The sequence below is a fragment of the Vigna umbellata genome, chromosome 4 (genome assembly GCF_029865625.1).
Source record: "Vigna umbellata cultivar VRB3 chromosome 4, Vumbellata_1.0, whole genome shotgun sequence".
Lineage (NCBI taxonomy): Eukaryota > Viridiplantae > Streptophyta > Magnoliopsida > Fabales > Fabaceae > Vigna > Vigna umbellata.
Window position 1 is genome coordinate 63,271,046 of NC_142168.1, and position 72,089 is coordinate 63,343,134.

Consider the following 72,089-nt stretch of genomic DNA (forward strand, 5'->3'; position numbering starts at 1 on the left):
TTTTAGTTCAACATGTGCATTGTGGACTGTTCTCACTCTGGACTCTTCTCAGTCTCGATTCTTCTCACTCTCGAGCCCTAACATTCCAGAGTGAGAAGAATCGAGACTGAGGTTCTTTTTTTTCGTTTTGCTCTGATTGTTGTTACATTGACCTATTTTTGGTCATTGTTGTTTGGAGGTTTGAAATTGCGATTAAGGAAACGTAGGTTGGTTTCGTCGATCTAGAAGATATAAGCTCGAGTTGGCATTCTCTTCTACACCTGGTAAGTTTCAATTGTTTAGATTTAGGCTGGTCTTAAACCTTGAGTGTTATTGAAAATGGGTGTTCAGGGAGGGGATGGGATAGGATGTTGATGGAGATGAGTTTTTGTGTTGAGGAGGTCGAAAAATGCATGAAAGTGTGTATTCCATTTGTGTGTTTACTTTTGCATCCTGAAATAAGTGGTTATTAAAAGATTTCATAACCGTCACATTGTTTTGAAGTTATTTTGTGTTTAGATATTTGATTTGAAGAGGAAAGAGTGAAAACAACTTTTTGGTGTTTTCATCCTTTAAGGTGCAAATGTTTGAAAACAACTAGCTTCTTTTGTTATCAGTAATAGGACAAGTGATGAAAATGTAAAATCATTTTCTTTACTAAGCAAACCCTTAATTAGTTAAGCATTGTTCTTGTTATCATACAACTCTTGTGCAAGTGTTAGGACAATAATGTTGCAGCCTTTGTAATCTTCTTTCATGATTTGAAGCTAGAAGATTATTATTTTATCTGGTTGCTTGATATTCTTGCAGATAGCAGAATTTGTGTTTGGAATGCATTTGACGGAAGCTTAGTACACTCATTGACTGGGCATACTGAATCTGTAAGTGTTTAAGGTTGGTTTTGGTTTCTCTTCTTACTTTGGTTTGATATCATTTTCTTCTTTTGTAAGTATAATGTATGATGTCAGATTCTGGCTTTTTATGTGATATGTAACTGAAGCATCTTATCTGATGGCAAGTGTTGTGTTTAAGATTTTGTTTAAGAAGTTGGTTAGGATTTATAATATAATTTGATTAATGTTTGAAATGATTGATAGAGTCCAACATTAAACCAATACGCAAACAACTTGTGGTCCATTTCATGGTAGCAAGTTTGTTTGGTGAGACAGTAGAGTGATCTTCAATTAATGAGTATACTTTTCATACTGCAAATTGCTCTAACTATAGTTCCATTATGGCATTCAACACACTTTCATTGCTTTGCAACAACAAGCATCGTTTTCCACTTAAAAGATGAATCATTAACTAAGTTTTCTCTTTGTATTCTTGTGTTTCCAACTACCAATAGCTTATAATGGAGTTAGAGTACGAAAGTTATAATATAGTTTTTGGAGATTTAAAATAACCAAAGCATAAAAAACTAATACGTATTTATTTATAGACTAATAACATAACATGATCATTTAGATCTTCTAATATCTTGCATAATCCTCAATTATCTTATCCAATATTCATCTTTTTTGTCAACAGAGAAAGGTTATGGAGGACTAACCATGAAGAAAAGGTCAAAAAAAATTTCCACACCAAAGCATCTCATAAATTATCTGAGATGTTTAAAAAAGCTCGAATACAAGGAAAAAAACCTGATTGGATGGGAGATATTGTTTGGAATGGTCTTCTGGAGAAGTGGAACATGCCACTTTATAGACAAAAGTGTGAAACGGCCAAGAAGAACAGGACATTTGACAAGGGTGGTTGTTTGCACACTGGGGGATCCATTAGCGTGCAGTCACAGGAGCTTGGTCGGTCAGTGCATGTCGATGAAATATTTCAACAGACACATATTCGAGCATCAACAGGAGAATTTGTCGATGAAAGGTCTAGGCGGACACATGTTAGTTTCTACTAACTCTATTATATTCTTTATTAGGTTCTAAGTCTTAGGTCTACCTATTTAACGATAATCATGTATTCATTTAACAGGAAGAATTTCAAGCAAGATTTTCTCAAATAAGATCTAAGACTGCATCTGCTAGTGTTATCTACGGATATTTGTATATAAGTTATATACGGATTATCCCTATATAACTTATATACGGATTATCCGTATATAGTGTTATCTACACCCTATTTATATACGAATTTTTGGCCGTATGTAATCCGTATATAACACCACTTTTTATACAGATTTTGGAGGTTATATACGGATTTCAGCTGTATAATTGCGATTTCCTTGTAGTGTCAATACAACAAGTATTGACATATTTTACTTTTAATACAATAAGAATAAAAATTATATATTAGTATAAAAAATTTAATTTCTTTAATTTTGTTTGAACTCTATTAATAATTGAGGTACTAGAAGATATATTTTGTCTAGTAATTTTCACATGTGTTTATTAAAGGAAAAAGAAGTAAATTATTTTTTTTTAAACTCTAATGGGAAATTAGAATTTGTCTTACCTTCATACTTTAATACAATTTGGTTTTCAAACTTTAAAAATAATAGATATAGTTTTTTTAACTTAATTGTATCAATTTCTTTTGTCATGTCAAGTGAAATTTCGAACTGACATTTAAAATTGTTTAACATATTTTAGTTCAAATGTTAGTTTGAAAAGTCATTTAACACATAAAAAAGTTAATATTATTAGGTTAAAATGATTATATTCATTCATTTTTAATGTTTGGGACAAAGATATATCAATATTACAGACATAAACAAATTTTAATTTTGTGTTCAAGTTTAGGAATTAAAAACATATTTAACAAAAGAAAAAATTAACATTATTATACAATTATCGTTGGAAGGATTATTATCCTTTGCTTTTTGCATAAATTTAAAATTCTTAGTAGTTATGTCAAAGTTAATTATATATTAACATTAAATTTTCCTTTAATAAACACATTTAACACCTATTAAAAAGAAACGTGTATTCAACTTCATTAACAATTAATGAAGATTAAAAAAAATATAAGTTATTGTAATAATACTATATTATTTTTATTGTAAAAAAATTAAATATGTCAATATACTTGTTGCATTGAGATAATTATTTATGCAACATAAAATAAGTAGGAAGAACAAAATATGTTTAAGTAATTCAATCCACGTAACATATATTCGTGATGAATTGTGTAACATCCCAAAAATACAGTAAACACCATATAGTAGAATTAATTACATTTAATGATAAACCAAATCAGTCTTAATTAACAAAAGCACAGGTTCTGGCCAAACGACCTTACAAGAAGCAAAAATACAATTAACGACGTTCGACCTAAGCATACCAGACCGAACGGTTTACAAAATAGAAATACCTATCGGTCAATAAAATCAAAAGGGGAGGGGTCGTTCTAATACTGTACTCTAATCTAACTAAACTAACAGATAACCGAACGCACTACTGTTCGGCCTTCACTTCAACCTCGACGAGGTTTTCTTCCTCTAAGAGTTCATCGTCAAGCGCATCCTCAAGCAGCGCCTCCCCATCTGCTCACATCCACACAGATGATCATTGCAAGACAAGACGGACGTACAAGGTCGAGACAACACAAAGGAAAACGAAGGGTAAGCTTATTAAATTTAATTCAAGTAATAACATGCATTTCATAACACATCCAACATATCGAATAATTCACAACATATAATTCAATCAATTCTTTAACTCAATCAATTCCTGATACTAGACTGACTGTCCGGACCGTATGAATTCTGTGTAGCTACGACGTTCGTGCACCCAGGTGGTGTAGTAACTGGAATTTATCATCAGTTGCCACCCGAGGTTAGTCCCTTCCATCCAAAGTACCCCTAAGGACTAGGACCTCCTGCCGTTCCCACGCATGACATACTCCCCTCTACGTGAGGACGAGCACTCACGGAACATCAGGATGAATCGTCAGCTAAGCTTTGTCCACATTCATACTTTACAAATTCAACTTTCATTCAAGAGTCGTTCCTCCCCGGAACGCTCGTTCAAATTCCACAATCGTCAAATCACTTCATATACTGTTCACTCTTTATAACTTTTCACTTTATTATTATTTTCGTCTTCCGTTTTAGTTACATAAAATGACGAGCGTTCAACCCTCTTCATAACGAAGACGAACGTTAAAACACAAGGCCGAGAAATCCTTGCTTCAGAAAGAATAAAACCGACACATATTTTAAGACGAACGTCGTTACCACTAGAATCAGTTAAATGAACTGACTCTAGGAAAATTCGATCATTACTCAGAATAGATTAAGTATAGAGGCTCTAGGCCAAATCCAAATGGAGAGATATATAACAAGACGAATATGTGACTATATCGAAGGTAATTCAGTTAGGGAGACCGACTGCCAGTCAATGACCGAACGTGGTACACAGAGTTACTGAAATTTGGACGAACGCTATTTCCACCTGTTTGGTAATTAAAGACAAGGACGAGCGTTCGGTATAAGACCGAGCGCCACTCATAACGAACGCTTTGGTTCGAGACCCATCACTGATTCGAATTAATAATAGACATAGCAATTCATATAAGTCGAGATGATAAAGTTAGGTTTTTAAGAATGACTAAGTGTCCGAATATATATTTTCAAGCTTCTCAACTCCTCACTTAACACTCAGGGCATCTACGTTTGGCCGAACGCTCAAACGTAGCACTAATACAAGAGGGCGTTCGTCCTCAACTAGAATTCTTTCCAAATGAAAGAATTCCATTTCAAAGAAGTTTACTAACAACACCGAAAGCAAGACACTCACGGGAGAACCGCTGAGGGGCAAAATGGCCGCTGAGGGGAGAAAGCAAGACACGCACTTACCGCTGAGCGGTATTTTACCGCTGAGCGGCACTTTAATGGGCTTGGACCTAAGTTTTTGTAATTTACGAATGGTATTTAAGCTTTAGGGTTTCCTAGGGTTAGGTATCTTTGGCTGGAACGAAGCAAACACTCTCACTTCCACCCCTTTGAAGGAGGATCTTGGATGCTGAAGCTTCCTCTTCACCTTTTTAGGGTTTATTCTTTCATTCTTTCATTGTAATTCATCTAGGTTCACCATGAATATGGTGAACTAAACTCTGTATGTTTGTTGGGGAATCAATGTAATCTTGTGAAACTCTCATATATGGAATCTGTTTTTACATCTTTTAATTAAGACTTATGCTTTCTTTTCATCATTAGTTAGGGTTTTTCCTCTTTGCTTAATGCTTGCATTGTTTAACTCATTCGATGCATGATTATTGGTTTTGTCAATACGGGCACGTACGGGGAAGTCTAGATCCGGGGAATTTCTCCCAATATGATATTGGTTGTCGTTAAGCTCCTGCACTTATGAACTGATCATTAGGAATGCTAGGAATTGTATGAACTCGTGATTAGGGAGAAGCCTTCTAGAAAGGTACTTTAGAGAGTGGCATTAACAATGATGATTTGAATGTTGAATTCCTAAAATATATGAGAGTGGATAAGATGAAATTGACCCCCAACAACATATTCATACATTAATATCATTGAAAGTGTTTATCTTTTGCTTTTTGCCATTGATCAAAACTTCATGCATACATTTTTATTTTCTGTCTTGCATATTAAACTCCAAATATTTTATCTGTAAGTCTTAGCTAATTAAGAAATCACATAACTAAACTAGGCCGTGAGTCCTTTGGGAAGAACGATACTTGGTCTTACCAAGTTTATTACTTGAACGATTCGGTCATACTTGCCGATTGAAAAACAAGTTTGTGACATCATATTTTGGTGTTCATAAATTTGTCCATCACCCACAACGCTCAAACAAATTCTTCAAACTAAACAATTTACAGAAGACCAAGATTGGTTCATATAGAGTGACCGCGTGCAGCCAAAGCTTGGCTTGCATGCTCAGATGAACAATCAACTAGGGATGAGAAACTTACCAATTTCAGAACGCGGAAATGATCGGTTCAAACTGAAGCTTACGGCGCCGAGAGTACTTCTACGGTTTTTGAAATGGGATCGGAGAAAGGAGGGATGAGTTACAGTAGAGAGAAGGAAGAGGGTTCTAGAGAGAAGGAGGAGGAAAATGGAAGGTCTGAGCTTGGGAAGGAGAAAGTGCATGCAGGAGAGTGACGCGGATTTCAGAAAGTTCAGTTTTGTTTAAAAACGAACGTCCGTTCTCCTGCTGACTCCTGTATCCCACTAACAGATTTCCGAAGCTTCTACTGCGACACTTGGTGTTAGCGCAGAGAGTGTGTGAGTGCATTTTAATGGTTCTGAGCAAGGTTTTGGGTGCATTAGTTGTGATTAAACAGGTGGGGTTTGGGTGTTTTTAACGAGGCCTGACATTCCTCCTAACTACAAAATTTTTTGTCCTCGAAAATTAAAACTTACACGGAAACAAGTGGGGGTATAAGTCCTTCATGGCATCCTCCACTTCCCATGTAGAGTCGCCTGTCTTTTTTGTCCCACACCACCTTCACCAATTTGATCGCTTTCCTTTTGTAGGACTTGGTGCGAATGTCTTCAATACGAACTCGCTTCATCTCTAGCGTTCGGTCTTGACGAAGACGAACGTCTTCCAACTCCAGTATATGAGAGGGGTCGGTTATGTACTTCCGGAGTTAGGAAACGTGGAAGACGGGATGAAGGTTTGACAGTTGAGGAGGTAAAGATCATTCGTACGCCACTGGTCCGATCTTCCTCAGTATTTGATAGGGTCCGACGAACTTTGGGGATAACTTCTTTGGTCGCATAGCTTTGCCTACTCCTGTGGTCGGATTCAGCCTCAGGAAAACGTGATCTCCTGCAGCGAACTCCAGCGGCCTTCTTCTTCTGTTTGCTTATGATTTCTGCCGACTCCTTGACGTCTTCAACCTTTCTTGGATCAGCTTCACCTTCTCGGTCGTTTTGTTGAATGAGTTCAGGTCCGGTTAATACTTTCTCTCCTTCTTGAAACCAACACAACGGCGTGCGGCACTTCCTTCCGTAAAGAGCCTCAAACGGCGCCATCCCGATGCTAGACTGAAAGCTATTGTTATAAGTGAATTCCACTAGCGGTAACACTTCATCCCAAACGCCCATGTGATCCAGGACGCACGTCCTCAGCAAGTCTTCGAGCGTCTGGATGGTCCTTTCAGATTGACCGTCCGTCTGAGGGTGATACGCCGAACTCATTTGAAGTTTGCTGCCGAGCTCGGTTTGTAGTGATTGCCAAAACCGCGAGGTGAACCTTGTGTCTCGGTCAGAGATGATGCTTGAGGGTACTCCATGCAAACGTACGATCTCCTGAATGTAAAGTTGAGCGAGCTTCGTCATTGACATCTTCAGGTTGACCGCTAGGAAGTGAGCACTCTTCGTCAGTTGATCCACTATAACCCAGATGGAGTCGTGACTCCTGACCGTTCGCGGTAAGTGAGTCACGAAGTCCATGGAGATGCTATCCCACTTCCACTCGGGAATCTCAAGTTGCTGCAACAAACCGCCTGGCCTTTGGTGCTCAGCTTTCACACGTTGACAAGTTAAGCATGACGCCACGAAACGAGCGATATCATTCTTCATTCCTGGCCACCAGAACGACTTCCTGAGATCTTGATACATCTTAGTCATACCAGGGTGTATGCTAAGACAACTGTGATGTCCTTCTTCAAGAATAATTCTCTTCAGCTCGCCGTCGTTAGGAATGCACGTTCTACCCTTATAGCGTAAGAAGCCGTCCGTTCCAGTGTTGAATTCTTTGGCCTGATCCGTTCCAAGAGCGTTCAAAATCTTCACCAGATCTTCATCCTCAGATTGTTTCTCCCTGTTTCGTTCGAATATATCACTGGATATTTTAAGGTTACAGCACTTAATACTGTTCGGTTCCAATTCGAACTGTAACCTTAGATCTCTAAAACTCTCCACCAAACTTAATTCTCTTACCATCATGGATGAGATGTGCACCACCTTTCTGCTCAAAGCGTCCGCTACTACGTTCGCTTTTCCCGGATGGTAGAGTAACTCAAAATCGTAGTCTTTTAGGAACTCTAGCCAACGCCTCTGCCTCATGTTTAATTCTTTTTGATCAAAGAGGTACTTGAGACTCTTATGATCACTGAAGACTTGGAACGTAGATCCATACAGGTAGTGTCTCCAAATCTTCAGAGCAAAGACGACCGCTGCCAACTCCAGGTCGTGTGTCGGATAGTTTCTCTCGTGAATCTTCAGCTGACGAGAAGCATACGCCACTACCCTTTTCTATTGCATAAGAACGCAGCCCAAACCTTGATGAGAAGCGTCGCAGTATACCTCGAACGGTTTGGCTGTATTAGGGATAACTAGAACTGGAGCGCTCGTCAACTTTTTCTTCAGTTCTTGAAAACTTGCTTCACACCGATCGGTGCAGGCGAACGGGTGATCCTTGCGCGTTAGCTGCGTCAACGGCACTACTATCTTAGAAAATCCTTCAATGAAACGCCTATAGTAGCCCGCGAGTCCCACAAAGCTGCGAACCTCAGTAACCGAACGCGGACTCTCCCATTCCAATACCGCTCACACCTTGGCCGGGTCTACCGAGATGCCTTCCGCAGAGACTACATGCCCCAAGAACTGCACGCTCTTCATCCAAAATTCACACTTAGATAACTTGGCGTACAACTCCTTTTCTCTCAATACGCCAAGCACCATCCTCAAATGTTCTTCATGTTCTTCGTGGCTCTTGGAGTAGATGAGGATGTTTTCAATGAACACCACCACAAACTTATCCAGGTATGGCCTGAAGATACGATGCATGTAGTCCATGAATATTGCCGGGGCGTTCGTCACACCGAACGGCATCACTACATATTCATAGTGTCCGTAGCGAGACCGAAATGCCGTCTTCTGGATGTCTTCCTCCTTCACCCGAATCTGGTGGTACCCCGAACGTAAATCAATCTTGGAGAATACGCTCGCACCATGTAGTTGATCCAGCAGATCGTCAATCCGAGGTAACGGATACTTGTTCTTGATGGTCAGCTTGTTTAATTGACGATAGTCAATACAGAGCCGAGAGCTGCCATCCTTCTTGTTTACCAATAGTACAGGCGCTCCCCAGGGTGAGGCACTCAGCCTGATAAACTTCTTATCCATTAACTCTTCAATCTGCTCTTTGAGTTCCACCAACTCTGCTGGCGACATCCGATATGGTGCAATTGAGATTGGTCCTGCTGTTGACACTAAGTCGATTGTAAATTCTACCTCTCGAACAGGAGGCAATCCAGGTACTTCTTCTGGAAAGACATCAAGAAACTCATCTACAACCGATCGTCCTCTACTCAGCTTACTACTGGACGATCGTTCTCCACTGAAGTCTTCATCCAAGTGAGTCATAATCAAAAAGCAACTGGCGCCCTCCATAATATCCTCCTTCAGTTGACCGAGCGTCACTGATAACACTTCTTCTTCTTCATCAGGGAAGACCAACTTCTTCTCACCACAATCTATGAGGATGCGATTGGTAGCTAGCCGATCCATTCCTAAGATCACCTCTAACTCCTTTAGAGGTAAGCATATTAAGTTGACCTTATATCCACGCCCCTCGACCTCTATAGGACATCTAATGCATACGGTAGACGTCCTAATCTCACCAGCTGCTGGGGTTGACACCACCAAGTCAAACTGCATTTCTCTCTCTGCTAATCCCAGTTTCTCAACGCACGCCTTCGAGATGAAGGAGTGTGTTGCCCCCGAGTCATACAACACATAACAAGACTTTCCATGAACTAAACAGGTACCGGTGATGAGCGTACCTGAGCTTGTGGATTCCGCGCCCGTTATCGCATAAACTCTCCCAACAGCCTATGCTCGTCCACCCCGACCTTGTGCCCTTCCAGCATTTGGCGGCCTCATTGCCGCTCGACCTCCCATATTGCACTCGCTCTCCAAGTGACCATTTCTTCTGCAGCGATTGCAATACTTCCCTCCAACCAATTGAGGGCATGAAGACTTGTAGTGAGGTCCCCCACACCGAAAACATCTGACCACTCCCTGTTGCCCAGACTGTCCGGCAACAACCATAGCTTGCGATCCACTTGAATTTGATGGTTGTGCTGGACGAGCGTACGACGTCCTATTCCGATTCAGATTATTCCTTGCCAGATTCAGTCCCCTTGCTGCTTGTTGCTTCTTCTGTTGCTCTGCTTCAGCCACATTCTTCTCCAACACCTTGACCCTCTCAACCAATGCAGGAAATGACTTAATACAAAGACTGGATATCAACACTTTAAGATCGCTTCTCAACCCATTCTCGAATTTCCGACACTGCCACTCTTCATTGGTGGCCATAGTATTGAACCTTAATAAGTGTTTGAAGGCGTTGGTATACTCTGATACATATTTCCCACCTTGTACTAATTGAAGAAACTCCACTTCCTTAGCGTAACGAACGCTGTCTGGGAAATATTCTTCATAGAATTTACTTCTGAAAACTTCCCAAGAGATGGGACTGTGAGCGTCCGTTAGTATAGCCTTCATGCTCGTCCACCAGTGGCTGGCCTCACCAGTCAGCAAATACTCAGTGAAGGCCAAGCGATTTTCGTCCAGGCACCTCTGGGCATCATAAATTCTCTCCATGTCTCTCAACCACTGGTCAGCCTCGTCCGGTAAACCTTTCCCATTAAACTTAGCTGGGTGGTGCTGAAGGAAGCTCTCCAGACTCCACTCGGCCTGGTGAGTAGCGTTTGAAGAGGACGCTCCTGGTGTATTCCGGGTGGCGGCAATGATCTCCATCAATTGCCTCTGTGTAGCTTCAGAGTTGGCGCGAGCGGCCTTCAAACTCTGTAACGCAGCCACGTTCTGCTCCATCAACACTGCATTTTGCTGCTGTAGCCTATCTATCACCGATTCCAACAACCTAGTGTTGTTGGGCACATCAGATTCATTGGGCTGTGGAGGAGGAGGAAGTCTAGGTGCCATTTGTTCTCTGGGAAACAGAGAAAAACGAGCGTTAGTCATGTTCAAAGAGTTTGAAAAATAACTCATTAAACACACATTAAGCATACAGCAAAAACATAGTGCACTCATAACCTATAGTGTCCTTAAAAGAACAAAACTGCTCTGATACCACTAATGTAACATCCCAAAAATACAGTAAACACCATATAGTAGAATTAATTACATTTAATGATAAACCAAATCAGTCTTAATTAACAAAAGCACAGGTTCTGGCCGAACGGCCTTACAAGAAGCAAAAATACAATTAACGACGTTCGACCTAAGCATACCAGACCGAACGGTTTACAAAATAGAAATACCTATCGGTCAATAAAATCAAAAGGGGAGGGATCGTTCTAATAGTGTACTCTAATCTAACTAAACTAACAGATAACCGAACGCACTACTGTTCGACCTTCACTTCAACCTCGACGAGGTTTTCTTCCTCTAAGAGTTCATTTTCAAGCGCATCCTCAAGCAGCGCCTCTCCATCTGCTCACATCCACACGGATGATCATTGCAAGACAAGACGGACGTACAAGGTCGAGACAACACAAGGGAAAAACGAAGGGTAAGCTTATTGAATTTAATTCAAGTAATAACATGCATTTCATAACACATCCAACATATCGAATAATTCACAACATATAATTCAATCAATTCTTTAACTCAATCAATTCCTGATACTAGACTGACTGTCCGGACCGTATGAATTCTGTGTAGCTACGACGTTCGTGCACCCAGGTGGTGTAGTAACTGGAATTTATCATCAGTTGCCACCCGAGGTTAGTCCCTTCCATCCAAAGTACCCCTAAGGACTAGGACCTCCTGCCGTTCCCACGCATGACATACTCCCCTCTACGTGAGGACGAGCACTCACGGAACATCAGGATGAATCGTCAGCTAAGCTTTGTCCACATTCATACTTTACAAATCCAACTTTCATTCAAGAGTCGTTCCTCCCCGGAACGCTCGTTCAAATTCCACAATCGTCAAATCACTTCATATACTGTTCACTCTTTATAACTTTTCACTTTATTATTATTTTCGTCTTCCGTTTCAGTTACATAAAATAACGAGCGTTCAACCCTCTTCATAACGAGGACGAACGTTAAAACACGAGGCCGAGAAATCCTTGCTTCAGAAAGAGTAAAACCGACACATATTTTAAGACGAACGTCGTTACCACTAGAATCAGTTAAATGAACTGACTCTAGGAAAATTCGATCATTACTCAGAATAGATTAAGTACAAAGGCTCTAGGCCAAATCCAAATGGAGAGATATATAATAAGACGAATATGTGACTATATCGAAGGTAATTCAGTTAGGGAGACCGACTGCCAGTCAATGACCGAACGTGGTACACAGAGTTACTGAAATTTGGACGAACGCTATTTCCACCCGTTTGGTAATTAAAGACAAGGACGAGCGTTCGGTATAAGACCGAGCGCCACTCATAACGAACGCTTTGGTTCGAGACCCATCACTGATTCGAATTAATAATAGACATAGCAATTCATATAAGTCGAGATGATAAAGTTAGGTTTTTAAGAATGACTAAGTGTCCGAATATATATTTTCAAGCTTCTCAACTCCTCACTTAACACTCAGGGCATCTACGTTTGGCCGAACGCTCAAACGTAGCACTAATACAAGAGGGCGTTCGTCCTCAACTAGAATTCTTTCCAAATGAAAGAATTCCATTTGAAAGAAGTTTACTAACAACACCGAACGGCCAAGGACCATTCAATGACGAACGTATGTTATCATAGGAAAGTTCATATTTAAAGATTTCAATTCCATTTACTCATTTTTTCAGCATAAACTTTCATATTTTCAATTACTCATATCATAGTCCGTTTCATATTTCTCATACATCAATTCATAATCGTAATCATATGCCAAAATCAAATATCAACATTTCATGCTTCATACAACTCACATAACATTCATACAACACAACACATACACAAGAATTAAACTGAATAAGCTTCCCTTACCTCTTGAAGTGAATGGACTTGTTTCAGCCTAAGACAGGGTTCGCAGAAATAGACTTCTTCTACCCACAACGCTCAAACAAATTCTTCAAACTAAACAATTTACAGAAGACCAAGATTGGTTCATATAGAGTGACCGCGTGCAGCCAAAGCTTGGCTTGCATGCTCAGATGAACAATCAACTAGGGATGAGAAACTTACCAATTTCAGAACGCGGAAATGATCGGTTCAAACTGAAGCTTACGGCGCCGAGAGTACTTCTACGGTTTTTGAAATGGGATCGGAGAAAGGAGGGATGAGTTACAGTAGAGAGAAGGAAGAGGGTTCTAGAGAGAAGGAGGAGGAAAATGGAAGGTCTGAGCTTGGGAAGGAGAAAGTGCATGCAGGAGAGTGACGCGGATTTCAGAAAGTTCAGTTTTGTTTAAAAACGAACGTCCGTTCTCCTGCTGACTCCTGTATCCCACTAACAGATTTCCGAAGCTTCTACTGCGACACTTGGTGTTAGCGCAGAGAGTGTGTGAGTGCATTTTAATGGTTCTGAGCAAGGTTTTGGGTGCATTAGTTGTGATTAAACAGGTGGGGTTTGGGTGTTTTTAACGAGACCTGACAAATTGTATTGAGTTGTAAAATTTTTGACTTACAAAAAATGATTAGATTAAATTGATTCATTTTTAATTCAGTTCATAGTCAGCATGTGGAAACGAAATTAACTCACTTTAACACTTTTATTTTTTATCCATACAAAGCTTTACATCGATTAAGAAACATGATTCTCATTGAATAATATTCTTCAATTAGAAAAGAATTATCAATTTTGTAACTAACTTCTTTCAAAAAAGTATTTTTAAGATGGTATTTTAAAATTATTGATAAATGATAATTTATCATCAACATGATACTTATTATCCATACATTGCTTAAGATTGTTTAGCTAAGAATATTCATAAAAATAGTATTTTTTTAATTTATTTCATTTTCCAATTTTTTTCTACTTATAGTACTCATTTGACCTTTATTTTCGTTACACCATATTGTTTATTAGATTCTTTTTTTTCCTCACTTTCTACACTAAAAAATTGACTACCTCTAAGAGTTTTACATTGTTCATAAGTGATCTTATAAGTCTAGATAGGGTAAAACACGGATGTTAAAAAAGTTTCATGTTTTTTATAATAAAATATGCAATAGATGTTAAACGAATACTTTTAATGGATACATGTAATACAAATACAAGTATTTGTGCACAAATATCATGATATTTAATTTATGGATACATATTATCCATTGTTAATTATTTTTATTTGGTTTTTTTTTAAAATCAACTTACAAAATAAAGTTAATAATAAGAGAAACAGTAACCTGTAAAACTTAATTTAGTATTAAATTCTACAAATTTATGTTTTTTTTTTTAATTATGAAACTAAAGTTGTTTATAAAGAGACTATTTATTTTTCGTAAACTTATACTTTATGATGCAATTTATTAAATTTTCCTTTTTAAAATTTAAATATTTGTATTAATATTTTACTATGCAATGTTATTAAGATTGCATTTTGATATCAAATTTTATTTGATTTTATATTTTTGTAAAACCATTAAAAATATTTTTTTAAAAAATAAAAATAAAAATTTGCAGAAACTCAATAAATTAGTAATGGGATGAATTTTTAGATAATATGTACAAGTATAGCACTAGTAGGACCATCTCCAAAAAATGACAAAAGGAGGTATAATGTAACATCCACTACAAAAAAGAAGGGCATTACCGAAGGCCAGAAGCCCTCGGAAACAGCCCAAAACCGTCGGTAAAAGGTAATTACCGAAGGCTTATCGACGGCCAAAGAGCCCTCGGTAAATCCCTTGTCGCTAACATTTACCGAGGGCTTTCGCCCTTCGGTAATTACCGAGGGTCAAAAGCCTTCGGTAATTACCGAGGGCCAAAAGCCTTCGGTAATTACCGAGGGCCAAAAGCCTTCGGTAATTACCGAAGGCCAAAAGCCTTCGGTAAATTCCGAAGGGCGAAAAAAAAATTTGCAACCTCTCCTGCAATCACTATACATTAAACCATACAGAAACAGTTTGGTCCCCACTTGAGTATAGATATCCAGCCAACACATATAAAAGTCATGCAAAAACAAAATACAAAAACCAAAAAAGCTACAAATTTAAATGGCAGGCAACCATTTTAACTGGAAATACTGAGACAATAATATTACATTACCAAGACAAAACTTCAATAAGAAAACTAAACCTAAGATCCATTCATACTTTCAATTATTGATTACCATTTGCAATCAACTCTTTTTAACACACCCTACACTATCAAGGAGCAAGATGTTTCGGTATAACAAGAAAAAGTAACTTTCCAAGATAAACAAGAAACATGGCACTAGAATTAGTGCAACCTGGTACAATTTTATGAAACCATCTAACAGAAAAAATAACTGTAAGTGACATTTATTTAAAAACTAAATAGACTCAGCTAGATACATATACATAAGTACTTGTATCACATGAACTAAAATTTCCTTATCATTATCAGGGATAAAATAAATGTTTTTATTTACAATAACCAGTAACACATGACAACAATCACCAACTTAAAAAGTTATGCTGGAATCCTGGTTTTAAAAACAGTCTGCAACCATAGCTGCCATATCAGCCATATATACCTGCAGTTTCTCGCAATGTCAAGGATTGCAAGGAAACCACGACTTAAAACTTTGGTTAGAATAGTAGAACTAAACTAAAATATTGAAAATGAACCGATCGTGCATTTACTGCATCCACATTAAGGAAAAAACAATATATTCGCCACATTGCCATTTATACAATCCCCACATTATGACACTTACAATGGCTCATGGATGTCACCCTTCCACTCCTCCATAAATCTAGCATTACAGATATAAGCCAACATTAGTCAACAAAATATATATTATGAAATAAAAAATACAAATCTAATTTTTACTATAACAATTAAGAAATTTTATTTCACAATCATTATGACCAGAACACCCTCACCAAGTCATTCTCTAGAAATATTTCCCAAATTAGCAGCATTGATCCCCGCCCTTAATCAGCAACAACTTCATATTGTCATCAGAAAAGTAAAAAGCATTGCATGGCATAAATACTCTTCTCTGAATTGAGCACTTAATGTGATTCTTATTCAAATCAATGCGATAGTTCCTTGATATTAAACAGACACACTTAAAACCAGAAAATCCCGGGGAAGGGAAAAAAATGACCAAACCAAGCCTCACAAATACAGCTGCAACCCTCATGAAACTAATTACACCAAAATCAAAAGCCAAAAAACGTATCCGATTTTAAAAACAACATCAACAAGAACGAGTCCCAAAATCGTATCCCCAAAACTACCCTTGCATCATCCACTCCTCCCATAATTGACGAATAGATGAAATTCAAAGGAAAAGGACTCAAATTTACCCGCACTTGCAGCACAGTTGGGCGAATCCACCAGATCGCAGAAGCCACCCCTTTCTCCATTCATGAGTGCACGAACCATTAACGACGCAAATATCAGAACCCATTAATACAAAATCCAAAATTCCACTGCCAAAGAAATACAATCCAAAACTCAAATCAAAATCACAAACCCTAAACCAAAAACCAAAACAACAAAAAAACACTTTGACCCGTCATCACAAATTTATTCAGACTCCATACACACCCATGCAGAAAGCTTCAAGATTCACAAAGGGGTTATAATGAAAAAGAACCCCAAGACGAAAAAACAAACCTTTGTCTCACCCCAAGTGAAAACCAACAAATGGGTCATTCACATGAACGAAAAAGAACCCGACTTCGCAGTGCTAGCTGCCTCTGTCTATCACCATCGCAATGCTATTCGCTCCAGATCTACCAGCCTTCACTAGACAGTGAGACTCTCGTTGCCGCCGCATTCCGGACATCTCCCACGAACCCCGAAACCTGGGTCAACGAACCCAGCCGCAAAACCCCCAAATCGGCGTCAACCAACCAAACCGCAGAACCACCAAACTGGCCTCAGCGAACCTAGGCATAGAACCCCCAAACCGTCGTCTTCAATCCCAGCCAAAGAATCCCCAAACCATTGTCAATCAACCAACCCTCACTTATCCCAGAATCGCTCAATATTGGAGGGCACAATGGAGGGCACCAACAGAATAGGGAAGGGAAAGGGGAAACTTCAGAGAAGAGAACAAAGGGGGAGGGAAATTGGAAAATTTGGGGAAAGCGAGAAGCATGAAGAAAATGAAATTGGGGAACCAAAATCCAGACTTAAATTAGCGCGAGAACGTTGCCGACGGCTTAAAAGCCTTCGGTAATCATCTCAATAGCGAGGGCTTCAAAGCCTTCGGTAATATGCCGTCGGTAAATCGCGCTTTTCCAGTAGTGATCCAAAATACAGTAATCACCATATAATAGAATTAATTACATTAAACAGTTAAATAATGCAGTCTTACACTAAAATTAAGGTTCAAAAGTCGAACGGCTTAAAGTACAGAACTAAATACATAATACAGAAGTATCGAAAGTTCAGAACGAACGGTTTTACAAAATCAAACAACCGAACGTCAAAACTAAAACAACTATTCTCTAAAATAAACGGGCGCTCTAGGGCTCGGCTTTCACTTCCACGTCGACTAAGTTCTCCTCTTCAATAACGTCCTCCAAAGTAGCCTCACCTTCTGCTCACATCCACGCGGATGATCATCGCAATGACAGGACGGACGTACAGGGACGAGAGACAACACAAAGGAAAAACGAAAGGGTAAGCTTATGTAATTTAATTCATACATCAACATATAAAATAAACATTCCAATCCACACAAGCATATAGTTCAACATATAACATCATACGAAATCTATTACTAGACAGACCGTCCGGACTATATGAATCTGTGTAGCTACAGGCGTTCTTGCACCCGAGTGATGTAGTAACTGGGATACACTCAACAGCTGCCACTCGAGGTTAGCCCTATCCAAAGTACCCCTAAGGACTAGGACCTCTTGCCGTTCCCACACATGACCTACCCCCTCTACGTGAGGACGAGTACTCACGGAACATCAGGATGAACTGCCAGCATTAGCATAACCACAATCATACTTTACAAAATTCCAATATTCAATGCATGAGTCGTTCCTCCCTGGAACGCTCGTTCAAAATCCAAAACCGTTCATTCCTCTCACATACTGTTCATCCTTTATAATTTTCCACTTCATTATCAATTTCATCATTAGTTACCAGGACATAAAATAACGAACGTTCAGCCCTCTTCAAAACGAGGACGAACGATAAGAAAGAGTTCAATGATTCTCCCGTTCAGAACAGAATAAAACTAAGAGGGTTACTTTTGGAATTTACGAAATGAACCGAGTAAAATAGTGCAATATGTGATGAACGGTATTTACCACGTGAGTCAGTTGAATGAACTGATTCTCTTGAGTTCAAACCAATACTTAAGAAATAAATCAAGTATGGAGGCCTTAGACCGGATCCAATGCAAGAAGAATATTTAAAATGTTAAGGACCATATTTAGAATAGTTCACATACGGAAATCCAATGCCAGTAAATGACCGAACATGGTAAAAGAAAGTATTACTACAGTTGGACGAACACTAATTTATCAAGATTGATTATACAATAGTATGAGCGCTTGGTTTAAGACCGAGCACTACTTAATACGAACGCTAGGTGTAAGACCGAGCGCTACTAAATTTTAAAGTACAAGGTATAAATATATATTACTTTATTTCAGATATCCAGATACTACTAGGCTGAGCCGAACGCTCAAACATAGTATTTCACATAAGGACGCTCGTTCTCGACCAGAGTTCTCTCCAAATGAAAGAATTCCATTTTAAACAGTTTACTAGAAAACCGAACGGTAGAGGACCGTTCGATGACGAACGTTCAATATCATAGTGAGAAGTTCATATTCAAATTTTCAACTATTTTCAACTTAAGTTTTCAACATATCAGTTTGTATCTTATAACTTCATATCAAATATCAATTTACATACTTTATAGAATCCACATTAATTTCATAATTCGAAGTGATAACTCATATTCGCATTTATACATATCAACATCATCATACATATCAACCAGCATGCATCATATTCATTCACTCAAACAAACGAACGTTCATACAGGGAAACAACATAATAATATCAATTAAATTAGATAAGCTTCCCTTACCTGGATTTGTGAGCAACTTGTCCTAAACGCAAGATTTGTGGCTCGTCCCAACTAACGTTTTTCTACCCTCAATGGTCACTTAACTCTTCCAAATCAAATCTAACCACAAGAAAATCGAAGTACTTAGACTACATCCCTGCATGCAACCATAACTTGGTTTTGCATGAAACCTAAGAACGAACGACTAAGGGAAGAAACTTACCAGCTTCAAACGTGAACTTGTTCGGTTTAATGGAAAGCTTAGGACGCCGAGATCTCTTTTACGGTCTCTGAAAGTTGATCGGAGAAAAGGAAAATGAGTTACGGTAGAGAGAAGATGGAGACTTTCTAGAGAGAAGCTGGAGAAAATGAAAAGTCAGTTTTTTTAGAGGAAGAAGGGTGCATGCAGAGAGTGGGAAGAAGGTTTTCAGAAAAATCAGTTTTCTCCCCAAGGTCAAACGGACGCATTCTCTCATACGGACACCTGTCTTCCACTACTGAATTCAGAATGTTCCATTTTGACACTTGGCAGTTGCGCGTCAGAGTTAGTGAGTGGGCTTTTAATGGTCTGAGCAGGGTTTTAGTGCATTAATTTTGATTTGACAGGTGGTTTACGGTGTTAAATTTCCAAGGTCTTACATATAATAGGAAGAAATTGAATGTTTCATTCCACTTATCCTTTACTTTAGAGGAACACATAGTGAACTACTTGCATTGGTTAGGGTAGGACCATATCATATCTCTTTGTTTATCTAATGGATCAAATCACATAGTTTTTGTTCATATTACTCATATTCATACATTATGCTATCTATCTATTTAGCTATCTATCAAAGTGAAGTGGCAATTGAAATTGCGAAATGGAGACCCTTTGCTCTGCTGTGGTGTTCCCATCTTTCAAAATCAGAACTTCACAGTTTTCCAAATATGGCAGCATCAGGGCTTCTCTTGCCATTGAGCAACAAACTTCACAGACTAAGGTTGCTCTCCTAAGAATTGGCACCAGAGGAAGGTACTCTACTCTTCCCTTCATAACTATGCTTTCAATTATGAGCATTTATTGTAATGGGGCTTCTCTATATGATAAGTTAACTGGAATGTGAAAATATTCAATTCAGAATTTTCGGAAAGGACAACTAGTTCAAATGCCAGTAGTATTATGACAGAAATGATGACAATTCCTGTGTTTTTACTTGAAATTTGATTGTCAAAACAAAAGGGTTTTACTTTTTTGCAGAAAAATGTAGTTCATCGAGATTGTCAAACGATTATTTGTTATGTTGCCCGCTTGTGTTTTTTGTTTGATGTGATCAAAGCAGAAACATCTGAAGAAGGTTTATTGAAATAGAAGTTGAAATGCTTGTAAATTGCAATCATCTTGGTAGATTTAAGTTTACTTCATCATACCCATTTAAACTCCTGAGGTTGAAGTGAATTTAAGCTATTTGAAAGAATGACAATCTCATCTTTGTCTTCTACTGCAATGAATTTCTTATAATTTTTTACCTGATTATTACTAGCTTCCATGACTGGTTTTGCAAATGGTCTTGGATTCCATTGTTTATTTGGGTTTATTTATACTTTTTGTGATATTTAGAGCAGTCCACTAGCTCTGGCTCAAGCATTCGAGACCAGAGACAAGCTCATGGCGTCGCATCCAGAGCTAGCAGAAGAAGGAGCCATTCAGATTGTAATAATAAAAACAACTGGTGATAAAATACTGTCACAACCACTTGCAGACATCGGTGGGAAGGGCCTTTTCACAAAAGAAATAGATGAGGCACTCATAAATGGTGACATTGACATTGCTGTTCATTCAATGAAAGATGTTCCTACTTACTTACCTGATAAAACAATTCTACCATGTAACCTTCCACGTGAGGATGTTAGAGATGCATTTATATCCTTGAGTGCAGCTTCACTGGCTGACCTACCCTCTGGAAGTATTGTTGGTACTGCTTCACTCAGACGGAAGTCACAAATACTCCACAGATATCCTTCTCTGAATGTGAGTTTGTATCATTATTATTGTCATGATCTTTCCACTATATAATACTTCATCAATGTTAAACTCAGTTCTCTTCTTGACATTATCTTTTATTTTTCTCATAATTATCCTAGAAGCCTGGATATAATTATGACTTCTAATGCCTTTTCCTAGAGAGAAAATAGGTACAGTTAGGGTTATGCTAAACCAAAGAACAAAGTTAGGGTTTAGGACTGTTCCCGTTCAAAGTTAGGGTGACTTCAAGCTAGAGAGTTCAAGTGTCCGGGCCTTTGGACTATCTTCCTATTTATAGTCAGTAAGGTAGCAGATTGAATAAACAACCTATATCTCTATGGATTTGTTAAGATATAAAATGCTGGAAAATGGATTTAAGAATTTTATCTAGAGATATAAGCATTTTATCTTTTCCTGTAATATTAAGATATGAGTCCAACCATATAAGAGATTGACACCACTCTCTACCAAAAACTTTAAAGCAATGTGTTTTTTATTTTTATAATGTGCTCTTCTTTCTCATTTCTATCCAATATAGAACTTAGACTCATACTTGGATTCCTAACAAAAATCTATTTAGATTATCTATTTCCATTAATCAGCCTAAAACCGATTTTAATAGGTCTTTGTCCAAATTCTGAACCAAAGGGCTTCATCCCTGTTTTGTGGTGATTGTTCATTATCATTGCTATTTTCCTGTGTCCTGAGAGATAGCTTTTAGATGTGGAGAATTTGTTTGTTGACTTAAGTACGTTATATGTTTGAGATTGATAGAGTATAGGCTATTCTAGTCTTCTTGTTGTAAGCACTTAGTCTACCCTCACAGTTATAGGTGCCTTTGTCAGTCAGCATTTGTTGTACCTGACCAGTACTTGCAAAAGAGCTAATGTTTCTGTATAAATACCACATGTACTTCAAAAAAATTAATGCAACATCACTTTCAGTTTATAGAAACTCTCTTTTCTTATAAGTTAGTTCTATACTAGTTTTTCTCAAAGGTCAGCAATGGGAGGCATCCAAATTTTTATCTGGGGTAGGGGTGGCTGGTATTTTTATTACAACCAATTGTTATTTAGACAAATTGCTGTCAATTGGGGATTCTGTATGCTATTTATGCTTAAAATTAATCTCTTATTTTAAGAGTGTTACAGTTTTTAAACATACTATCCCATTTTGTTCTATTCTTAAAGTACACCAAACGCAGAAGCTCACGTTCTTCCATCCTCTTTTAATATGTTTACCAAATGTTATCAATGGATTTATGAAGACATGAATCAGGGACTGGCATTTATTCATATCAGTAGTCTTTTATCATATGTAGCTTCAATCATGGTAAAATAATATTTACTACAATCATATACGAATATTTGATTAACCACTTGGTTAGTATACCTTTCTTACCTTCAGCGGCATGGTAGGAGCAACAAGAGTAAAGCAATAGCCAACGTGAATGTTTGATTCAGAAGACATTAGTTACTCTAAGATAATGAACATCATCTATGTCTATCTCAGTTCTTAGAGTGAGACTTATATATCTGTTGCGCAACTTCACTTAATGTCAGTTAGTTTTAAGATTAAATATGACATGGTATTCAACGGAGAATATTGGAAAGTCCCATATCGCCTGCTTTGCTTGGAGTGAGATATATACGTCTAATGGGAAACTTCCCTTAATACAATTTGGTTTTAAGATGAAGTTTGATATCTTTGTGTTCTTATTATCAGTCTTGCATCATATATGATCTCCTTCTGATTGATTGTTGTTGTGTTTCCTCAACATTTCCTTTTTCTGTCTTGTGCATTTAATTGTTCTTCAGGCACTTAATTAGTGACAATTTAGTTTTCTAGACCACTGAATGATTCTTAATGATTTCTACTTAACCTGTAATTTTAATCTCAGGTGGAGGAAAATTTCCGAGGCAATGTCCAAACAAGACTGAGAAAACTCAGTGAGGGTGTTGTCCAAGCTACCCTATTAGCATTAGCTGGTCTCAAACGATTAAACATGACAGAAAATGTGACTTCAATCCTATCAATTGATGATATGCTTCCAGCTGTTGCACAAGGTGCAATTGGAATAGCCTGTAGGAATAATGATGATAAAATGGTGAGTATTTAACTAAGTACATCATTTGCATGATATTGCCACTTCAAACCGTTACAAATTAGTTAATATTAAATTATATTTTGTAAGACATATATGCCTAAAGATGTAAAAGTGGTTTCAAACTTGTGAGCAACCCGGTTCACCGGACTCAAGCCGATTTGAATTGGAAAAAAATAAGTTTTTTAAATGAGTCAAAATGAACACGAATTACTTAACCTACGGGTTAAATGATTTTGAATCAGGTTGAAAGTGTTATAAAAGATGAGTTTAGTCAATATACTTTGATTGTACTATGATAAATATATAAAATAAATTAGAAGAACAAAACATTTTTAAGTGAGTCAATCCACCTAATAAAAACCAACTTTTGGTGGGTTGAGTCAGGTTATAAAATTTTTGACTTACCAAAAAGAGAACTAGATTGAACTGATTCATATTTAACTCCATCTATGATGAACCAACAAGTGAGCAAGAGTGGACATCCCTACTTCTCAGTACATGTATGGTTTTTTTGCTGTTGTAAATTGTATTGTACGGTTAGCAAAGGAACTACCAGGCCGACCGACCACCCAGGCTGACCCAGGCCAACCGACCACCCAGGCTGACCACCAGACCGAGTGGCTGACCACTCAGGCCAACCACCCAGGCCGACCGACCACCTAGGGTGACCACTAGGTCGACCACCCAAGCTGACCACCCAGGTCGACCACATGGTTAGATTATAAACAATAATAACTCATTAAAATCCTAATGCAGATTAAGTTATGATTGGGCCGTCATTAGACCAGTGAAAGGTAAAATCCCATTACAACTAGTATAAATAAAGATCTCATGTATGACTTTAGAGGATTATGCGCATTATATGCATCACTTTGTTGTGATAACCGGTCGGTTATATTACTGACTTGAATGTCGGAGTGTCTTTGACAAGTACTCTTCCGCACAACTTCGACAAGAAGAAGGGAGAGCGAACGTAACTTGGAGGATATGGAGGACCACTAGAGAGCCCATCCGGTCTATAAGACAACTGGGAGTGCTTTGAGTAAGGGACTTCAACTCATACCCGAAACATAAATCAAGTGAAAAGCTATGTTGGGGATAAAAACTTGTGTTTTCATCTAAGAGAACAAACTTGAAGATATAATAGATGGTATACTTGGGGATGTAGATGTGTCTGTAACTGTCTATTAGGTCAAAATAGCTATTCACTACTACAAAAATGCAAATAGATAGCGCCAAATAGATAGCGCTTTTTGAAATAAGCGCTATCTATGAATTTGGAGAACCAATAGATAGCGCTTATTTAAAAAAACACTGTCTATAACTGGGAAAATAGATAACTCTTTTTTAAAAATACGCTATCTATAAATTTTTAATATTATTTTTTAATTCTATAATTTAAAATATATCAATAAATAGCGCGTATTTAAAGGAGCGTTATCTATGAAAGAGCAAATAAATAACGCCCTTTAAATTAGCGCTCTGTATGGAACACAATAGATAATGCGTTTTATATTAAGCGATATCTATGATTATTAAAACAATTTCAGTTCGCGCTTCTCCTTCGACCTTATTCGTTTCTGCTTAGACGATATTCGCGTTTCTCTCTGCTTAGACGTTTTCATCTGCGTATGCTTTCATTAGTGCGTGTTTCCTTCGTTTTACATCAGTGCAAGGTCTCCCAAGCTGTAGGGTTGTCGTTTTAGGTATCACGTTCCTTCTTCGTCCTTTTCTTCTTTGTTTCGTTTCTGGTTACTTTTCAGCTTACATCCTCTGCCCTTTTCATCTGCGTGTGGCGTCTTTGCTCCTTCGTTTCAGTTGTTGTTTTCATAAGTGCGCGTTGCCTCAAGCTGTAGGGCTCCTTCGTTTCAAGGCTAACGGTTCAAGGCTAACGGTTCAGGTATCATGTTCCCTCTTCCTCTTCTCTATTTCGGTTCTTTTTTGCCCTATTTTCGTTTTAAAGGGGATGGACATAAAAAAATAGCAGAATGATAACAATGTATTGAGCCCAATGTTGTCGTTTGGCTCTTTGGTATATTCCGATTGAATAGAAATTTTAACCTTGATTGAAATTGAGTTTAGTCTGTGTTTCAAATTTCTACTTGCAATGATTTTGGAGCAAAGGTAGGTAAAGGTTGTTTTGGCATATATGTTGCATTATAGTTAAGGGTTGCTGTATATGGGTTGCATTATAGTTAAGGGTTGCTGCAAAAACTCTTCAAAATAGTTATGAAGGAGTTCAATCCAAGAAAAAATAGATTCGATAGTTAGACCTGTGAGTGAACCAAGTCTGATCATCAGGATCTGCATATTCAAGTGCGATGAACTGTGATGTAAAGAAGTTCAAATTGCTATATTCGGAAACAGATTCCTGAGATTTACATTGCCATACCTCCATCAATGGTGAACACCTGTTACGTGGAAATTATGGTTTACATAAACGCAAAACATAATAATTGGATGAGAAAATGTAAATAAAATAAGTTACAAAAAGCCTAAGATGATGTTAGCATAGGTTATCAGAATAAACTCCACTTTCATTTCAATATGACAAGATTTTCTTTAATAACAAATAAGATATGGATAGTTTAATATGATAGAACTCAATAGTTAGTTCTATATTTAGAAAACCAATATTAATAGGGAAATTAATAAATGACCTGTCCAGTGATGTAATTAGCAGAAGGATTAAGGGCCAAAAATTCCACAAGTCCAGCAACTTCTTCTGGTTGACCAAATCTTCCTGAATCCGAGGTAAAAGACCAATAGCTATTAGCAACATGCAAATCTTCAATTATTTAAAGATATGGTTAAAGAGTTTCAGAGTTAAAAGTATTTCAGTCACTCACCTAAGGGGATTAACTCTAATCTTTTTTTCTCCATGTCTGGTCGTAGCATGGCAGTCATATCAGATGCAATAAATCCAGGGGCTAGTGCATTAACCTGTTATGAAATGCTGAGTTGTAATTAACCCTGTCAACCAATAATAAAAACCTGCCTTTTGACTATCAGGCTCAAAGATTTTACAGTGATGTTTCTGCTAGCATATTCCCTGGCAGCACTTTTTGTGAGGCCAATTACCCCTGCCTTTGCAGCACTATAGTTAGCTTGTCCAACATTGCCAACCTGACCAATAACGGATGTAATGTTGACTATCCTTCCCTGCAAAAGTAACAGAAACTATGATATCATATTATCTAGTATTTACATAGACATTGTTGTTAGCATATAAACATAATAAAACACAAACTGATGAATCGAGAAAAAAGAACCATTTAATGGCCAAAGGGTTCTATTACGGTAGCAGTCACCTTCTTTTTCATTGTCATAATCTTTGCTGCTGCCTGTAAAAAAGCAAACCATTGGCTCCGGTAATGTAAGATTGGCTCCAGTAATGAAAGAAAAGAAAACTAGCTATACTTGATTTAACATGAACTTAAAATTTTGAACATAATAATTGGATGAGAAAATGTAAATAAAATAAGTTACAAAAAGCCTAAGATGATGTTAGCATAGGTTATCAGAATAAACTCCACTTTCATTTCAATATGACAAGATTTTCTTTAATTCTAGAATGTGTGTTTTGAATCATTGAGTCCCAACAGGTAACAGGGTTAGCAAAACAATGCCAAACCCAACAGGTCAACAAGCATAACCCATCCTATTTTGTGTATGATTGGATTCTTGCTACATGATTATCACTTGTTCCTTTTAATTATATTTGTTGGTATGCAATTTTCTCTGTTACTGGTATATTGAAAGTATAAAGGTTGAAGGGGTTACTTTTAATACACATGTGGATTAATTTAGGAAGCATGTTGAAACTGATTCATGTGATAGTCAGTCCTGTTTTAGATTGTTTTCTTTTGGGTGCACCAGTAGATTTGATCAAAGATTTAAACGTGCAAATGGAATTTTAAACCAAAGGTAATTCACAGATAAAAATTTAACAACAATCAACTGAAAAACACACTGGAAATTAAAAACTAGAAAACAAATCCAAAGCCTCCCCAAAGGGGAGGAGGAAAAATGAAAACCAACGTAAAACTCTTCCTAATTCCTACTCCTCAAATCTAATGACTTTCATTCTCTGCTGCTGCTTGCATTTTATAGCCAAAAATCTGAACATCCTCCCTCAAGGATTTTGTCTCATTTTATAGCCAAAAATCTGAACATCTTCATTTTTGTAAGAAAACAATTTTTATTTTTTTATAATCATTCATGCATTTTCATTTTTGGGAGATATATTCTCATTCAACAGAAACAGCCCTTTGAAAAGTAGTCATGAATATGAGATCATGCAATAATTCTAACGAATTGTTTTGTTGAGTTGTGTGCTTTTAGAATGTAAACCTCATGTTAGTTAAACAAAAAGGAACGAATTTTCACCTTCCTGCAAATTGGAATGGAGAAAGTGTTTTTGCCTTGATAAGTGTGTAAAGTTCTTTATTTCTTAAACTTTAAAACAAACAAACCAGTTACCCAGCATGAAAAAACACTGATCAGTTTTGTTAATAATTAATTTTTATTAAAAATTGCTTAATCATATTTAATAACATTTATCTTAGTTTTGCTTTTCTACTTGTCAAACTTGAATTTGAGATCAATTTCAACAAATCCAAACCTATTTTACTGAGAAGAATAACACTTTGGTGTTCTCTGATTTACAACTATGGTAGAGCAATGAAAATGTGATGTTATGACGTCCAATCTTCATTATAGGACCCTTAAATCATGGTGTGTAGTGAAAAGCAACACTAACATTCTAGATCTTTTGGTAACTATACTTACAACCCCAAGATTCTCTGCCATCATCCGTGAAGATAGCTAAGCTCTCCTTCTTCAAGACCAAGACAATGGATCAATTCTTCTCTTCCATGGCTGCTTCAACACGTCCTCATTCCAGCTCCTTTGCTCACGGCTGCTGGACCATCTCACCTCACGGCCTCCTTCTCTTCTCTTTGCAGCTTCCAAGTTTTGGATGTTGAAACTCTTCCTAGCTTTTTGCTGCACCTCCAATACCGTGAACTAGCTTGCTTTCTTCCATTTTGCTTGGCTTGAAGCTGCTGGACCGTGAGTGCATTGTGGAATGGAAGAGCAAAAAATCTGCATCCCAAGCTTCTTAATAAGCCGTGAACTTTCTTAGGAGGTGGCCCTCATTTTTATTCCATGTTGATTGCCAAAAGATTTATGCATATGGGGCCTTGTGTACATGCATGAGCAATTTAAAAGAAAGAATAAAACCATTCCACGGTGGATGTAAAAACCGTGAGTTTTCTTGCTTCAATGTGGTCCCCTCCATTATCTCTTTTGCCATGCTTTTCAATTGAAGAATAATATTCTCCTCTTTTAATGGCAGCCCCACTTTTGTCCATATGTTGATGCTTTGGATTTCTACCGTGCAGTTCTTTCTCAATTCTAATTGATTTCTCCTTTCTTATAAAAGAATTGAATTGTTATGGTGCCAAACTCACTTCTCGGCTGCTCTAAGGTTGTGACACACAATCATGCTGCTTCAGCTGTTCCTGGACTTTGTAGTGATGACCGAAACCTCCTAAAGCTTATGAACCAAATCATTTTTTTTTATTATTCAATTCAACACACAAAATAAATCGATGCCGCATAGCTTCTTCCAATTAAATAACACAGTGTACAAATGAATATTCTTCCAAATGTTCCAATTTGCATTTCCAAAATTTCCCTGCAATTATTAATGCAAATAATTAACTCAGATAATTCAAATTAATTAAAATAAGAATTTCTGATCGAATTAAGCACAATTAAGACAAATGGGAAAATATTGGACAATTAAGCACAATTCCCTGATTAATTCTAGCACAATAAACTAAATGAAGTGAAGAAAATATTGATTCATCACTAATTTAAGTGTTATGCCTTTGTATTTATTATAATGAAATAAACATAAAACCACTTCATGTTGCATAATATAGATGGTAAGATTGTCATAAATGGAGTGATTAATGGTGTGTTCAAAGTTGAGGTAGTATGAATATTATTTTATTTGTATGATATTACAAATAATGTTAGTTTGTATATATTGCTAATACTATATTCACTAATCTTGATAGATTAATAAAATATGGACCGAAAATGGATGTTTGCTAGTCGATTATCAAAAGAATATGAGGATGGGGTGAAAGAGTTTTGTAGATTTGCAGTTGAGCATGCAAAAAACCCTAGTAGAATCATTTGTCCTTGCTTACAGTGTTGTCATTTAAAGGTAGTGAACGCAGATGAGTTAGAAGAGCATTTAATATGCAATGGAATTGATAAAAGTTATTCATGCTGGACCAAACATGGTGAAAATAGAAAAAATCATATAAATAATGATTTTCATCATAATACAAGTTCTACACCGAAAGAGACTGACACAACTTATGAGTTAGATGAAGTTGAAGATATTGTAAATATTATTGAAGAGGATATGCGAGATTGTCCTCAGATGTTTGATAGGTTGACAATGGATGCAAAGACACCATTGTATAATGGTTGTACTAGTTTCACAAGACTATCAGCAGTCTTGAAATTATTCAATTTGAAAGCACGAAATGGATGGTCTGATACTAGCTTTACTGAATTATTATCACTTATAAAAAATATGCTACCACAAGATAATGTGCTTCCTAGTCGAATGTATGACGCTAGAAAAATGTTAAGCTCTATTGGGATGAGCTACGAGAAGATTCATGCTTGTCCAAATGATTGCATTCTTTTTCGAAATGAATATGCCCCATTGGATAAATGTCCTAAATGTATGACATCGCGCTATAAGAAAAATTTAGTGCCGAGCAAAGTGGTATGGTATTTTCCTATAATACCAAGATTTAGGCGCATGTATCGTAATGAACAAGATGCAAAGAACTTAAGATGGCATGTAGATGAAAGAATACGTGATGGAAAGCTTCGACACCCTGCAGATTCTCCTCAATGGACAAAAGTTGACCATGATTACCCTAATTTTGGGAAAGAACCACGAAACCTACGTCTTGCTTTGTCTACTGATGGAATAAATCCGCATGGTATGCAAAGCAACTCGCATAGCACGTGGCCTGTGGTTATGATTATATATAACCTACCTCCATGGCTATGCATGAAAAGGAAGTTCATGATGTTATCCATGCTAATTCCAGGTCCAAAACAACCAGGGAATGACATAGACATATACTTGGCACCTCTTATTGAAGACTTGAAGGATATGTGGAACGAAGGTGTAGAGGTGTATGATGCGTATACAAAAGAAAGTTTCCTACTAAGGGCAATGCTGTTTGGCACAATTAATGATTTTCCAGCATATGGTAATCTATCTGGATATAGTATCAAAGGGAAGTGTGCATGCCCTATATGTGAAGATAATACAGATTGGGTGCGATTGGAACATGGTAAGAAAAATGTTTTTCTTGGGCATCGTAGATTCTTACCTTCAAAGCACCGTTATCGAGGATGGAGAAAAGCATTTAATGGGACAACAGAAGAACGTAGAGCTCCAGAACTGTTGTATGGTGATAAAGTTTTTGAAAAAGTAAAGGATATAAACAACAAATTTGGTAAGCCTTTTGCAAGAGATCTAGTCACAAGTGGGTGGAAGAAAAAGTCAATATTTTTTGATTTGCCATATTGGAAGTCCTTGTACGTTAGACATTTCCTTGATGTCATGCATATCGAAAAAAATGTATTTGATAGTGTCATAGGTACGTTGTTGAATGTTCCTGGAAAGTCTAAGGATGGCATCAATGCAAGGCTAGACTTAGTTCAAATGGGAATTCGAACAGAATTGGCACCAATAAAGAAAGGTAAACGTCAATATCTACCTCCAGCAGCTCATACTCTATCTAGAAAGGAAAAAATTGTGTTTTGTAAGTTTCTACAAGGAGTTAAAGTTCCAGAAGGGTATTCATCAAACATTAGGAACTTAGTATCTATGAAAGATTTAAAACTAATAGGGTTAAAGTCTCATGACTGTCATGTTGTGATGGAGCATTTGTTACCGATAGGCTTACGTTCCATTTTGCCTAAAAAGGTAAGATGGACCATAACTAAACTATGCTATTTCTTTAGAGCCATATGTAGCAAAGTGATTGACACTGGAAAATTGCAAGCACTAGAAAGAGAAATTATTGTAACTTTGTGTGAGCTTGAAATGTATTTTCCCCCTTCTTTCTTTGACATAATGGTGCATGTTAGCATTCACTTAGTTAAGGAGACACAATATTGTGGACCGGCCTATATGAGATGGATGTATCCAATGGAGCGGTATATGAAGATATTAAAGGGCTATGTGAAAAATAGAAGTCGACCAGAAGGATGTATAGTGGAACGATATATACTTGAAGAAGCTATTGAATTTTGTACTGATTACCTCTCTGATGTTGAATCAATAGGACTTCCAAATTCTCGACACTTAGCGAGAACCATAGGAGAAGGGATTTCTGGAAATACCATAGTGACTATAACCAGGAAAGATTGGGAGCAAGCTCAATTGTATATCCTACACAATGACGATGAAGTTGAGCCATATGTTGAGAGACACAAAGACATGATTACAAAATTAAATCCAACTAGGACTGACAATTGGATATGTAGAGAACACAATGCAACTTTTATACAATGGCTAAAAAGTCACATTTTTGAAGAGTTAAATGTGAAATCCTCTTTAATTTCTGACAGATTGAAATGGTTAGCCAATGGTCCAAATTTTCAAGTCTTTTCTTACACTGGTTATATGATTAATGGGTGCACATTTTACACTAAAGACCGAGATGATCAAAGTACTATGCAAAATAGTGGTGTAACTTTGGTGGCTGAATCTATGCACATCTCAAGTGCTCAAGATAGAAGTCCTATATATGCAAATATGTCGTATTTTGGGGTAATTGAACATATATGGGAGTTGGATTACACCACATTTCGGGTACCCATATTTGGTTGCAAGTGGGTTGATAACAATAATGGAGTTCGACAAGATGAAACAGGATTTATGCAAGTGAATTTTAATAAAGTGGGGTACAAAGATGAGCCATTTATTTTAGCATCACAAGCTCAACAAATCTTTTATGTCATTGATCCGGTTGATCCCAATTGGTCAATTGTGTTGTTGACCAATAAAATAAACGATCCTTCCAGTGATGATATAGAAGATGAATATAAAAATATTGAAGATGATCCTTTGTATCAAATATCATATGATGATGATCCAATAGCAGATGATATCTTGTATAGGAGAGATGATCATGATGACGGAATTTGGATAAATCCATCATTTTATGTCCATAAGAAACCTAAGTCTTTAAACTTCAAATCAAAGAAGAAAAGGTTGGATTTATAAATTTTTATTCTTATTTTTATCCCTTTTTTTACTGATGTTATCCCTTTTTTTTATTTGAATCACTTTTATTATAGGTAAATGACAACTCTTACTGAAGATGATATTCCTTCTCCCAACAAAGCTAAAGGGAAGAAAGGTATAGTGATTATGAAGAAGATCGTTCAAGCTAGAAGTGAGGGAAAAAAATTAGAGGTAATGGACATTGTATATTTTTTGGTATATTAGATATGTTACTTTCCTAATTATTGTTCAGTACTTATTCATAATATTAGGTTTCATGGAATGCAAAAGGTCAACCCATTGAACCCGGTGGCACAAAGTTCATCAGTTATCTTGGATCCATTGTTCGAGCAAATGTGCCTATAACTTATGATGATTGGAAAGATTCAAGTTTGGATGCCTATAAAGAGATCATTTGGAATAATATACAAGTAATGTTTACTACTTATTTTAAATGTATGTGTTATGATTTCAAAACTGTTTTTTTCTAAGTATTTTTTTGGACAGCTAACTTTCAATGTAGATACATGTCGCAAGACGTTTGTATTAAGGAAGGCAGGGTTGTTGCTTAGGAGTTTTAGGACTTCCTTGGCCCATAAATATCTAAAGGATGAGAATGGAGATTATTTAGATAATCCTTCTAATCAACCTCCTGCGAAGTATGCATCCATTATTAGTGAGGACATTTGGAGACAGTTTATTGTAAAACGTATGGATAAAACTTTCAAGGTAATGTATACTATCTATATATAATATATTTATCCCTTAATTCTTGAGCATATGATTTTTTTACTATATTTCTTTTTAGGAAAAAAGCATACAAAATAAGGAAAGGGCATCAAACTCCAAGTACCCTTATAGGGGCTCTCGTAAGGGGTATGCCCGCATAGAACAAGATATGGTAAGTCAGTTTATCATTTCAAATTATCTGATTGAATTGTGAACGTACTTTCTTGGCTGTTATAAAAAATTAGGTTGAATCAATTGCATACCACATTGGATCATTAAAACTGTTTGACTTTGTATGGTCCCATATCTTTGGTTTAAATATGTTTGTATATGTGTATTTTGACTTTAGGAGAGAATTATAGTAGATTACAATGTCTTCTTGTTTATTTGATATTTACAGAGTGAGTCATCATTTTTAAAAGTATGATTTGAAAATTAGTCAATTCCTTATCTACAGTTTGATTATCTCGTGTAGATAAAGGATAACTAGAAGAAACTAAATGTGATTGGTTTTATGAGTTTATCTGCCTTTTTTTCTGGTCGGATGAATGTCGTACATGTTTGGATATAACACACATGCCCAGGTCATATTAAGTAATGTTAACAGAAAACAGTAAAAACAGTTAAACATTAAATACAAAAAAAAAAATGAAATTACATGCAGTAAATAATAACAGTAAAAACAGCAATTACAGAATTACAAAATCAGAAAAACAGTAACAGCAAAATACAGAAAAAAAAAATACAGAAAACAGCAAATGCAGAAAACAGTAAATTTAGAAAACAGTAAAAACAAATTCAAAATTACTGCAGTAAAATACAGAGAACAGAATTAATCAACATGCAAAAGATAAACAGCAGCAGAAATTAAATTGCATAAAAATGTAATACAGAAATTAAAATACAGCATAAATTAAATTACAGCAGTAAAACAGAAACAGTAAAACATAATTTAAATTTCATAAACAGTAAATTAAACCAAACTTTAAATTGAAATTAAATTGCTCAAGAATTTATTACAGCAAAGAAAATGAAAATTGGAACCTAATATGAACACTGTTCAACCGTAGCCTTCCATCTCTGTACTGCTGTCCAGCCCCTCTACTGTCAGCTGCTGGATTTCTCCCTTGCTGGAAAATGTCCAGCTTATTCCCCACAGCAGCCCTTCACGGCACCCCCCCTCTCTCTTGCTGTTGGCTTCTTCCTCTTATAGCCTAAATTTTTGGACAAGTGGCTTCCAGCTTTCGAGACTTTTACGTTATTCATTTTGTCTTTTTGCATTAATTCCTTCATCAGCAAATTGTACTCCTTGGACGTGGGAAAAAAAAGTGAGGGCCCTCCATTTTACCAACTAACCTTGTCTTCTTCTTTAATACCATTCCAGCTCACACGTCCGTAACCTCCCCTTCACTCGTTGCAGCTGCTCCAACACGTCTTCTTCTTCAAACTCATTTCTTCAAACTTCCAGCCAATATTCACGTTCCACTCCAAGCTGCTGGATGTTTTTGACATGGAAAGGGCCGTGAGCTTTGCTATTTTCCAACCATGATATTTCCAAAAATGAGTGGTCCATGAGCTTCTTTTGAATATGCAAAGCCAAATGAGTGGAAGAGCATGTAGAGTTAAAAACAAAATCTGCACTCCAAGTTTGTCAAAATAAACTTAACCTTTCATAAGTGGTGGCACCTTTTACCAACTTTTCAAATTGAGAATAGTATTTAGGAATGCAACCCCACTTTTGTCATATGTTTGCCAACATAAATTCCATAGCCGTGCTAAGCATTTAGGAATGCGTGTGGACGTGCATTTCCAACCAAGTGGCCCCATGTATTGTCTCCTTTAGCTTATTGTATAATTTCCTTCAATCAATGACAAGATAAGAAAGGGGCCGTGTGCATACCACTTCCCATATTGAATAAAATTTTGCATTCATTTTGGAATTCTCTCCCATGGCCGTGAGTTTCTTTAAGTGGAATGTGGCAAAAAAAATGTGCTTCTACAATCAGCATTCCAAGCACAAAAATTCAATGTAAAATGCCTCCCAAGCTACTGCTGGACGAAGATATTGCACTTCCCAAGCTGCTTCCAGATGCTCCAATTTGAATGCATCCCGTGATAGCATCTCTGGACGCATCTGAAAGTGGTGGACCCTCCATTATATGCTTCTTCAAAATGTACATGCATCACCAGTTTTCAGTTATTACAATTTTCTAACTAATTTGATCTTTTTTACAATAATTAGATAAAGGAATTGGGATCGAATGTTAATAACATTCCCCGTCAAGAATTGTGGAAGCGTGGTCGTGTGAACAAAAGAGGGGTAATTGAAAACGAAGAAACTCAGCAAGTTTGGGAGAAATGTGTAAGTAATATGTTTTCATATTATATTTTTGTGTGTGAAATGAGATTAAATGTGATATGTTTGGTTCTTGTTTAGGTTCAACTCTCACAAACTAATTCAGAAGAGATGAGTAATGATCACTCCAACATTCTGAGTCAAGCTTTATGTCTCCCAGAGTATCCAGGTCGTGTTAGGGGAATGGGATTTGGAGTCGGTCATAGAGATTATTTTCCGTCCAAAAAGCGTCCTACGTACCATGAGCATGATAAATTAACTGCTCAAGTGAAAGACATGTCGGAAAGAATGGCACGAATGGAAAATGAGTTGATTTCGCTTCGAAAAATTGGCACACCAAATACTACGGAAGAAGCTAATATTGATAGTGGCCAAGGGAGTTGCACATTGTCATCAAATAGTTTTCCCGAGGTAACTAACTTATCTACATTACTTTCATAGGTCTTCATATTTAGTCACATTGAAGATTGTCTTACAATTACGTTTTATAACGTAGGGGGTCTCAAGTTGTAAATTGTTTACATTATCACCATCACTTTGCTTGGTTGCCCATGGAAAATTGCATAATTTTAAAAGTGATACACTACATGGTAGACCTCTACCTAAGGGACATGTCAAAGTTAGTATAGATATTGCTTTGGAGCCAAATGTATCCTTGCCTATACCAATTGATGATGATGACATGATGACAATAGGACAAGCAATAGGTACATTTGTGGCATGGCCAATGAATTTCATACAGATTAGTGATGAGGTATGTTTATACAATTGTATTCATTCATATTTATGAACATATTTTATCTATTACCTAACTTGTTTAATTGATGATGTTTTAGGATTCTACTCAACCTATAAAGAAAAAGATGAATAATACAAATGAATGTGTCGCACCTAAAAAGAAATGTCAAGGGAAAATGACCATTCAACATACTCCTCGTAAACTGTTTCATCCAAATCTTTCTGAATGGTGCAATTGTCTCTCTTCATACATGAAACTAAAGCCATCAGAGTCACTTCCTCCAATACAAATGGACAAAAACATATTTGGACTACAAAATCATAAAGAAATCGTTAATGCAGAAATTATTGAAGAAGTTACTAACTATGCATGGCTAGGTGCAACTACAATTTCTATATATATAGGGTAAAGCATTTTATACATTTTATCATTAAATTCATTATTAGATTGACACCTTATCATATTGCTAATACATTCTTATATTTTTCTTTTATAAGGTACCTATATCAAAATTTTGTTAAGCCAAATGATAAGGCATTCTTTTTTTTATCACCCCAAATCACAACACATGAGCTACCAATGAAAGACAGAATGCAAAAAATAGTTACTCTTTTTCTTGATAATTGGGTGATTGATAAGTTTGTTCTTGCACCTATTAATACCGGGTAATACTTTACTTTACAACTTTATCAACAATGTATTATTTTCAAAGTTAGATGTACGAATTCTAATTTTGTTTATTCATTTAAAATTGTAGCCAACATTGGGTGTTGCTGGGAATCAATCTTAAATTAGAGATAATTCATTATCTTGACCCAATGGCGGTAGACATTAATATGAGGCAAGATTTGAAGAAATTGTTTGACATGTAAGAATATACGTGTTGTATACTTTTAACTGACATATTTGTATACTTTTAGTTGTATTGTTTTTACTTATACATGCTTTAATTTTATTTATTCACTAGGGTTATACAAACCTATCGAGCTCAAACCGGAAACATGGTTTCAAAGTCTAAGTCAAACAATATCAAGTGGACAACAATTAAGGTACATTACTCTAGTCTGTTTTGTGTAGTATAGTCTTGATTGTGATAATTAAATTGTTGAATAACCTTATGTGACCTTTAGTTCACGTTATGGCTGCTTGTATTATACTAGTTAGGTGAATAACTTGTATTCTTGAATGGTTAAAGACTTATTTCGTTGTTGCATGGTAATGGTTAGTTAAATAACATGTATTATTGTGAAACTGGTTGAAGGGGCATATAGATGTTATGAAACCACAACTTATTATTAAGAGTTTAAACTTGTATATGGTATATAGTTATTTGTTATCATGCACTGAATCTGTTTGGAGTATACTAGATTTTTGTTTCTTTTTATGTTCAAATTATAAAAATGTTTTTTAATTTTGGAATTCTAGTGCCCAAGACAACCCAACGGCAATGATTGTGGGTACTATGTGTGTCAATATATGAAGGAAATTATTACATACTGTGAAGGAGGAACAATTCCAACTGATGTAAGTTATCTTTATCGTCATAATTAATTTGTAGCAATATTTAATTAACTAATTCTATATTATTTTTTTTTCTTGCAGTATTTTTCTAGTTGCAGATGTCAACAATATCATGAAAGTCAAATCATTAAAGTTAGAGAAAATTGGTGTTTACATGTAATTAGTACATGCTTATAGGTTATGTTAGAGTGATGTATATGCTTATAAGTACTGATATGATATATATGCTATGGTTGTATATATTATATTATAAAACAATGTTATGTCGTGACACATACTAAACGACTTAACGATTAAATTTTGAAATATTAGTGTACCAATAATTTTTATTTATATTAATGAATATTCTTTTTGAGACATTTGTCATATTTTTCTCAATATTATATATCTTTTTGTATATAATAGAATCAATATATAGTGTGGATTTGTGCATAATAGAACCAATATTTTATATTTTATTGTAAAATTAATTATTTTTTAAAAACATTTGAACCAATAGATAGCGCTTATTTAAAGAAGTGCTATCTATTGCCGCCCACAAATAGATAGCGCTTCTTTCAATAAGCGCTATCTATTGGTGGTTGGCTATAGATAGCGTCTTTTTAAACAAGCGCTATCTATTGTGGCGGATGATAGATAGCGCGTTTGGAGAAGCGCTATCTATTAATAGATAGCGCACGCATAGATAGCGCTTAAAAAGCGCTATCTATGATAAAAAAAAGCGCTATCTATGCGCTTTTTTGTAGTAGTGATTCTACCTTTAAAATTATTTTAGTTTCTATATGGTTGGTTGATTTCTGCAGGCAGAATACCTTGCTTCACTGAATCATGCAGAAAGAAAACTAGCAGTTTCCTGTGAAAGATCCTTCCTTGAAACATTAGAAGGGTCTTGCCGCACTCCTATTGCAGGCTATGCTAGCAGAAACGTGGATGGAAATTGCTTGTTTAGAGGATTAGTTGCTTCCCCTGATGGAACCAGTGGTATGAGTATTGAGACTTCTGGTTTAGTTTCTAAAGGTTCAGAAGTTACTACTACTCTTTAAGCTTGTTTGTAAATCCATTTGTGCAGTGCTTGAAACTTCCAGAGTTGGTCCATATGTTGCTGAAGATATGATTCAGATGGGTAAAGATGCTGGGGAGGAGTTTCTTTCTCGTGCTGGACCTGGCTTTTTCAGTAGCTAGCACTTGATGATGAAACATAGCTACAATGGAGCTTGCAGACTCAGTTTTTTAAGTTTATCACATTCCAACTATGAGAGTTGGAAAAGTGAACCACACATCATGGTCAAATTTTTGTAGTGTTTTAAGTTCACTATTTCCACTAGTGTTGTCTTTTCCTCATGGAAATCTTGAAATGGAAATATAAGTTATATCTATCATTTTATTTTAGTTCGTAGAAGATTTTTTTTTAATTCTTATGAAAGAAATCTATTTTCTTGGGAAATACCATATCAATCTTTAGTTAAAAGTAATCTTACTGAAATTAAACAAGATTTATATGGATAAAGTTATTTTTAAAAACATTTAACAATTTTTTATTCAAAATTTAATTTAAAAACTACTAACCCAAATTATTGATTTGTAAGAAGAAAAAAACAATTAAAGGTGTGTCTAGATTTCGGGTGAAATAATCAAACTAATTTTAATTTTCTGTCAAATAATTTGTGCCTATATCTGACACTTTTTTCGGAAATAATTAAAATCTAAATTAATCTCAAATTCCAATTAACTTAAAAATTAAAATAATGTTCTTTCTATGCTGAGTTCAACTCAACTTAAAAACAAAAATTTAAAACACACTAATTCTGTTTATTATCCCCATAGAATAAATTTATCTAATAAAATTATCTTTATTAATGAAAATGGTAAACTGTATTGTACATTTATCAATATATTTATTCATTGAATTATTCTTTAAATAAAATTAATATCACTATTTTATAATGATCTTTGATATTATAAAGACTGATCTAAATGTAAATTACAATATCTACAATGAATGAAAACGTTTTCAATATTTTTTCTCAATATTTTAATAAGATCAACAGTAATTCTTCATATCAATAGTTAAAAATAACATGTATGAGAATATAATTTAGTTATTATAAATGTTTCGGTTGAATTGGTCTTAGGGTCGGTCATTCTTCCTTGTTCTGCCCTCTTTTGATCTTCAATCCTCTCCGAGAATGCGATCCACTACAATGGATTGTTGACATGCAGAAGACACTCCAACGTTCAAGTCAGATATGTTTGATAAAGAGGTCTATATTTTATTAGGATAGAAAAAGGTTATTGTACCTGGACATTCGTTGTCTACTTATAAGGGTTGTGACAGCCACGTCCATTGATTAATCATTAGTGTAATATATTTTAGGTAATCAAACCCAATAATTAATCATTAATGTTGTATATTTGTAGAGCGTAAGGCAACCTGACCTATTAGTACCTGCTTAATGACAATCAATTCCGGGTATACTTCATATAATACACTATACTTTATACATTTATTCATTATTCTTTAAAATTTAAATATAATTTATATATTCAAACGTATTTATTCATTATAAATTTTAGTTGTATAAAATAGTCATTTAAGAATAGAGTAAAATAACAGATAATTTTAAACAAAAGATGTTGTAAAAGCAATAAATGAAAACCATATTACAAATGGTATTGTATGAAATGTACCGATCAGAATTAGTGGTTATTTATGGACAATTAGCAGATATATTAGCAGGTATTAATGAGTTTGATTGCCTAAAAATATAGTGCGTTAATAGTTAATCAATGTGCTTCGCTGCCACAAGTCCTATAAATATACACTATTGTGTGCAGGTAAAATAACATTGATCTATCCTAATAAGATAAAGACCTCTTTGAAAAAGATATCTAACTTGAGTGTCAGAGTGTCTTCTGTAGGTCAACAACCCATCGGAGTGGATTACGTTCTCGAAGAGGATTGGACGATCAAAAGAGAGCAAAACAAGGAAGGACGATCGACCCTCAGACAAGTTCAATCGAAACATTTGGCACCCATGAAACCACAAGAAACCAGATGAGCGCTTGATCTTGACATCACTACTTCGGATCAATACCAGGTTTTGCACCAAGACCAAAAAATTTCATAATAATTTCTAAAGACATGTCTTTTGTTTTGATAACTTTCAAGTTTACGAGTCAAAAAATTAAATGGCTCCACAAAAAAGATTATAAAATATTGAATATTTTGTTTAACACATATTTTTGTGAGTAAAAATATCTTGCATAGGAAGGTTGAATCCCTTACCAAAAAGAGAACTAGATTCATATTTAACTCCATCTATGATGAACCAACAAGTGAGCAAGAGTGGACATCCCTACTTCTCAGTACATGTATGGTTTTTTTGTTGTTGTAAATTGTATTGTACGGTTAGCAAAGGAACTACCAGGCCGACCGACCACCCAGGCTGACCCAGGCCAACCGACCACCCAGGCTGACCACCAGACCGAGTGGCTGACCACTCAGGCCAACCACCCAGGCCGACCGACCACCTAGGGTGAGCACCAGGTCGACCACCCAAGCTGACCATTGTGATTCCATATTTCTTGGGTTAGGATCATGTAAAGGATTGGATGATATGTTTGTGACTGGACATAATGAGGTGGTATGGCTTCAGATGTAGGAAGTTTTCCCTTAGTAGAACACTTAAATTTCAAACTTTTCCGCAGCTTACGCAAATTCCTTTGAACTTCTGGGTTAATTTGATAAAATTTTCCCAGGTTAGCTCTAGTCATGCACTACGCAATCTGCTTGAAGTTGTTTCTCTGTTCTTGACTTCTCTTTTTCTTTTGTTCTTACTTTATAGAATGATTTCAAATAAGAGATAAAAGAGACTTTGTTTACTCCCAAGAAAGAGAGGTGCGTCACAATAGACAACTTAAGTACCAAGTCTTTCCTAGCCAAAGTGTATTCAAACTAGCCTCAAGTATTTGTCAAGAGAAATTCTTAATTAAAACAAGAACAAAGATTTTTGCTAAAAACAAGAATAACTAAAGGCTACAAAATAACTTAAACTAAATTAAATGTATGTGCGTTAAATAAAAAAAAACAAATAAAGATAAAAATAAAGGTAAAAATAAAAATAAAAAATAAGAATCAAAATATTCAAAATACTAATCGTATTCCCCGGCAATGGCGCCAAATTTGATAAGCTGTCATTGAAGCTATAAAATTAATACTACTTTTCAAGGCAACTTCAGTATTGCCAAGTAGTATCCAATAAAGTAGATAGGGCTAAAGTAACCCTGAGTCGTCTCCCTACGAACACAAAATTGTTTTCGAATATCTGACTCTTATGAATGTTATGCGATGCTTATGAATAAAAGTGAGAATGTTTAAAGAATGTTGCAGAACAAATAGGAAACTTAAAAACAATTATGAAGAAATAGGCTAATTCCACTACTTTTTCAAGACAGATTCATCATCGGTTATTCACAAATCATTGTTCAATTGATTATTGTTCAAGTTTCAAATTAATTAAAGCACATTCTTAATTAATTTGAGGGCGACCATGCAATTAACCAAAGTAAATTCTCAATCAAATGCAAAACCTTTCTAGATTATTCACAATAAATTCAACCAAAGTACATTCTCAATCAAATTCTATTGTGTTTAATCATGTCTATTCTTAAATCTCCTAACCAAGTTAAAAACTAATCAATCAAAGTAAATTCTCAATTGATTATAATTGAAATTATTACTACCAATCAAAGTACATTCTCAATTAATAGTAAAAACCATTTAATCATTTGAAAGTTCCTAAATTAAATCAAAGTAGATTCTCAATTAAACCTAGAAACCCTAGAAAACTTCAATCAATAATCAAAATAAACAATTGCATTAACTCAACCTAACCTCAGAATCCATAATGAAATTATAGCATAATAGCCCTAGATGCTTAGCTCTCCATGAATGAAGTTGAATACATGATGAAATAAGAGAGAGAAGTGGTGAATGAATGAATGAAGTCCCTTTTCTGCCTTCCCTGGGTCTCTTTATATAGGGCTTGATTGGGCTTGGACTCTAAATATTCAGTTGACAGAATCTTTTATCTTATATCTTCCAAATAAATAAAAGATTTAGATAATTATAACATTATTTGGAAGATATTTTCTGTTGATATTCTTAAATTAAATTAATTCAACAACTGAATTTTATCTTTTAGCTTTTCTGAATTTCCAAAATTACACAAATGTCCTGAAATTTCCTCTATCTGCACTTTAGCCCCTTTAGAATTCTTCAAATTGCACAAAGGCCCCTGTTTGACCAGCTTTGACCAGAGGAGACTTGTTGACCAACTTTGACTGAGGAGGAAACGCGACCAATGAGAGCTTGCCATGTGGCAGCCCTCTTTTTCACCCAATTAGGGTTTTAGATTGGGGAAAGGGCTTCCCCTTCGCACCTACTTCTTCGCCGCAAAGGCTGTTCCTGATGACTTTGGATTCGGCATGGGCTGCCATGGCAGTGCTAGGGAAGATGAATGGAATTGATGTCCCCTGCGATTCTGAGTGGTTGGTTCTCGCAAATAGGGAGACACGATTTTGGGGTTCACGGCGAAGGTTGATGCGTGTTGATGGTGGTTCGAAGATGCGACTCGGTTCTCGCTGGACGCGAACTCGAAGATGATTTGGGCATTTAGTGTTCACTTAGGTTTTGATTCTGGTTTGATGATTTTTCCTTGCAGGTTGTGAATGGAGAAGACAACCATGTGAGTAGGAGAATGGTGGCCGTTGATGCGAAGAAAATGATGAAGTTGATGGCACGATTCTGCGGCGGCTGGTTGACGGCCATGGATGTGTGAAGTTGAAACTGATTTGCAGGTGTGTTCATGACGTTGAAACTCACTTTTTACATCTCTTTAATTCCCAAACCCAACCATTCAAATCATCACAAATTTACTTAAAATCAACTATTTAAGCACAATTATCCATCAAAAATTTGAATTTTAAAGCATAAATGTGGACATAAATATGCACTCATCATAAAAATATCCTGCACATGAATGTTCAATCCCTTATCGCTTGGTCGATTGGACCACCGACGTTCAACCTTATCAGGTTCTAATGTCATCTCTTTATAAAAATAAAATGTTGAATATTTTATTTATGTATTTTTGTTAGTGAAATATGTTGCACAGGACAAAGTTCAAAAAGAGAACTAGTAACGTCTACTGTTGAACATGGGAAAAAGTTCTAAAAAGAACTCCTATCAACATAGGAAAAAGTTCTAAAATCCCATCAACCGTCGCTCAGCCTAGAAAAGAGTTCCAAATGGAACGTCTAGTGCCTCCGCTCAACATGGGAAAAAGTTATAAAAAGAACTCCTATCAACATAGGAAAAAGTTCTAAAAAGAACTCCCATCAATCGCCGCTCAGCCTAGAAAAACATTCCAAATGAAACGTCTTGTGCCTCTGCTCAACAGGGGAAAAAGTTCTAAAAAGAACTCCTATCAACATAGGACAAAGTTCTTAAAAGAACTCCATCAGTTGCCGCTCAACCTAGGAAAAAGTTCGAAAGAGAACTCCTACTGTCTACTGCTCAACACATGAAAAAGTTCCAAGGAGAACTCCTAGTGCCTACTACTTAACCTAGGAAACCTTGTCAGGTTCTAATAGCTCTTCATTATAAAAATAAATTATAAAATATTGAAGTGTTTACTTTATTTTGTTTAACGCATATTGTTGTGAGTGAAAATATCTTGCATAGGAAAAAGTTCCAAAGAGAACTCCTATCGTCTACTGCTCAACCTAGAAAAAAGTTCTAAAAAAATAACTCGATCAGTCTACTACTCAACCTAGGAAAAAGTTCCAAAGAGAACTCCTAGCATTTACTAACCAACTTAGGAAAAAGTTCCAAAGAGAATTGTTGATGGATTGACAAGTGTACCAAATCGCACAAGTAATATAAAATGGTAAGACCAAGTATCGTATCCCATAAGACTCTCAGCACTAGACAATTGTCTGATAACTCGATTAATTAAGACTTAAATAAAACGAGATCATTGGTTTAAGATGCAAAAGACTGAAAATTAAATATGAATGTAATTTGATCAATAGCAAAAGAGCACAATGATAAACGGATGTTGTTTGTAATGAGATGAGTATGTTGTTGGGGTTAGATTTCACCAAGTTCTCTCTCATGTATGTAAGAATTCTTCTTTATGCATTAATGTTAACGTTACTCACTAAATCACCTAAACCCGATCCCTCGACGAATAAGCCTGTCCTTAACCACCAGTTCATGCAATTCCTAGCATTCTTAGTAATTAAATGTGAAGATCAAGAACTTAAGACGACCAAGACTCGTACCCTCATCCCTAAGAAATATTACTCTTGGGAGAATTCAATAAGAACTTGAATTGTAAGGAACCTCCCAGCACTCATGCAATTCATAAATCATGCGATGAATGAGTTAAACAAAGCATGTAATAAACACATATGAATTACTCTAACAATTAATGAAAAAGCATATGGAATTAAGAATCAATTCAAATACATGAGAGTTCACAAGGTTACATCATTCTCCAACAACAAATAGAGTTTAGTTCCCCATAGACATGGAGAAACTAGATGAAGAATGGAAAAGCATGAGATAGCAAAACCCTAAAAGTAGAGGAAGGACGCTTTCGCACCCAAATCTGCCTTCAAAGAGTAGAAGAGTGTGCTGTTGTGCTGCTCCAGCTAGAGATACCAAACCTAGGACGCTTGGGTCCTTTAAATAGAACATAAAAATAACAGAAAATAGGTCCAAGCCCACGAACTGGCGCTCAAGCGCCCCTTAGGGGTGCCCAGGCGCGGCTTCCAGCGCTCAAACGCCCTTGGAAGGGTGCCCAAGCGGTGTGCGACACCTTCTAGAGCTCAAGCCTCCTTGAGGAGCGCCCAAGCCTCGCGGAATTTTTTAGCACTACGTTTTTTTCACTTTTTCTACAGTTCTGCTCGCTTCTTGAGTTCTGACTCCTTCATACTTTGACTCCTCTTCCAAATTACTTCATTAACCTACTAAAACAAGAGAATTTAGTCATAAAATCATGGTTTAATACATCATTTGGTCCCTACCTTTGGGAGTTTGATTCAAAATGGTCCTACCTTTTGAAAAAGTTCAGTAAGGTCCCATATTTTGTTTAAAAATGTTCGATTCGGTCCTTTTCGTGGATGCCGTTAAAAATATAACGGTGCAGATGCCGTTGTGGCCAAACCTGAGTGAGCTGTTATGTTTGATGATTACGTGGCACTATGAAGTGAAGTGAGTTGGTGGAAATATTTAAAGTTGAGGTTTTTGTGTCTAATAAAAGGGGTGATTAAGGTTCGTGCAAGTTGTTCCCTTTTTTTACCACAATGGTTGTGGGTAGATAGAAATGGCTTCTTTTTCATGGTTGTTCTTCTTGTTCCAAAAACAGGGTAGGAAAGAAATTCGAAATTCGCAAATGATGGTGTATTGAGGGGAGGTGGGATAATCCCTCGTTGCAAATGTGGAGATTATGCTGTGAGCAAAGTGGCGAGAACTCCACAGAATGCTAGCAGACAATTTTGGGGATGTCGTCATTACAAGGTTTTTTGAATACCCTTGTCATTTTATTTTGGAATTTATTTGTTCATAGGTTATTAAGTTAGAAACAATTTTGGTGGTTTATTTGGTGCATAATAGGGTGGATCTTCAAGAGGGATGTACTGTAACTTTTTCAAGTGGTGTAATGAAGAAAATAATGACGAAAGAGATGGTGAAATTGTCAGGCAAAGGAAGAGGATATGTGAGCTGGAAATTTTAGTCCAAAAGTTGCAGAAAAGGATAAAATCGTTACGTAGAGCTATGTGTGTTGTTATTGCAGTGAAGACTGTGACAATGTGGGTATGTTTAGGTTTATCTTCGTAGATGGGTCATTGTTTATGTTGAGGTCTAGGTCAGTGTTTATGTTCATGTCAATGTGAAGGTGAAACTCAATGTTTAGGTTGAAGTGTAGGTGAATGTTCATGTTCATGTAATGTGAAAGTGAAGGTCAATGTAATGTGAAGGTGTTCATGTGAAATGTTAAATTTAGTATCCGCTTTCGTTTTAAAATGTCCAATGTGGTTCCCTTTTGAATTTAAAACTGTAACTTTTGGTCCCAAATTGATATAAATACATGTAACATCTCTGCCATAATATACTAACACAAGTGTTTGTGATGACTACATAATTAAAGTGCACCTACAAAGTACATAATAAAAGTTGATCACATGACAATCAAAGTAAGTAATAAAAGTTTATCACATCAGTTGTGAATATACATAAGTAAATTAGTTCATCAAAATACAACTACGTCAACATACTACATAGTTCAGGACTTTTTTATAACATCAAAATACATGCAAAGTGTTTGTAAATAAATACCCTCACCACTCCAACCAGGTGCTTCAGCTTCACAGAGTAAATAAATTTGGTTCACATAATCTTCTACAACCTCTGCTTCGTCCACACCATGTACAACATACAAGTCAACTTTCCTTAAAAAGTTTGCCACCTTCATCATATTCATTGCTCCTCTATCATCATATAGTTTATGCAACAAATGTTGTACGCTGTAATATAACTCTTTCACTTGAAGGTACCCCAGATCTTTTAGTGCACCTAGTATTTCAAAAAAACTCAATTTATCGGGATCAACGTCCCACACAACAATCTCTCCATCTATGTACTTAAAGGGGATTTCTTTTATCAAGGTCCTACCATGGTGGACCACTACCTCAAACCTTTCCCCAGACATCCCAATCCCTACAGCTCAAATGCAAACGAGGACCACTTAAATTACTTAACTAACAACAATGGGACCACTATCAAACCCAAAAAGCCGACAATCTTGCTAACTTCTTCAACCACCCAACAAGCGACAAGTATAATCATATTTAAAACACAATACACAACGTATTACAAAACAATTCAACATACAATATTTAACCAACAAATTTACACCCCCAACCCATCCTCAATCGAACAAAATATAATTAAACCTTAACCCCCAAATACAACAACAACAACATCAACTTATTAGGCTAAGATTAGGACCACTTACCTCACGCAGGTACGCTATTCCAATTTCACTTTGAAGGAATCACCACTCAACACTAAATAGAAAACCACTTGCAGCACAATGTTGAACCCAGAAATGGCCAAATTAGTATTAGATAAGGGTAATTTTGCTTTAATCCACACTTAAACCTACCACCCAATTTACGTCAGTTTATTTTTTTAAAATATTTCCACCAACTCACTTAACTTAATAGTCCCACGTAATCATCCAACATAACAGCTCACTCAGATTTGGCCATAGTGGCATCTGCACCGTTATGTTTTTAACGGTGTCCACGAAAAGGACTGAGTTGAACATTTTTAAACAAAATATGGGGCCTTACTGAACTTTTTCAAAAGGTAGGACCATTTGGAACCAAACCCCCAAAAGTAGGGACCAAATGATGTATTAAACCTAAAATCATTAAGTTCAACCTCAACTCTCTTATTCACAAAACTAAAGCAAAAACATGATTCCAAGCAAGTTTTTAAGCAGAAAAGGGTGCATTTCTGTCAAAATTACATCATAGATAACGGTATTTTCAACCGTTATCAAGAACTCCTAGAGTCCGCCGCTTGGTGCAGTGAGAAATGAAGACTTAAAGCACATCGAAAATAGATTCCCTAAATACAACATGAGCGATCTGTCTTCATAATAATCCCTGCGCACTTCTTTCAATAAAGAGTTTGCTTGGGCTTGAGGGACTTATGTACTATATGAAATATGCCGGTCAGAGTTAGTGGTCATTTATGGGTAGTTAGAAGATATATTAGCAAGTATCAATGGGTTTGATTACCTAAAAATATACTATGTTAATGGTTAATCAATGTGCTTGACTGCCACAAGTCTTATAAATATACAATTGATGTGTTGGTAAAATAACCTTGATCTATCCTAATAAAATAAATACCTATTTGAAAAAGATATCTGACTTGAGTGTCAAAGTGTCCTCTGTAGGTCAACAACCTATCAGAATGAATTACGTTCTTAGAGAGGATTGGACGATCGAAAGAGAGCAGAGCAAGACAGGACGACCGACCCTCGAACAAGTTCAACCAAAACACAAATAAATTAATAACAATGGGTGTATACAATAAACTATTTTCTAAGAAATGTTATTATAAGTGACATAAAACAAAGTTTAACAATTAATTTCTTATACATTAATTTGTATATATAATAAGCCTGAAACTTGTGTTTTTATTTAAAATTCTAATTGAGATTTAATTTAGAGCTTTTATAAGTAAGGTATAATACCTATTTTGGTCCCAATTTTGGTTGGGAATGTTCGAAATGGTCCCAATTTTTTGTTGTTGTTTAATGTAGTCCTAAAGAATGTAATTTGTGTTCAATTTGTTCCTTTTTGCAAACGCCGTTTAAATCGTTAACGGGCATATGTCCAGATGTGCAATTACAGAGTGAAATGTCATGTGTTGGCTTACATGGAGTCCTTTGTGGCGTTGTGAGTTGGATTTATTATTTTTGAAATTCTATTTTTTTTACGTGGAGTCCTTTGCTGCTCTTCTTCCTTGGTGTTGCGCGATTAGAGACGAAGAAATTTTTTTTCTGTTGTAGATCTATGCTTGTGATTGCAGGAATTCTAATGCAAAGGAGGTGTAAGGGAAATCTTGCTTATGCGCAGCGAGAAGAAACGAAGATAGGATCTTGCCCCTTTTATTCGCGGTGGCTCATGGTGGCGCGATGATGCTTGCAAGAATGGCCGTTTCAATATGATTTCTGGGAATGATTTGCAGGGGGTGAATGGAGATAGTGCGCGCGAGTGGAGGAGACTAATGGAGAGCAAACGATTCTGTTTCACGTTTTTGCGTTCTGGGTTTGTGCGTTAATGGAGGATTCACGGTGGTTGTTGGGTTTGTTGTTTTTCTGATTGCAGGTTCATTGATTGTGGATGGAGAAGAAGAAATCGCTATCTGATGGAGGATCTCGCGGCTGACGGTGAGTTTGATGGTGGTTGTAACGCCCTGGCAACTTACAGGGAATATTTACTGCCCCCACACATCAACACGAGGCTCTCCAATGTGCTTTGTCATCACTCGCACACTTTTTACGTAACCAAACCCTCTTCCTTCCCTCTTTCTCTTTTATTTTCCATTCATTTACACAAAACTCTACTTCACCCACCTTTTCCCACAATTACCGTGGCCCCACTCCCAATATCTACCACTTTTACTCTCTTTTCTAATACTAAAAGCTACACACTTCATTCCATGCACCAACACCATTACGTAACCACCTCTCCTCACACTTCCACTTTTTTTTTTCTTTTCTTGTCTCTCCTTCATTTATTACACACGACCCCAATTACACACATGCCCTTTCATTTTGTTTTCTCTTCACTCTCTCCACCAAATTTACGTTGCAACACAGACTCACTCCTGCATTCCTTCATTCCTTCTCTTTTGACTTTTCAACCATAACTTACTTCCACCTTTTTAAATTTCATTGAGAGAAAAGAAGCACAAAGAAGAGAAAAGGAAGAAGTTGAAAGAATAGAAATGGAAGAAAAGAAAAAGCAACTAAGGGCAACATCTCCTCCTACCCTAGAAGCTAGATTCTTAAGGGCAGGTTTTCTATCCTCTCACTTTTCTCCATTTATATTTGAATTTCCAAAATTTCACTTTTCTTTCAAAGAATTTGCCACTCAATCTTTAAAATGTTATCACTTTCAACACATGCAAAGTCACAACTTGGGTTATGGTTACCTTTATGGTTTAGAATGTTTTGTTGGGACAACTACATTGGTTGAGGCACTTTCTACCAAACTCAAATTCTTCTCTTTGGAAACTGTTTTATTTTTGAGCTTTTTCTCACCATCCAATTTTTTCTTAAGTATTATTTGATCCTCTCACACTTGTGATGGTGTAAGAGGGCTCAAGATAATCTTTTTTCCTTTGTGTTGGATGGTGATCTTGTTGGTGACCCCATCATGCAAAGCTTGTTTGTCATATTGCTAAGGTCGCCCAAGTAAGATGTGACCTGCTTCCATTGGAACAATATCACAAATGATTTGATCTTCATACTTGCCTATGGAAATTGGTACACTTACTTGTTCCTTAACAACCATTCCTTCATCCTCTTTTATCCATTGAAGTTTGTGAGGGTTAGGTGATGGACAAATTTATGAACACCAAAATATGATGTCACAAACTTGTTTTCAATCGGCAAGTATGACCGAATCGTTCAAGTAATAAACTTAGTTAGACCAAGTATCGTTCTTCCCAAAGGACTCACGGCCTAGTTTAGTTATGTGGTTTCTTAATTAACTAAGACTTACAAACGAATTAATTGGGGTTTAAAATGCAAGACAGAAAATAAATATGTATGCATGAATTTTGATCAATGGCAAAAAGCAAAAGATAAACACTTTCAATGAAATTTATGTATGGATATGTTGTTGGGGGTCAATTTCATCTTATCCACTCTCATATATTTTAGGAATTCAACAATCAAATCATCATTGTTAATGCCACTCTCTAATGTACCTTTCCAGAAGGCTTCTCCCTAATCACGAGTTCATACAATTCCTAGCATTCCTAATGATCAGTTCATAAGTGCAGGAGCTTAACGACAACCAATATAAAATTGGGAGAAATTCCCCGGATCTAGACTTCCCCGTACGTGCCCATATCGACAAAACCAATAATCATGCATCGAATGAGTTAAACAATGCAAGCATTAAGCAAAGAGGAAAAACCCTAACTAATGATGAAAGAAAGCATAAGTCTTAATTAAAAGATGTAAAAACAGATTCCATATATGAGAGTTTCACAAGATTACATTGATTCCCCAACAAACATACAGAGTTTAGTTCACCATATTCATGGTGAACCTAGATGAATTACAATGAAAGAATGAAAGAATAAACCCTAAAAAGGTGAAGAGGAAGCCTCAGCATCCAAGATCCTCCTTCAAAGGGGTGGAAGAGAGAGTGTTTTCTTCGTTCCAGCCAGAGATACCTAACCCTAGGAAACCCTAAAGCTTATATATCATTCGTAAATTACAAAAAATCAAGTCCAAGCCCATTAAAGTGCCGCTCAGCGGTAAAATACCGCTCAGCGGTGAGTACGTGACTTGTTTTCTCCCCTCAGCGGCCATTTTGCCCCTCAGCGGACCTCACGTGACTTCCAGAGTGCCGCTCAGCGGTAAACTACCGCTCAGCGGTAAACTACCGCTCAGCGGTGAGTGCGTGACTTGTTTTCTCCCCTCATCGGCCATTTTGCCCCTCAGCGGACCTCCCGCAAGCTCCTGAGTGCCGCTCAGCGGTAAACTGCCGCTGAGCGGTGACTTCGGCTTCTCCTTTTGCACTTTTTATTGTCTTTTCTGATTTCATCTCTCTCCTTCTTCACTTCTTTCACCAAATTCACCTTGAAACCTGCACAAAAACACTGAAATCAAGCATAAACCTGTCCAACTCTCTTATTTCTAAAAACATGAAGAAAAGCATGATTTCAAGCTAGTTTCTAAGTGTAAAGGTTGCTTTTAGTGTCAATTTTAATCATGAAAATAACAGTTTTTCAACTGTTATCATTAGGATGAGGAGTAGGAGTTAAGCCTAGCTTTTCCACCATTCTAAAGCTATAACAATTACAACAAGAACCACTATCCACAGTCATAGAACAAGTTTTATCAAGAACTTTGCAGCATGTGTGGAATAGGTTTTCTCGTTGAGATTGTTCTAACTCAACATGCTTTGCTTCAAGGAGATTGCCGGTATTCCTCAATACTCATGTTTCTTTGTTGAAGTCGATGGAGCTTGTCCATGACTTCTCTAGCATAATAGGCTGGGACATGCCTTCTATGTAAGGCTGCTTTCAGTTCATTCCAGTATTGGATGGTGTAGTCGCCATGCATCTTTTGATCTCTTATGATGGATGTCCACCAATAGAGGGCTACTCCTTGAAAGGTCAAAGTAGCTAAGGTCACTCGCCTCCTATCATCTATGTGGTAGCACTCAGAAATTTGTTCGACCTTCACCTCCCACTCAAAGTATTCTTCTACATTGTCTCTTCCATAGAAGGGTGGAAGGTCAAGTTTAGGTTCCACATGATGGTCTCTATGGTTATGATGACGCCTGGGAGGGCGTTGATAGTGATCATAAGGGTGATAACTATGGTGATCACTATGTTGGGAATGATCATCATGATCATGGTTTTGCCTATGAGAGTGATCCCCTTGTGAATGTCCTCTTTGAATGAGAGTAAGATTGGCGACTGATAACAGTTGAAAAACTGTTATTTTCATGCTTAAAATTGATACTAAAAGCAACCTTTATACTTAGAAACTAGCTTGAAATCATGCTTTTCTTCATATTTTCAGAAATAAGAGAGCTGGACAGGTTTATGCTTGATTTCAGTGTTTTTGTGCAGGTTTTAAGGTGAATTTGGTGAAAGAAGTGAAGAAGGAGAGAGATGAAATCAGAAAAGACATCAAAAAGTGCAAAAGGAGAAGCCGAAGTCACCGCTCAGCGGCAGTTTACCGCTGAGCGGCAATCAGGAGCTTACGGGAGATCCGCTGAGGGGCAAAATGGCCGCTGAGGGGAAGAAACGTCTCACGCACTTACCGCTTAGCGGTACTTTACCGCTGAGCGGCACTTTTATGGGCTTGGACCTAATTTTCTGTAATTTACGAATAATATATAAGCTTTAGGGTTTCCTAGGGTTAGGTATCCTTGGCTGGAACGAAGCAAACACTCTCTCTTCCACCCCTTTGAAGGAGGATCTTGGATGCTTAGGCTACCTCTTCACCTTTCTAGGGTTTTATCTTTCATTCTTTCATTGTTATTCATCTAGGTTCACCATGAATATGGTGAACTAAACTCTGTATGTTTGTTGGGGAATCAATGTAATCTTTTGAAGCTCTCATATATGGAATTTGTTTTTACATCTTTTATTTAAGACCTATGCTTTCTTTCATCATTAGTTAGGGTTTTTCCTCTTTGCTCAATGCTTGCGTTGTTTAACTCATTCGATGCATGATTATTGGTTTTGTCGATACGGGCACGTACGGGGAAGTCTAGATCCGGGGAATTTCTCCCAATATTATATTGGTTGTCGTTAAGCTCCTGCACTTATGAACTAATTATTAGGAATGCTAGGAATTGTATGAACTTGTAATTAGGGAGAAGCCTTCTTGAAAGGTACTTTAGAGAGTGGCATTAACAATGATGATTTGAATGTTGAATTCCTAAAATATATGAGAGTGGATAAGATGAAATTGACCCCCAACAACATATTCATACATATATTTCATTGAAAGTGTTTATCTTTTGCTTTTGCCATTGATCAAAACTTCATGCATACATATTTAATTTTCGTCTTTTGCATATAAAAATCCAAATATTTCGTCTTTAAGTCTTAGCTAATCAATAAACCACACAACTAAACTAGGCCGTGAGTCCTTTGGGAAGAACGATACTTGGTCTTACCAAGTTTATTACTTGAACGATTCGGTCATACTTGCCGATTGAAAAACAAGTTTGTGACATCATATTTTGGTGTTCATAAATTTGTCCATCAGCGACCATTTTCCTTAGTTCATGTAACTCAGCCGTGGTTCTATTGAGCTCTTCTCTCAACTCTATGTTGTCCTAATCATGATTGATGTTACCTTGAACACTAGAGTAACTCATGCTTGTGAAGTAGAGAAAGTGTTTTCACAAATATTTGAAAGCCTTGCACAAGTATGAATCAAAACTTTTGGAAAAGAGGATTTGCTTGTTTTTAGTGAATGACTTCTATAGAGATTCTAAAGGTGAAGAAACCGAATAACTCCCAAGAAGGAGAGGTGAGTCACAATGGACAAGCTTAGAAACCTTGTCCTTCCTTAGCCAGAGTGTCTCCTGACGTTTCTTACCCAAGTTTCTATATAGAAGTCTTTCAAAACCTTTTAGGAATGCAACGATGTTATTCCCCTAATACACCAAACGAAGGTTTGTCTATATGGTAGCGCACCTAGCTATCATGGAGACGTAGAACACAAATATTCAACAAGCAAAAGAAAGGAAGTATGAAATGAATGGAAAAAGAAAAACGACCCTAAGTGAAAGTGCAAATGACACTTGGAGCCACTTGACACACTTCCACACTAAGATCTGCAACTAGACTATTACAATGTTTAATGGTTCTCTTGGAATTGCTTGAAAAGCATTTTCCAAGGTCACTTTAAGTTGGAAAAGAGAAACAAAATGAAATGAAACTACAAAGGCTCTGTGATATAAAGCCAAAATTACAAGGGAAAATGTTGACAAATGAACAAGGCCAAGTGTGGCTGCAATATTAGATTGGTTGAATGCCAACAATGGTGTGTTTTAACTGCTGATATGGTGCAACAAGAAGAAAATGCACTTTGGAGTCCAAGCTTGTAGCCAATTTAACAAGTCTTCCACTCCCTAATATGCTACCCCTTTGGAGAAGCAATCTGGACTGTTAGAACCTTCACAACAGCCAAACAAAACCAGCAAACAGTTATCACCAAACACGTTACTGCACTAGAGTTTCTTTCCACACCAGACTGCACTTTGGCATTTTATCAAACAAGTTATGGACAAAATTCCAAATAATGTAAATAAAGAAATTACAGGCTGGGAAAGGAAAGATGGCACGCAAAATGAACGTAGGAAAGGCTCTAGAGTATATTAGGAAACCAATAAAACAAAAACAAGCCGCAATGATGTCAAAATCACTGATTTTACAAAGTTGGCAAAACTGTTTGATAAATGGCCTCAAAGAAAACAATGGTTTTTCTGGTAAAACTGGTTCTGGTGCAGCTGAATTTTCTAAACTGGATTGTACTGGTCCAAATGTTTTTTCTAAACTTGGTTAATGATAGTTAGATGTATGCTTTAACAGTAGTGGTACCAAGCTTTTGCTACAATCCATATACAATTGATTAACTGCACCAAGACAGATTCAAGCTTTATGCAGAAAGTGAAATCTGACCAAAAAACACTTCAAAATAGATGATTTAAGAGGCACTTTTTCACAGCAGTGTATAGACACCTAATTTGATGTTTAGAGAAACTTTGTATCACTATATTGAAGGTGTTCAAAGAGTCAAACAGCAATGAAAGGGACCACAACAGAAAATCATTGGTCCACTTACCAAATTCAAGCAATTTCAGTGGTCTGAAAACTGATTTTGCACTTTTGGTGAAAACTGACCAAATGAACAGTAGGAATTAGTTTTAATTGACAAAATACACTTGCTGAACCATTGAAAATGCACAGGCAATCAAGAAATCTCAAAAACAGTGTATGAGTTGCCAAATTATGCAGAAAAAGTGACAAAACTACAACACTTCAAACTGGAAAGATCAAACAAGTAATTAAGAAAGGTCCTAAGTTTAGATCTAGCTTCAAAAATTGAGCTACGGAAATAGAAAATATCCTAATACACACAATGACAGCAACACGGTGCAAAAGCTTTTGAAAACTACATATGACAGCACAATTTTAGAGATTTTTGAAGCAACTCAAGTATCCTTTTCTGAAATCAGTGGTGAATCTGAGTTGAGACTACTTGAAACATGTTTAGAAACTTGAAACAAACTTGCAGCAAGGTTTAGGAACATACAATCTGGTCAAAAACAAACTGCACCATATGAAACCAGAAATCAACTTTTGATGCAAATTTTGAAAACAGATGATGAAGAACTCAACCACTCATTTTGGAATTCAGTCTGTATTACTGATTGTTAACACTTGAAACATATATGAGATCAACAAACTAACTTGTTTCAAGCTTTAAAATCCAGAAATCTTGATAGAAACAGATTATAGCAAATCAAACCAGAAAATGAGTTTTGTTGTAAAATTTGGACTGGAAAACAGTGTACAATGCTTGTGAGCTCAAATGATCAAAGCTGACTTACTATCATTGCTTTATAGATCAATATATAGCTAGCAAATGCACTGGATTCAAAGAAAAACAAAAAAGTAAAGCTGGAGTAGATTGAAACCAATGGAACAGTGAAACACGACAATTAATTTGCACATGACCGAACAAAACTGGAAAATGATGATTAAGCTGAATTGAAATGAAAATAAAGAAATGCACCGATTAAAATGATGGAAGAATACTAAGGAACACGTGAATGCACTCAAACATCCGCAGAAACAAAAAAAATCGAATCAAACAGAAGTGCAAACAGAGAATACGAACTGCACAACACGAAAGTGAGAAAATTAAAGGAAAAAGCAACTTAGCTCTTGACGGAAGGCGTGGATGACTGGCTCTGGATGCCAAATGATAGAAGCAGCTTCTATCTTCAAGAAGAAACAGCTCCTCAGATCTGGAGATGGCAGCAGATTGAAGTGAAGGATGAAGATGACAATGCATATAAGGTGTCTGATGGAATGTCTAGTAGTGTTTGGAAGAGTGTGGTGAAGAGGTTCAAGCTGCCATGGCCTTCCAGCGGGGAAGGGAGCTAGAGGAAGATAAGCTAAAGAAGCTCAAACAAGGAACTCGAAGAAGTAGTGGCTGGATTTCAGCAGCATAACACTCTTTCAATTCAAGTTACATTTACAAGTGATGAAACTCTCTATTTATAGAAGAAGGAGAGCTTCTAAAACGTATTGTTCAAGTTATTTTAAAGGTGCACATGATGTAAAATAGATGGAGGAAGCTTGGGAATCAAGCTATAGTTGCCAACTCAGCAAAGAAATTGAAGAAGATGGAGTTGTTGTCTTTGGGCGCTGAACGTAGTGCAAAGGCCGTGGGCACCAACCGTCCATTTGTGCTTCTTTGGTTTTCTTACGTGGCAGCCTTTTTGAGTTGCATAGACATGGTTCCTCCCTTTTATTAATATTCTACAAAAGCAATGTAAAAGTATTTAGCAAAGAGAAAGAGGACTTAGTAAGTAATACTCCATAAGAGTAAGATAGTGAGTGCTCCCTCTTCCTCTTGGATTCTCTTGGACATGGCTTGTGAGGAATGAAGTCCCACATTGGTGGGAACTTGTAAAGAGGTATGGCTTGGTGGCTATAAAGGAAACCCCTTGCCTCCTTTGTTAAACATCTCATTCTCTCCTATTCTCTCATTTCTTGTATTCTCATAATTTTGAGAAGTGTTGTATTGAAAGAGAGAGGTGCTGTAAATTTCTTCCACCAGTATAAAATTTCTATTTTTGCTATTGTCAGTATTTTCTCTTCTCTATTTAAGTTGTGTGTGCTTGTGTTGTATGAGTGATACCCAACATGGCTCTTGTTAAAGGTCCTATGTTAAGCTTAGATGGTCCTCCATCACTAGTGGTAAGGTGGTACAAGGAATGGAGGAATGTATATCATTTTGAAAAGTCTTAATCAAAATTTTGCATAGTCAAACAACATCGTAAAAAGGAATATGATGTGCACTGAAAGTATTCCAATTAGAATATTCAAGCATAAAAATGAACGTTCTCTTAGGAACAAAGACTCAACAATAGCTAAAATCTATTTAAATCTTATATAACAATTAATTGAACCTATACCCATAGTAACCAAGGTTATACCGAGGGGTGTGGTCAATAAAGAAACTAAATATACAACTATATCACCTTGAACAAATGGATCAAGGGAGACAAAGAAAATGTTGTAGCAATAAAATATTATGATCTATAGTCTACAAAAAAAATATATACATGAACAAAAGCAGTAGTTTGAGGAAAAGTATGAAGGGGCTAAAGGGTCTGAAGGAGCTAAAAGGCTACACACAAAAAAAATGGATCATCAACATGCTCACGTGAAATTAAAAAAACTAGAGTACATGAAGGTATGGTCATCGTCTGACACAAATGCATTGCTTTATAGGAAAAATAATATGAAGGGATAAAACAATAGAGATACTTGACTTTTAAGTGCATGAGATAATATTTTAGTCTCATACTAACACCTACCATTACACAAACCGAGAGAGCTTCACCAAATCACACCCAAAACATTCAAGAGTATAAGGGAAACGTATGATGAAAAAGTTTATCAACAACCATGCTTTCCATTCTTTCTAAATTCAGAGTTATGTTGAGACTTCGGCAAATGTACCGAATCGTACAAGTAATATAAAATGGTAAGACCAAGTATCGTGTCACAAGAGACTCTCGCCACTAGACACTCGTGTGATAACTCGACTAATTAAGACTTAAAAGGAATGAAATCATTAGTTTAGAATGCAAATACATAAAATTAAATATGAATTCAGTTTTGATCACTTGAAGAGTAGCATAGCGATGAACGAATGAGGTTTGTGTTATGAGATGAATATGTTGTTAGGGTTAGATTTCACCAAGTTTACTCTCATGTATATAAGAATTCTTTGTCTTTCATTAAAGTCAACGTCACTCACTAAATTACTTAAAACTTGATCCCTCGGTGAAGAAAGCATGTCCTCAATTACTAGTTCATACGATTCCTAGCATTCCTAATAATTAGTTCTGAAGATCAGGAGCTTAAGACGACCAAGACTCATACCCCCATCCCTGAGAAATACTGCTCTTGGGAATAATTCTACAAGAACCTGAATTGTAAGGAACCTCTCGACACTCATGCAATTTATACATCACTCTATGAATGAGTTAAACAAAGTGAGCATTGATCACAGAAAAATTACCCTAACAGTTAATGAAAGAAGCATAAATTATTAAGAATCAATTGAAATACATGAGAGTTCACAAGGTTACATCATCCCCCAACAACAAATAGAAGTCAGTTCCCCATTGACATGGTGAAACTAGATGTACAGTGGAGAAGAGTGAGATAGAAAAACCCTAAAAAGTTGAAGATGGAAGCTCCCGCATCCAAATCCGCCTTCAAAGAGTGGAAGAATGTGTTGTTGTGCCTCCTCTATCAAAGATACAAAACCTAGGGCGTCTGGGTTCTTTAAATAGAGCGGAATCAAAATAAAAACAAAGCCCAGGCCTATCTCGCTGGTGCTCAACGCCCCACTTAGGGCGCCCGGGCGTGTTGCGATACTAAAACTGGCGCTCAGCTTCACTTAGGGGGCAAGCACGTGGTTCATCAAGGAAAGTGGCGCTCAGCGCCCCAAAAGGGGTGCCCAAGCGTGGAGTGGCAAGCTTTGGTGTTGAGGGCCCAAAAGGGGGCTCAGGCATTGTGCATTCCTCCTTTCTGCTGCTTTTCCAGGTCTTTCTGAGTTCCATATCCTTGGCACTTCAGCTCTAGTTCCCATATTATCTAATTTCCTGCCAAAACAAGGGAATTTAATCATAAAATCCTTAAGTTCAACCTCAACTCTCTTATTCACACAACTTAACAGAAAAACATAATTTCAAGCAAGTTTCTAAGTAGAAAAGGGTGCATTTAGTATCAAAATCACATCACTAGATAACGGTATTTTCAATTGTTATCACAACCCCAAACTTAGAACTTTGCTTATTCTCAAGTAAAACAAAATGTAACTCAACTTTTATAAACAGTTACTACAATGGCTCATCATATTTCAAAACTTTTTCTTTCAGGACAAGTAATCACTTTTATCAGCTCATGATAAAGATGTCAGTCAAGATGTACATATGCCTTAATTCATTCAAACTCAATGTGATGCTCTTGTACTTCAATAGATGTTATCCTTAAGAATGATTAATCAACCAAGCAAAGATAAAATCATGAATTCAAAGAACTACTCCTCACCAAGGAAAGTGTTTCACTCAAGTACTCAAAAGTGTATCACTCAAGCACTCGAAAGTGTATCACTCAAACTCACATGTGTATAGTGAGGTGTTGGTGTCTCTTTCACTCTGTTATCACAATGTCACACAAATTAACTTTGCTTTTCATTTAACCACAATCAATCATACTCACAAGCAAGTTTTCATCATAAGGTCTTTTCTCGGCTTATAGCTTGGTTGGGCTAAGAAGAAAATTGGTTTTTATGGACAATAAAATCCTTGAGTTAAGAGAGACATCTATGATTTCATCACTTATTCCCAACTTTCCCTTGCATTGAGATTTTCTTTTCTTTCTTTTCATTTTTCCTTTCTTTTACTTTTGCTTTTCATTTGTTCACTGCTTAGCTCAACGCTTTTTCTTTTGATCTCTTTTCTCAAATTTCCCAGCAACCACAAACTTGAACCTTCATTAATACGTCACAAATGTTCTCAACTTAACTCAAGGCAAAGATTTTCAAACAAGGTTTTCAAAACATGCTTAAGGCTCAAGGTTCAAAGGTTAGAATAAATTGTTCTCTTTTCATTGGGCTAAAATCATGTGTAGGCTAAAAGAAGGGATAACAACAAATGGCCTTGATCATATGAAACCTGCAAGCAAGTAGTTCAATCATAGAAAATTTGGGCAAAATCATTCATGCTTTCAAAATAATAGCAATTATTCACAAAAAAAAAACTCTAAAGCCCAATCCTCACACAGGTTACTTTCAAGTTCAAAATTCGGATAAACATCCTGCTCAGTATCTCAATCACATTTTACCTCAAGCATCTGTTTCATACAAACTGTGAGCCATCACCTATATATAAGCACATCATGCATCACCTCAACATCAATCAATATAATAGAGCATCATAAAGCAATACTTATCACACAACAGATCATAATCAAACCATTATAGCATAGTTAATTCAAGCCAAGTACACACTACAATCAAAACAAAGCAATAAAAACAGAAGCAAAATATATTTCAACAATGAAAACAATAAAAACAATAGACATAAAAATAAAAGAAATCTTGTTCCAAAGGCAAAATAGCATCCATCAGTAGACTCTATCATCTGAATCTTCTAGCATCCATCAGTAGACACCGACAATACACCCATCAGTAGATGTCTAATCTCATAGCATCCATCAGTAGATGCTTAATCACATAGCATTCATCAGTAAATATTGTAGCAGCATCCATCAGTATATGCTATCTTTCATCATCCTCATCATAACATCATCCATCAGTAAATATTGTTATCTGAGTCCTCCTAGCATCCATTAGTAGATGTTGTCATCATTGCCATCAGAAGCAACATATAACCTAAAAAAAATCAAACACACAAAGAAAAATCAAATCCAAACCACACAAATAATGAAGAAAAAAGAAAAATCAGAAACTGGGTTGCCTCCCAGTAAGCGCTTCTTTAAAGTCATTAGCTAGACACCATCAAGCTCCCGTCACATCTTTAATCTTGGTGTTTTCCTGTCTTTCTCCACACCAACTTATCTTCAACAACTTCCTGTTCACCTTCTTGACTCTTCTTGAAATTGGAGATTCAATCTCTATCACTCTATCAGCTTTAAGTTCTTTCACAACACAAAATTTGTTGTTGAATCTCACTAGTATGCCTGGTTTGAGTTCTTCATGTTTGACCAAAGAGTCTTGATGAACACTTTTTCCTTTGTTGTCTTTTTCTTCTTCCTTCACTTGTGACTGGAAACAAATTTTATCTTTCTTGCTTGGCTTAACAACTTTTGTAATAGTCCCTGGTGCATCTTTACATGCAGCTTTGAGACTAGTCTTCTTCACTTGGATTTGCTACTCAACATTGAAGACGCTGAATATCACCTCCTCTTCTTGGTCTTTGAGTGTGATAGTTCCATCATCAATATTGTTGATAAGCTTGGCCGTTTTCATGAATGGCCTTCCAAGAATAATAGGGATCTCATCTATACTATGCACCAATAATCCTCTTAATGAAACATGACTAGTTTTGGTCAAGAACTAGATTTAGTCTGCACTATTAGATGAATCAATACAAAAAGTTCATGAGTAACTCCTTTTCCCCTAATCTATTATATTGCATGTTATACTTGTTAAACTAATCTAAACAACATTCAGTCTTTAAAACTCATTTGCAAAAATATTTGTTAGATCATCTTACCCTCTATATTGTCTAAGTGTACAATACTCAAATGATATGCCCCAAACACGTTCACATATAAGGATTATTACACCTTATTTTTGTGTTATAATCTATATTTACTCCTAGTTGATGTGAGATTTTCGATACACCTCTCATATTGAAAAATGAATATCTCAAGTGAGGAATTAGATATTAGTGAGTGGTCTAACAAGAGTCTAATAATAATGACATAGTAACCCGAGTAAACTTGATTAGGATAAATACTTAATGACGTTGATACATTTTCATCAAATTGGTTTATTCTAACTTAATAATGCAAAATCGACTTTTAAAACGATAATTACACCTAAATTATATATTATAATATGATCTTATTCTTATTCGATGTGAGATCTTCAACGTACATAATTTTACTATATTCATGACAACTTATAACATAAATACATATTATTAATCTTCATCATCAAAATCTTGAAACACCTTCATATAATCAACTTGATAATCACTAATAATTTGGATTGTGGTTCTACATGAGGAATTTTAGTCCCTTATGAAGAATGAAATTTATGATTTAATGGAATTGCCTTAAGGAACAAGGGTTGTAGGATGAAATTGGGTCTACAAAGAAAAAAGGTTGGAAATTATAACTTGGAAATGTCTAATATTGAAGTTAAAAATTTTGGAGCATCTATTTGTGATGATGAATCTATCAAGTATAAGACTGATCTAGTGGGCAAAAGGTATAGAAAGAAAGGAATGTACTTAAATGACATCTTCTTACTTGTAGCCAGACACATGTTCATAGGGTTCTTCTTGCCTTAATGGCATTTATGAACATTGAGTTGGAGTAGGTTGAAATGAAGACCGCCTTCCTCTTATCATTGCCAAAAGATTATATGTTAGGGTAACGGTTGAAGATGTTCAATATAGTGAAACTTGAGTGCAAATATTTAGGGTTGGGCATAATTAACTTAAATACCTTATCTATATTGTTTTATACTTAAAAAACCTAAACTATTTTTACTAAAAACCAATTATATTATTTAGTAGTTCAGTTTAGAAAAAATGATCCTAGTATATTTTCAGTGTAGTTAATTCTTGAACAGTGGCTTATGTTTCTTGTCAATTGCTTTCTCAGTCACAAATTTTTTTCAATCACCACCATCACCCATCACAATCCTTTCTCAATCACCACCATAGAAGGCTCTGCCACTGTCGAAGGCTCTCCCTCGATGTTAAAGAGTTATATCTCTTTATTTTTTTTCCAGTTAAAGGAGAAGTGTTCTCAGAACACCTAAAGATATGAATCTTTTTCCCTTTGCCTCTCAAAAGCGATAAATAAAATCGGAAAACAATTAATTCATGTATGTGTTATTTAATGAAAAGGTGTTAGGAATTCTTGAATTGTGGCATCTAGTCTTTGAAATCCAACCACACTTTGGTGTAGTTGTAACCTAAAGGAAAGACCTCGTTGTAGATTTTGGTGCCCTCTCATACAAGCAAAATGATAATATTTCTTTTATGTTATGTGACACTTTTTTTCCCATTCCACTGTACACTATCGATTAGATTAATCGTATTCATATTGCCATGTGGTTCCCATACATTGTTGATAGACTATCAGTTTATCAGAAGCTCCTCTGGAGTTGATAGTTTATAAAAAGGTTTTGGTCATCAGTGATAGCTAGGAGATGCCTCTGGGAAATAATAAGAGAAAATATAAAAGATTATGCTATGACAGTGTTATTGAGATTACAAACTTTATCTTCCCTATATAGGACGAACTTCTAGCCGAAGTGATGAAAATAAATTCAATGCAATTCCTCTACTGTTCACTTTTGGATTTCCATAATAGACACCAATCTACAAAAGTAAATAAAAAATAATAATCATATTAACAAGAACTAGAGGTTTAAAAAAATATAAACATTGAACTCCATTGACTGAGTAAGCAGTTGGAATAGTCATAATGAAATGTATGCGGTCATCCGAAAGAGAAGTTAGACTAATTAAGCACAAGTGCTTTATATCTTATTTGATTCAAAAATACAAGAGTACAACCAGCTTTAGATGTATTTCCAGACATGTAGTAATCCAATTTGTTGCATTCTTATTTCCCCTTGTGCATTTATATGAAAAAATGTAGTTAAAAAAAATGCACTCCTTAAATTATAACCAGGAGTACATGAAATCAAGCAGTAGATGGATATTCTAATGATTTAGAATATGCAGGATCAAAAGCATGCTCTGCATCAACAACCATCACATTTCCTCCCTAACTTCTGCACATCATAAAAAAAAAAGCACATTGATCCAGAATTTTCTTTATTAAGTGATTCTTCATGATCAAGAGTTAATGATTTCAAAAACTCTAGACAGATAAGTTACCTGCACTTTTGCAGTGGCATGAAGATTGTTACGTACCTGAGTACGTAAACTAGCCAAATACAACCTTTCACACTCTCTCATACGTAACATAACAATAAACGAATGATATTGGATGAATGAATCTCTTTTATTGATGGTAATATCTGAATAAACAAGGATAAACAATAATTGGGAGCATAACCTCCTTCAATTACTTTGAGAGCATAACCTCCCTCACAAGACAATAATGCCTGTCACAAAACTCAATAATCAAAAGCCTGTCTTTAACCCTGGACTCTAACCTTATTTATATTAATTATTTTCTACCCATATTAAATATTCCTCTAGAATATATCTGCATTTAATATAAATATCCTTATATTTAATATTTAATATAAATATCCCTAATTTAATATAAATATCTCTCCATATATTATCCTAGCATATATCCTTAATTATAAATATCTTATCTTGAATATTTCCCTAAATATATATTCATTGACTCTAATTAACTTATACTATATATTCTCTCTGCTCATATACTTTCCAACCCTTATTATTACCCCTACCTTAGATCGTAACATTACTCCACGCTGCAAAACAACCTTGTCCCCAAGGTTGGATTGGGGAGCTTGATCTCATGGCTCCTCATCAATTCAAGTCTGGAGGTTTGGGTGGTGGAAATTTTTCGTCGTCCTCTGCATATATCAGGACTCTCAAACTCCTGTCCGGACAACGGTGAGCAGGACCGAACCGCTCGCCGCATCTAAAGCACCTTCCTTCTTTCCTACGTTTTTCATATTCCTCATAAGGTAGATCCCTCACGTTTCTTTCCTTTCGTTCGGTCCCCACATTCTCCGTGATGTCCGCTCGGCTCTCCACGGCAGTTACCGTTCGGCCTTGGTTCAGGCGACTGAGCTCCAGTCGCGTATCCACCACGTTCGGTTTTTATCCAGATTGATTCTCGATCACACTTCCGCTCCCAACCTTCACGCCCCCTTCGAACTCTTCCACGTCCTTTGCCAGCCTCATAACGTCCATCAACTCCCGCGGATCAAGTAATCTGAGTTGATTACGGATCCCCTCCTGCAATCCTGCCATAAAGTACCCCATCAGCTGTGCGTCGGGCATTGTTTCCGTTTGGCCGACCAAGACTTCAAATTCTTGGATGTATTCTTCCACGGTTCCTGATTGTTTACAGGCCGTCAGTCTTGATGGACAAATTTATGATCACCAAAATATGATGTCACAAACTTGTTTAACAATCGGCAAGTATGACCGAATCGTTTCAAGTAATAAACTCGGTAAGACCAAGTATCGTTCTCCCAAAGGACTCACGACCTAGTTTAGTTATGTGATTTGTTGATTAGCTAAGACTTAAGAACAAAATAATTGGAGTTTAATATGCAAAAGACGAAAATAAACATGTATGCATGAGGTTGATCAATGGCTAAAACAAAAGACAAGCACTTTCAATGAAATATATTGATGAATATGTTGTTGGGGTCAATTTCATCTTATCCACTCTCATATATTTTAGGAATTCAACATTCAAGTCATCATTGTTAATGTCACTCTCTAAATTACCTTTCAAGAAGGCTTCTCCCTAATTACGAGTTCATACAATTCCTAGCATTCCTAATAATTAGTTTTTTTAGCACAAGAGCTTAAGGCAACCAATATACTATTGGGAGAAATTCCCCGGATCTAGACTTCCCCGTACGTTCCCGTATCGACAAAATCAATAATCATGCATTGAATGAGTTAAACAAAGCAAGCATTAAGCAAAGAGGAAAAACCCTAACTAATGATGAAAGAAAGCATAAATCTTAGATTAAGATGCAAGCACAAATTCCATATATGAGAGCTTCAAAAGATTACATTGATTCCCCAACAAACATACAAGGTTTAGTTCACCATATTCATGGTGAACCTAGATGAACAATAATGAAAGAATGAAAGATAAAACCCTAAAAAGGTGAAGAGGTAGCCTGAGCATCCAAGATCCTCCTTCAAAGGGGTGGAAGAGAGAGTGTTTGCTTCGTTTCTGCCAAAGATCCCAAACCCTAAGACATCTAGGTCTTTAAATAGGACATAAAAATAATAGAAAACGGGTCCAAGCCCAAACAGATCATAAAAATCGCAGAAAACTGGCCCAAAACTCGTATGGTTAACTTTTTCCGTATTCTGGTTGACTGGTTGACTTTTCTGGTTGACTGATTGACTTTTCTGGTTTCTGGTTGACTTTTCTGATTCCATCTCTCTCCTTCTTCACTTCTTTCACTAAATTCACCTTAAAACCTGCACAAAAACACTGAAATCAAGCATAAACCTGTCCAGCTCTCTTATTTCTGAAAATATGGATAAAAGCATGATTTCAAGCTAGTTTCTAAGTGTAAAGGTTGCTTTTTGTGTCAATTTTAAGCATGAAAATAACAGTTTTTCAACTGTTATCACAACCCCAAACTTAGAACTTTGCTTGTCCTCAAGCAAACAAGATGTAACTCAATCTTCAACCAATTCATATGATGGTTCACTCATTCAAAAATCCTCTTTTTCAAGATAAGTAACAACTTCACTCAAACTTATGACCAAAAGTTCAATCAAGATGTGCACATGCTTTAGTGTTCACAAAGTCGTTTAAATTCCAACAAATGCTATTTTTCATGAATGATCAATCAATTAAGCATGGATGTTCATGTGCTTATGGAATATTTCCTCACTAGGTAAAGTGTTTCATTAAACACACAAGTATATAAGAGGTAAAGTGTTTCACTCATTCACTCCACTATCACAATGTTACATGAATCAACTTTGCCTTTCATTTTACCACAATCAAAAACATTCACAAGCATGCATCATCACAAGGACTTTTCAATGGCTTATAATGTGGCTTGGCTAACAAGAAAATTGGTTTTTCTGGATCACAAAATCCTTGAGTTAAGAGAGTCATAACAACACAATTATTCTTATTCTTCCCAACTTTCTTTTGCATTTGCATTGAGCTTTGCTTCTTTTTCTTTTCTTTTCTTTTTTTTTTCTTCTTCTTTGCATATTCTTACTTTTTAGCTCTTAGCTCAATGCTTTTCCTTTTTCATGTTTTCCCAACAACCCCAAACTTGAACATTTAACAATACCACACAAGATCTTCTACTTAACTCAAGGTAAAGATTTTCAATCAAGGGTTTCAGTGTATGTTCAAGGCTAAGGGTTCAAAGGATAGAACACAAAGTGTTCTCTTTTAGTGGGCTAACTTTATGAATCTGGCCAATAAAAAGGGTTCCAACAAATGGCCTTGATCATATGATGCAATACAAGCAATTAATTCAATCATAGAAAACCTGGGCAAAATCATTCATGCTTTCAAAGTAATAGCATTCAATCAATAACAACTCTGGAGCTCAAAACCTCACATATAAGCTCATTCACATTTGACATACACATCCTGCTTAATTTCACAATCACAATCATAATATCCTGCATTTGTTCACAAAGCTTGTGAATCACCTGTATAAGCATTTTAATGTGCACATCTTCTCAACATCAATCAATCAATAAGCATCATCAAGCATTACTTATCAAACAATCACAGTTAATAGCAAACCATCACACAAACCAGGTTCCAATAAACTACATCAAACCCTAATCTAAAACGAAAAATAAATAAGTTTAGAAAACTTAAACCAACAAAAGCATAAGCATATGATAACATTCATCCGTAAATGCTATCTCAACTCCTCATCAATCTGAGTTGTCCTCTGTGTCTTCCTCTTCTTGGATCTTATAGTCTTGATTCTTTTTGCCCGATGAGGAGGCCATCCCTACATCAAACATAATTCACAAAATCAAAAGATACATTGTTAAGCATTAGTAAACTACAATGAAGAAATCAGCCCCTTCAATGATGCTCTCTCCCAACCCCAAACTTAGATGGAAAACTAGTGAGCAAGTGAGTGGAAGGGAGATTTTCTAAAGAGGGATGAGGGAAAAGTTGTAGAGAACCTTTGAAAAGGTATGTAGGAGTGTGTGTGCAGAGAAGAGCCTGAAAATAAAAGCATTTGCGCAGCTTAGGGTATAAAAATACCCTAATGAGCTCGGGTTCCGCTAAAGGGTAACCAAAGCCCACTCTGCGATAGTACCGCTCAGCGGCACTATCGTGATGTGCTCTTCTCCTTCTTTGCTTAACCTAAGTGCCTCCTAGACATGCCCTTCACTGGTTCCCTGTAATTCAATGTTTAGAATACTTATGCAAACCCTATTATGCAGCTAAAATGAAACAAACAAAAACAATCAATCAACTGGGTTGCCTCCCAGGTAGCGCTTGTTTAACGTCACGAGCCTGACCCAAAATCCACCAACACCCATCAGTAGTTGTTCCACACTTACCAACACCCATCAGTAGGTGTTAAAAACTTACCAACACCCATCAGTAGGTGCAAAATTTTCTCACCAACACCCATCAGTAGGTGTTATACACTTAGCATCCTTCAGTAGATGCTGAATCCAACTAACATCCTTCATTAGATGCTATGTTCAACAAAATATTCACAAAATCATGTTCAACAGATTAAAAATTACAAACCAAAATAAAATTAAAAGTTTTTAAATCACTCGGTTGCCTCCCAGCAAGCGCTCTTTTAACGTCATTAGCTTGACCCAGTAAAGCTCAAGTTCCTTCTTTATAGTTGATGTTGTCATTCCACCAACTCCTCAGTTGTTTCCTGTGAACAGTTTTGGTCCTTCTAGAATGTGGAGACTCTATCTCTATCATCTCCTTCTCTTTAAAGCCCTTCACAACCCACAACTTGTTCTTGATTCTTACAGGTGTGCCAAGTTGGAGTCTTCTTTTCTCCCAGTCACCAGGAATTTCTCCTCCTCTTCCAATATTTTCTTCCTTGTGTACCTGAAACAACAAACAATGGTTACCTGCAACCTTGAGATTTTCATCTTTATGGCTAGTGATGGACAAATTTACGATCACCAAAATACGATGTCACGGCCTAGTTTAGTTGTGTGGTTTATTGATTAGCTAAGACTTAAAGACGAAATATTTGGATTTTAATACGCAAAAGACGAAATTAAACATGTATGCATGAGGTTGATCAATGGCAAAAGCAAAAGACACGCACTTTCAATGAAAGATATACATGAATATGTTGTTGGGGGTCAATTTCATCTTATCCACTCTCATATATTTTAGGAATTCAACATTCAAATCATCATTGTTAATACCACTCTCTAAAGTACCTTTCAAGAAGGCTTCTCCCTAATTACGAGTTCATACGATTCCTAGCATTCCTAATAATTAGTTCATCAAGTGCAAGAGCTTAACGACAACCAATATAATATTGGGAGAGATTCCCCGGATCTAGACTTCCCCGTACGTTCCCGTATCGACAAAATCAATAATCATGCATCGAATGAGTTAAACAACGCAAGCATTAAGCAAAGAGGAAAAACCCTAACTAATGATGAAAGAAAGCATAAATCTTAAATATAAGATGTAAAAACAAATTCCATATATGAGAGCTTCAAAAGATTACATTGATTCCCCAACAAACATACAAGGTTTAGTTCACCATATTCATGGTGAACCTAGATGAATAACAATGAAAGAATGAAAGATAAAACCCTAGAAAGGTGAAGAGGAAGCCTGAGCATCCAAGATCCTCCTTCAAAGGGGTGGAAGAGAGAGTGTTTGCTTCGTTTCTGCCAAGGATACCTAACCCTAGGAAACTCTAAAGCTTATATATTATTCGTAAATTACAGAAAATTAGGTCCAAGCCCATAAAAGTGCCGCCCAGCGGTAAGTCCGTGTCTCGTTTCTTTCCCTCAGCGGCCATTTTGCCCCTCAGCGGATCTCCCGTAAGCTCCTGAGTGCCGCTCAGCGGTAAACTGCCGCTGAGCGGTGACTTCGGCTTCTCCTTTTGCACTTTTTGATGTCTTTTCTGATTTCATCTCTCTCCTTCTTCACTTCTTTCACCAAATTCACCTTAAAACCTGCACAAAAACACTGAAATCAAGCATAAACCTGTCCAGCTCTCTTATTTCTGAAAATATCAATAAAAGCATGATTTCAAGCTAGTTTCTGAGTATAAAGGTTGCTTTTAGTATAAATTTTAAGCATGAAAATAACAATTTTTCAACTGTTATCACAACCCCAAACTTAGAACTTTGCTTGTCCTCAAGCAAACAAGATGTAACTCCATCTTTAACCAATTCATATGATGGTTCACTCATTCAAAAATCTTCTTTTCAAGATAAGTAAAAACTTCAATCAAACTTATGACCAAGATTTCAATCAAGATGTGCACATGCTTTAGTGTTCAGAAAGTCATTTAAATTCCAACAAATGCTATTTTTCATGAATGATCAATCAATTAAACATGGATGTTCATGTGTTCATGGAATATTTCCTCACTAGGTAAAGTGTTTCACTCACACACAAGTGTATAAGAGGTAATCACTCATTCACTCTACTATCACAATGTCACATGAATCAACTTTGCCTTTCATTTTACCACAATCAAAAACATTCACAAGCATGCATCATCACAAGGACTTTTCAATGGCTTATAATGTGGCTGGGCTAACAACAAAATTGGTTTTTCTGGATAACAAAATCCTTGAGTTAAAAGAATCATAACAACACAATTTTTCTTATTCTTCCCAACTTGCCTTTGCATTTGCATTGAGCTTTGCTTCTTTTTCTTTTCTTTTCTATTTGCTTTGCATATTCTTACTTTTTAGCTCTTAACTCAATGCTTTTCCTTTTTCATGTTTTCCCAACAACCCCAAACTTGAACATTTAACATTACCACACAAGATCTTCTACTTAACTCAAGGTAAAGATTTTTAATCAAGGGTTTTCAGTGTATGTTCAAGGCTAAGGGTTCAAAGGATACAACACAAAGTATTCTCTTTTAGTGGGCTAACTTTATGAATTTGGGCAATAA

General features: G+C 36.2%; 3 protein-coding genes, 3 long non-coding RNA genes and 1 pseudogene across 6 annotated transcripts; 4 read left to right on the top strand and 3 right to left on the bottom strand.

Moving 5' to 3' along the window:
• Nucleotides 1-15,401: 15,401 nt before the first annotated feature.
• LOC148200870 (uncharacterized) lies at nt 15,402-17,147 on the bottom strand. Its single transcript, XR_015786353.1, has 3 exons — nt 16,654-17,147; nt 16,341-16,466; nt 15,402-15,781 (listed from the first exon to the last, which is right to left on the bottom strand). It is a non-coding gene; the product is annotated as an uncharacterized LOC148200870 (long non-coding RNA).
• Nucleotides 17,148-19,778: 2,631 nt separating this feature from the next.
• LOC148200871 (porphobilinogen deaminase, chloroplastic-like) lies at nt 19,779-23,273 on the top strand. Its single transcript, XM_088113883.1, has 3 exons — nt 19,779-20,090; nt 20,681-21,086; nt 22,981-23,273. The coding sequence occupies exons 1-3, from the start codon at nt 19,939-19,941 to the stop codon at nt 23,197-23,199; spliced, it is 777 nt and encodes a 258-aa protein (XP_087970009.1). The 5' UTR covers nt 19,779-19,938; the 3' UTR covers nt 23,200-23,273.
• Nucleotides 23,274-25,425: 2,152 nt separating this feature from the next.
• On the bottom strand, nt 25,426-26,619 carry LOC148200872 (3-oxoacyl-[acyl-carrier-protein] reductase, chloroplastic-like). Its single transcript, XM_088113069.1, has 6 exons — nt 26,608-26,619; nt 26,499-26,531; nt 26,215-26,349; nt 26,037-26,130; nt 25,848-25,930; nt 25,426-25,598 (listed from the first exon to the last, which is right to left on the bottom strand). Exons 1-6 carry the CDS (start codon nt 26,617-26,619, stop codon nt 25,566-25,568), a joined length of 390 nt encoding a protein of 129 aa, XP_087969195.1. The 3' UTR covers nt 25,426-25,565.
• A 1,175-nt stretch (nt 26,620-27,794) lies between these two features.
• Nucleotides 27,795-35,026, bottom strand: LOC148200873 (uncharacterized). Its single transcript, XR_015785979.1, has 2 exons — nt 34,304-35,026; nt 27,795-28,888 (listed from the first exon to the last, which is right to left on the bottom strand). It is a non-coding gene; the product is annotated as an uncharacterized LOC148200873 (long non-coding RNA).
• Nucleotides 29,326-32,530, top strand: LOC148200874 (uncharacterized; annotated as a pseudogene).
• Nucleotides 35,027-35,040: 14 nt separating the features above from the next.
• LOC148200875 (uncharacterized) lies at nt 35,041-38,230 on the top strand. The gene is made up of 10 exons (XM_088113334.1): nt 35,041-35,402; nt 35,502-35,621; nt 35,697-36,026; nt 36,112-36,369; nt 36,452-36,759; nt 36,852-37,019; nt 37,112-37,222; nt 37,322-37,403; nt 37,780-37,878; nt 37,957-38,230. The coding sequence occupies exons 3-10, from the start codon at nt 35,727-35,729 to the stop codon at nt 38,050-38,052; spliced, it is 1,422 nt and encodes a 473-aa protein (XP_087969460.1). The 5' UTR covers nt 35,041-35,402; nt 35,502-35,621; nt 35,697-35,726; the 3' UTR covers nt 38,053-38,230.
• Nucleotides 38,231-38,701: 471 nt separating this feature from the next.
• Nucleotides 38,702-39,267, top strand: LOC148200876 (uncharacterized). The gene is made up of 2 exons (XR_015786133.1): nt 38,702-38,856; nt 38,945-39,267. It is a non-coding gene; the product is annotated as an uncharacterized LOC148200876 (long non-coding RNA).
• Nucleotides 39,268-72,089: the final 32,822 nt, after the last annotated feature.

Coding starts and splice junctions, on each gene's coding strand:
- LOC148200872 (XM_088113069.1), bottom strand. Junction 26,350..26,498: donor TTATGACAATGAAAAAGAAG/GTGACTGCTACC, acceptor TTACTTTTGCAG/GGAAGGATAGTCAACATTAC. Junction 26,131..26,214: donor ATGCTAGCAGAAACATCACT/GTAAAATCTTTG, acceptor ATTTCATAACAG/GTTAATGCACTAGCCCCTGG.
- LOC148200871 (XM_088113883.1), top strand. CDS start 19,939: ATGGAGACCCTTTGCTCTGCTGTGGTGTTCCCATCTTTCAAAATCAGA. Junction 20,091..20,680: donor AGAATTGGCACCAGAGGAAG/GTACTCTACTCT, acceptor TATTTAGAGCAG/TCCACTAGCTCTGGCTCAAG. Junction 21,087..22,980: donor ACAGATATCCTTCTCTGAAT/GTGAGTTTGTAT, acceptor TTTTAATCTCAG/GTGGAGGAAAATTTCCGAGG.
- LOC148200875 (XM_088113334.1), top strand. CDS start 35,727: ATGAGTAATGATCACTCCAACATTCTGAGTCAAGCTTTATGTCTCCCA. Junction 37,404..37,779: donor TCAAGTGGACAACAATTAAG/GTACATTACTCT, acceptor TTGGAATTCTAG/TGCCCAAGACAACCCAACGG. Junction 37,879..37,956: donor GAGGAACAATTCCAACTGAT/GTAAGTTATCTT, acceptor TTTTTCTTGCAG/TATTTTTCTAGTTGCAGATG.